This window comes from Triticum urartu, chromosome 6A (assembly GCF_056163025.1).
Source record: "Triticum urartu cultivar PI428250 chromosome 6A, HENAU_Tu73, whole genome shotgun sequence".
In the NCBI taxonomy this organism is placed as follows: domain Eukaryota; kingdom Viridiplantae; phylum Streptophyta; class Magnoliopsida; order Poales; family Poaceae; genus Triticum; species Triticum urartu.
This window is the reverse complement of record NC_141878.1, coordinates 495,580,052-495,652,140: the sequence shown is the minus strand read 5'-3', so window position 1 is coordinate 495,652,140 and position 72,089 is coordinate 495,580,052. Positions and strand designations below refer to the sequence as shown.

Sequence of the window (72,089 nt, the reverse complement as noted above, 5' to 3'; positions counted from 1 at the left end):
TAGAATGGTGGTTGTGGAGAAGACAAAAAAGAGAAGATAGTCTCACATCAACTAGGCGTATCAACGGGCTATGGAGATGCCCATCAATAGATATCAATGTGAGTGAGTAGGGATTGCCATGCAACGGATGCACTAGAGCTATAAATGTATGAAAGCTCAACAAAAGAAACTAGTGGGTGTGCATCCAACTTGCTTGCTCATGAAGACCTAGGGCAATTTGAGGAAGCCCATCATTGGAATATGCAAGCCAAGTTCTATAACGTAAAATTCCCACTAGTATATGAAAGTGACAATATATGAGACTCTCTATATGAAGAACATGGTGCTACTTTGAAGCACAATATATGAGACTCGCTATATCATGATGCTACTTTGAAGCACAAGTGTGGAAAAAGGATAGTAGCATTGCCCTTTTTTATTTTTTTTATTTTTTTGGGCCTTCTTTTTTTTGCCTTGCTTTTTTTGGGACAATGATCTATTGAATGATGATCATCACACTTCTATTTATTTACAACTCGATACTAAAACAAAGTATGACTCTATATGAATGCCTCCGGCGGTGTACCGGGATATGCAATGAATCACGATTGGCAAGTATGAAAGAATTATGAACGGTGGCTTTGCCACAAATACTATGTCAACTACATGATCATGCTAAGCAATATGACAATGATGGATATGTCATGATGAACTAGATGGTGGAAAGTTGCATGGCAATATATCTCGGAATGGCTATGGAAATGCCATACTAGGTAGGTATGGTGGCTGTTTTGAGGAAGGTATACGGTAGGTGTATGATACCAGCGAAAGTTGCGCGGTATTAGAGAGGCTAGCAAGGGTGGAAGGGTGGGATTGCGTATAATCCATGGATTCAACATTAGTCATAAAGAACTCATATACTTATTGCAAAAATTTAGAAGTTATCAAAGCAAAGTATTACGTGCATGCTCCTAGGGGGGTAGATTGGTAGGAAAAGACCATCGCTCGTCCCCGACCACCACTCATAAGGAAGGCAATCAATAAATAAATCATGCTCCTACTTCATCACATAACGGTTCACTATACGTGCATGCTACGGGAATCACAAACTTCAACACAAGTATTCTTTAAATTCACAACTACTCAACTAGCATGACTTTAATATTATCACCTCCATATCTCAAAACAATTATCATGCTTCAATCTTTTCTTAGTATTCAACACACTCAAAAGAAAGTTTCACAAATCTTGAATACCAAGCATATTATTATTAAGCAAATTACCATGCTATTAAGAGACTCTCAAATTAATTTAAGTGAAGCATGAGAGATCAATAGTTTCTTTAAAACGAATCCACCACCGTGCTCTAAAAGATCTAAGTGAAGCACATAGAGCAAAATTATAACGCTCAAAAAATATAAGTGAAGCACACAGAGCAAAATTATCTAGCTCAAAAGATATAAGTGAAGCACGTAGAGCAAAATTATCTAGTTCAAAAGATATAAGTGAAGCACACAGAGCAAAATTATCTAGCTCAAAAGATATAAGTGAAGCACATAGAGTATTCTATCAAATTTTAATTCATGTATGGCTCTCTCAAAAGGTGTGTACAGCAAAGATGATTGTGGCATACTAACAAACAAAGACACCAATAACACAAGACTCTCCAAGCAAAACACATATCATGTTGGTGAATAAAAATATAGCTCCAAGTAAATTACCGATAGAAGTGGACGGAAGAGGGGATGCCTTCCGGGGCATCCCCAATCTTTGACTTTTTGGTGTCCTTGGATTATCTTGGGGGTTCCATGGGCATCCCCAAGCTTATGCTCTTGCCACTCCTTGTTCCATGATCCATCAAAAGAATTCACCCAAAACTTGAAAACTTCACAACACAAAACTCAAAAATAGAAAACTCGTGAGCTCCGTTAGCGAAAGAAAACAAAAGACCACTTCAAGGTACTGTAATGAACTCATTCTTTATTTATATTGGTGTTAAACCTACTGTATTCCAACTTCTCTATGGATTATAAACTATTTTACTAGCCATAGATTCATCAAAATAAGCAAACAACACACGAAAAATAGAATCTGTCAAAAACAGAACAGTCTGTAGTAATCTGTAGCTAGCGCAAGATCTCGAACCCCAAAAATTCTAAAATAAATTTCTGGACGTGAGGAATTTATCTATTAATCATCTGCAAAAAGAATTAACTAAATAGCACTCTTCAAATAAAAATGACAGCAGTTCTCGTGAACGCTAAAGTTTCTGTTTTTTACAGCAAGTTCAACAAGACTTTCCCCAAGTCTTCCCAACGGTTCTACTTGGCACAAACACTAATAAAACACAAAAAAACACAACCAAAACAGAGGCTAAATAATTTATTTATTAAATAACAGCAAGTAAAAATATTGGGATGTCTCCCAACAAGCGCTTTTCTTTAAAGCCTTATAGCTAGGCATTGATAATTTTAATGATGCTCACATGAAAGACAAGAATTGAAACACAAAAGGAGCATCATAAAGCATGTGACAAACACATCTAAGTCTAACATACTTCCTATGCATAGGCATCTTATAGGCAAACAAATTATCAAGGCAAGCAAAAACTAGCATATGCAAGGAAGAGGAAAGAAACAATAGCAATCTCAACATAACGAGAGGTAATTTAGTAACATGAAAATTTCTACAACCATATTTTACTCTCTCATAGTAATTACATGTAGGATCATAAGAAACTTCAACAATATAGCTATCACATAAAATATTCTCAACATGATCCACATGCATGCAAAGTTGGCACTTCTCCGAAATAGTGGGATTAACATTAACTAAAGTCATGACCTTTCCATACCCACTTTTAATATTATTATAATCAATCTCATATTCATCATGGGGTTTAAATAAATTTTCAAGATCAAAAGAAGAATCACCCCAATCATGATCATTGCAACAAGTAGAGGACATAGCAAAACTAGCATCCCCAAGCTTAGGGTTTTGCATATTATTAGCACAATTGACATCAAGAGAATTTATAATAAAATCATTGCAATCATGCTTTTTATTCAAAGATCTATCGTGAAGCACTTCATCACAATTTTCAGATTTACGGATTTCAGGAAAAAGCTTATAAAGATAATCTAGTGCATCCAAATCACTAGGAATTGGTTCATCATAATTGGATTTCTTAAAAAGATTGGCAAGCGGATGAGGATCCATAGATCTTAGGTTCTCTGTTTAGTAATAAATAAATGACTATTCCAACCATAGGAGCAAACAAAAAGCAAGCGGGCAAAAGAGGCAAATAGAGAGGGAGGATAAAGAGAGAGGGCGAATAAAACGGCAAGGGTGAATTGGGGGGAGAGGAAAACGAGAGGCAAATGGCAAATAATGTAATGCGAGAGATAGGGATTGTGATGGGTACTTGGTATATTGACTTTTTGCGTAGACTCACCGGCAACGGCGCCAGAAATCCTTCTTTCTACGTCTTGAGCTTGCGTTGGTTTTCCCTGAAGAGGAAGGGATGATGCAGCAGAGTAGCGTAAGTATTTCCCTCAGTTTTTGACAACCAAGGTATCAATCCAGTAGGAGCCCACGCTCAAGTCCCTCGTACCTGCACAAAGCAATAGCTACTCGCAACCAACGCGATTACGGGTTGTCAAGCCCTTCATGGTCACTTACGAGAGTGAGATCCGATAGATAGAATATTTTTGGTATTTTTGATATAAAGATGCAAAGTAAAAAGTAAAGGCAAAGTAAATAGCAAAATAATATAAAAGTGATGGAGATTGATATGATGAGAATAGACCCGGGGTCCATAGGTTTCACTAGTGGCTTCTCTCAAGAGCATAAGTATTCTACGGTGGGTGAACAAATTACTGTTGAGCAATTGATAGAATTGTGCATAATTATGAGAATATCTAGGCATGATCATGTATATAGGCATCACGTCTGTGACAAGTAGATCAAAACGATTCTGCATCTACTACTATTACTCCACTCATCGACTGCTATCCAGCATGCATCTAGAGTATTAAGTTAAAAACAGAGTAACGCCTTAAGCAAGATGACATGATGTAGAGAGATAAATTCATGCAATATGAAATAAACCCCATCTTGTTATCCTCGATGGCAATGAGACAATACATGCCTTGCTGCCCCTTCTGTCACTTGGTAAGGACACTGCAAGATCGAACCCAAAGCTAAGCACTTCTCCCATGGCAAGAACTACCAATCTAGTTGGCCAAACCAAACAGATAATTTGAAGAGACTTGCAAAGATAACCAATCATGCATAAAAGAATTCAGAGAAGATTCAAATATTATTCATAGATAGACTTGATCATAAACCCACAATTCATCGGTCTCAACAAACACACCGCAAAAGAAGATTACATCGAATAGATCTCCACAAGAGAGGGGGAGAACTTTGTATTGAGATTCAAAGAGAGAGAAGAAGCCATCTAGCTACTAACTATGGACCCGAAGGTCTGAGGTAAACTACTCACACTTCATCGGAGGGGCTAGGATGATGTAGAAGCCCTCCGTGATGATGGCCCTCTTCCGGCGGAGCTCCGGAACAGGCCCCAAGATGGGATCTCGTGGATACAGAAAGTTGCGTCGGTGGAATTAGGGTTTTGGCTCCTGTTCTGATCGTTTGGGGTACGTGTGTATATATAGGAGGAAGGAGTACGTCGGTGGAGCACCGAGGGGCCCACGAGGTAGGGGGCGCGCCCTAGGGGGGGCGCCCCCCACCCTCGTGACCACCTCTTTGATCCCTTGCAGTAGGGTCCAAGTCTCCTGGATCACGTTCGGTGAGAAAATCACGTTTCCGAAGATTTTATTCTGTTTGGACTCTGTTTGATATTCTGTTTATCCGACACACTGAAATAGGCAAAAAATAACAATTCTGGGGCTGGACCTCCGGTTAATAGTTAGTCCCAAAAATAATATAAAAGTGGAAAATAAAGCCCAATATAGTCCAAAACAGTAGATAATATAGCATGGAGCAATCAAAAATTATAGATACGTTGGAGACGTATCAGTTACCCTTGAAGATCGCGAAACGGAAGCGTTACAAGAACGCGTATGAAGGAGTCATACTCGCAGCGATTCAGATCGCGGTTGATTCCGATCTAAGCGCCGAACAACGGAGCCTTCGCGTTCAACACATGTACAGCTCGGGGACGTCTCCTCCTTCTTGATCCAGCAAGGGGAAGGAGAAGTTGGGGAAGAACTCTGGCAGCACGACGGCGTGGTGGTGGAGCTCGCAGTTCTCCGGCAGGGCTTCGCCAAGCTCAGCGGAGGAGGAGGGGGTGTTGGAGAAGGGGAGGGCCGCGCCTTGGATGAGGTCCTTCTGCCCTCCCTCCTCCCCTCTATTTATAGGGCGAAGGGGGAAGGGGGTCGGCCCCTGTAGATGAGATCTAGAGGGGGCGGCCAAAGGGAGGGGGCTTGTCCCCCAAGCCAAGGGGGCGCCCCCTTTAGGGCCCCCCAACCCTAGGCGCATGGGCCCCTAGGGGGATGGCACCCAGCCCACTTAGGGGCTGGTTCCCTTCCACATACAACCCATAGGGCCCTCCGGGGCAGGTGGACCCCCGGAACCCCTTCGGTGGTCCCGGTACAATACCGGCAAACCCTCGAATACTTCCCGTGACCGTGTGATGACTTCCCATATATAAATCTTCACCTCCAGACCATTCCGATACCCCTCGTGACGTCCGGGATCTCATCCGGGACTCCGAACAACATTCGGTAACCGCATACTAATTCCCGTAACAACTCTAGCGTCACCGAACCTTAAGTGTGTAGACCCTACGGGTTCGGGAACCATGTAGACATGACCGAGACATCTCTCTGGCCAATAACCAATAGACGGATCTGGATACCCATGTTGGCTCCCACATGTTCCACGATGATCTCATCAGATGAACCACGATGTTGAGGATTCAATCAATCCCGTATACAATTCCCTTTGTCAATCGGTACATTACTTGCCCGAGATTCGATCGCCGGTATCCCAATACCTCGTTCAATCTCATTACCGGCAAGTCACTTTACTCCTTCCGTAATGCATGATCCCGTGACTAATTTCTTGGACACATTGAGCTCATTATGATGATGCATTACCGAGTGGGCCCAGATATACCTCTCCGTCATACGGAGCGACAAATCCCAGTCTCGATTCGTGCCAACCCAACAGACACTTCCGGAGATACCCGTAGTGCACCTTTATAGCCACCCAGTTACGTTGTGACATTTGGCACACCCAAAGCATTCCTACAGTATCCGGGAGTTGCACAGTGTCATGGTCTAAGGAAAAGATACTTGACATTAGAAAAGCTTTAGCATATGAACTATACAATCTTGTGCTATGCTTAGGATTGGGTCTTGTCCATCACATCATTCTCCTAATGATGTGATCCCGTTATCAACGACTTCCAATGTCCATGGTCAGGAAACCGTAAACATCTATTGATCAACGAGCTAGTCAACTAGAGGCTCACTAGGGACATGTTGTGGTCTATGTATTCACACATGTATTACGATTTCTGGATAACACAATTATAGCATGAACAATAGACAATTATCATGAACAAGGAAATATAATAATAACCATTTTATTATTGCCTCTAGGGCATATTTCCAATAGTCTCCCACTTGCACTAGAGTCAATAATCTAGTTACATTGTGATGAATCGAACACCCATAGAGTTCTGGTGTTGATCACGTTTTTCTCGTGGAAGAGGTTTAGTCAACGGATCTGCGACATTCAGGTCCGTATGCACTTTACAAATATATATGTCTCCATTTTGAACATTTTCACGAATGGATTTGAAGCGACGCTTGATATGCCTGGTCTTCTTGTGAAACCTGGGCTCCTTGGCAAGGGCAATAGCTCCAGTGTTGTCACAGAAGAGAGTCATCGGGCCCGACGCATTGGGAATAACTGCTAGGTCGGTAATGAACTCCTTCATCCAGATTGCTTCATGTGCTGCCTCCGAGGCTGCCATGTACTCCACTTCACATGTAGATCCCGCCACGACGCTTTGCTTGCAACTGCACCTGCTGACTGCCCCACCATTCAAACTATACACGTATCCGGTTTGTGACTTGGAGTCATCCAGATCGGTGTCGAAGCTAGAATCGACGTAACCCTTTACGACAAGCTCTTCGTCACCTCGATAAACGAGAAACATATCCTTAGTCCTTTTTAGGTACTTCAGGATATTCTTGACTGCTGTCTAGTGTTCCATGCCGGGATTACTTTGGTACCTTCCTACCAAACTTATGGCAAGGTTCACATCAGGTCTAGTACACAACATGGCATACATAATAGAACCTATGGCCAAGGCATAGGGGATGCCACTCATCTTTTCTCTATCTACCGTCGAGGTCGGGCATTGAGCTGTGCTCAATCTCGCACCTTGCAATACATGCAAGACCCCCTTCTTGGACTGATCCATATTGAACTTCTTCAATATTTTGTCAAGGTATGTGCTTTGCGAAAGACCAATGAGGCGTCTCGATCTATCTCTATAGATCTTGATGCCTAATATGTAAGCAGCTTCTCCAAGGTGCTTCATTGAAAAACACTTATTCAAGTAGGCCTTTATGCTTTCCAAGAATTCTATATTATTTCCCATCAATAGTATGTCATCCACATATAATATGAGAAATGCTACAGAGCTCCCACTCACTTTCTTGTAAACACAGGCTTCTCCATAAGTCTGTGTAAACCCAAACGCTTTGATCATCTCATCAAAGCGAATGTTCCAACTCCGAGATGCTTGCACCAGCCCATAGATTGAGCGCTGGAGCTTGCATACCTTGTCAGCATTCTTAGGATCGACAAAACCTTCAGGCTGCATCATATACAATTCTTCCTTAAGGAAACCATTAAGGAATGCCATTTTGACGTCCATTTGCCATATCTCATAATCATAGAATGCGGCAATTGCTAACATGATTTGGATGGACTTCAGCTTCACTACGGGTGAGAAGGTCTCATCGTAGTCAACTCCTTGAACTTGTCGGTAACCCTTAGCGACAAGCCGAGCCTTATAGATGGTCACATTACCACCCGCGTCTGTCTTCTTCTTAAAGATCCATTTATTCTCTATGGCTTGCCGATCATCGGGCAAGTCTGTCAAAGTCCATACTTTGTTTTCATACATGGATCCTATCTCGGATTTCATGGCTTCAAGCCATTTGTTGGAATCCGGGCCCGCCATCGCTTCTTCATAGTTCGAAGGTTCACCATTGTCTAACAACATGATTTCTAGGACATGGTTGCCGAACCACTCTGGTGTGGAACGTGTCCTTGTGGACCTACGAAGTTCAGTAGCAACTTGATCTGAAGTTTCATGATCATCATCATTAACTTCCTCTCTAGTCGGTGCAGGCACCACAAAAACATCTTCCTGAGCTGCGCTACTCTCCGGTTCAAGAGGCAATACCTCATCAAGTTCTACTTTCCTCCCACTTACTTCTTTAGAGAGAAACTCTTTCTCCAGAAAGGATCCATTCTTGGCAACAAAGATCTTGCCTTCGGATCTGAGGTAGAAGGTATACCCAATAGTTTCCTTAGGGTATCCTATGAAGACGCATTTTTCCGACTTTGGTTCGAGCTTTTCAGGTTGAAGTTTCTTGACATAAGCATCGCATCCCCAAACTTTTAGAAATGACAGCTTAGGTTTCTTCCCAAACCATAATTCACACGGTGTCGTCTCAACGTATTTCGACTGAGCCCTTTTTAAAGTGAATGCAGCGGTCTCTAAAGCATAACCCCAAAATGATAGCGGTAGATCGGTAAGAGACATCATAGATCGTACCATATCCAATAGAGTGCGATTACGACGTTCGGACACACCATTACGCTGAGGTGTTCTAGGCGGCGTGAGTTGTGAAACAATTCCACATTTCCTTAAGTGCGTGCCAAATTCGTGACTCAAATATTCTCCCCCACTATCTGATCATAAGAACTTTATTTTCCTATCACGTTGATTCTCTACCTCACTCTGAAATTCCTTGAACTTTTCAAAGGTCTCAGACTTGTGTTTCATTAAGTAGACATACCCATATCTACTTAAGTCATCAGTGAGGGTGAGAACATAGCGATAACCATCGCGAGCCTCAACGCTCATTGGACCGCACACATCAGTATGTATGATTTCCAACAAGTTGGTTGCTCGCTCCATTGTTCCGGTGAATGGAGTCTTGGTCATTTTGCCCATGAGGCATGGTTCGCACGTGTCAAATGATTCATAATCAAGAGACTCCAAAAGTCCATCTGCATGCAGTTTCTTCATGCGTTTGACACCAATGTGACCAAGGCGGCAGTGCCACAAGTATGTGGGACTATCATTATCAACCTTACATCTTTTAGCATTCACACTATGAGTATGTGTAACATCACGTTCGAGATTCAATAAGAATAAACCATTGACCAGCGGGGCATCACCATAAAAGATATCTCTCATATAAATAGAACAACCATTATTCTTAGATTTAAATGAGTAGCCATCTCGCATTAAACGGGATCCAGATACAATGTTCATGCTCAAAGCTGGCACTAAATAACAATTATTGAGGTTTAAAACTAATCCCATAGGTAAATGTAGAGGTAGCATGCTGACGGTGATCACATCGACCTTGGAACCATTCCCGACACGCATCGTCACCTTGTCCTTCGCTAGTCTCCGCTTATTCCGCAGCTCCTGTTTTGAGTTATAAATATGAGCAACCGCACCGATATCAAATACCCAGGAGCTACTACGAGTGCTGGTAAGGTACACATCAATGATATGTATATCATATATACCTTTGGTATTGCTGGCCTTCTTATCCGCTAAGTACTTGGGGGCAGTTCCGCTTCCAGTGACCGTTTCCCTTGCAATGAAAGAACTCAGTCTCAGGCTTGGGTCCATGCTTTGGCTTCTTCCCGGCAACTGGCTTACCGGGCGCGGCAACTCCCTTGCCGTCCTTCTTGAAGTTCTTCTTACCCTTGCCTTTCTTGAAACTAGTGGTTTTATTGACCATCAACACTTGATGTTCCTTTTTGACCTCCACCTCCATTCATTTCAGCATTGAATATACCTCAGGAATGGTTTTCTCCATCCCCTGCATATTGAAATTCATCACAAAGCTCTTGTAGCTAGGTGGGAGCGACTGAAGGATTCTGTCAACGACCGCCTCATCCGAGAGGTTAACTCCCAACTGAGACAAGCAGTTGTGCAGCCCAGACATTTTGAGTATGTGCTCACTGACAGAACTATTCTCCTCCATCTTACAACTATAGAACTTCTCGGAGACTTCATATCTCTCGACTCGGGCATGAGCTTGGAAATCCATTTTCATCTCTTGGAACATCTCATATGCTCCGTGTTGCTCAAAACGCTTTTGGAGCCCCGGTTCTAAGCTGTAAAGCATGCCACACTGAACCAGGGAGTAATCATCACTACGCGACTGCCAGACGTTCATAACGTCTTGAGTTGTTGGGAAAACAGGTGCTTCACCTAGTGGTGCTTCAAGGACATATGCTTTCTTGGCAGCTATGAGGATGATCCTCAAGTTACGGACCCAATCCGTATAGTTGCTACCATCGTCTTTCAGCTTGGTTTTCTCTAGGAACGCGTTGAAGTTGAGGGCAACATTAGTGTGGGCCACTTGATCTACAAGACATATTGTAAAGATATTTAGACTAAGTTCATGATAATTAAGTTCATCTAATCAAATTATTTAATGAACTCCCACTCAGACAGACATCCCTCTAGTCATCTAAGTGATACATGATCCGAATCGACTAGGCCGTGCCCGATCATCACGTGAGATGGACTAGTCATCAACGGTGAACATCTCCATGTTGATTGTATCTATTATACGACTCATGTTCGACCTTTCGGTCTCTCGTGTTCCGAGGCCATGTCTGTACATGCTAGGCTCGTCAAGTCAACCTAAGTGTTCTGCATGTGTAAATCTGGCTTACACCCATTGTATTCGAATGTTAGAATCTATCACACCCGATCATCACGTGGTGCTTCAAAACAATGGACCTTCGCAACGGTGCACAGTTAGGGGGAGCTCTTTCTTGAAATTTTAGTGAGGGATCATCTTATTTATGTGATACGTCTCCAACGTATCTATAATTTTTTATTGCTCCATGCTATATTATCTACTGTTTTGGACAATATTGGGCTTTATTATCCACTTTTATATTATTTTTGGGACTAACCTATTAACCGGAGGCCCAGCCCAAATTTATTTTTTTTTGCCTATTTCAGTGTTTTGAAGAAAAGGAATATCAAACGGAGTCAAAACGGAACGAAATCAACTGGAGAAGTTATTTTTGGAAGGAAATCTACCGGATGGACTTGGACCCCACGTCAGGAGAGAAGGGAGGAGCTCACGAGGGTGGGGGCGCGCCCCCCTGCCTCGTGGCCCCCCCTTCGGTCCATCGATGTACTTCTTTCACCCATATATACCTACGTACCCTAAAACTTCCAGAACGCACAGTAGATCGGGAGTTCCACCACCGGAAGCCTCCGTAGCCACTGAAAGCCAATCTAGACCTGTTCCGGCACCCTGCCGGAGGGGGCATCCCTCTCTGGTGGCCATCTTCATCATCCCGGTGCTCTCCATGATGAGGAGGGAGTAGTTCTCCCTCGGGGCTGAGGGTATGTACAAGTAGCTATGTGTTTGATCTCTCTCTCTCTCTCTCTCTCTCGTGTTCTTGAGGTGATACGATCTTGATGTATTGCGAGCTTTGCTATTATAGTTGGATCTTATGATGTTTTCTCCCCCCTCTACTCTCTTGTAATGGATTGAGTTTCCCCTTTGAAGTTATCTTATGGGACCGAGTCTTTAAAGATTTGAGAACACTTGATGTATGTCTTGTCGTGCGTATCTGTGGTGGCAATGGGGTACCACGTGATTCACTTGATGTATGTTTTGGTGATAAACTTGCGGGTTCCGCCCATGAACCTATGCATAGGGGTTGGCACACGTTTTCGTCGTGATTCTCCGGTAGAAACTTTGGCGCACTCTTTGAGGTTCTATGTGTTGGTTGAATAGATGAATCTGAGATTGTGTGATGCATATCGTATAATCATACCCACGGATACTTGAGGTGACATTGGAGTATCTAGGTGACATTAGGGTTTTGGTTGATTTGTGTCTTAAGGTGTCATTCTAGTACGAACTCTAGGGCTGTTTGTGACACCTATAGGAATAGCTCAACGGATTGATTGGAAAGAATAACTTTGAGGTGGTTTCGTACCCTACCATAATCTCTTCGTTCGTTCTCCGCTATTAGTGACTTTGGAGTGAATCTTTGTTGCATGTTGAGGGATAGTTATGTGATCCAATTATGATATTATTGTTGAGGGAACTTACACTAGCGAAAGTATGAACCCTAGGCCTTGTTTCCTAGCATTGCAATACCGTTTACACTCACTTTTACCATTATTTACCTTGCTGTTTTTATAATTTTAGATTACAAATACCTTTATCTACCATCCATATTGCACTTGTATCACCATATCTTCGCCGAACTAGTGCACCTATACAATTTACCATTGTATTGGGTGTGTTGGGGACACAAGAGACTCTTTGTTATTTGGTTGCAGGGTTGCTTGAGAGAGACAATCTTCATCCTACGCCTCCTACGGATTGATAAACCTTAGGCCATCCCCTTGAGGGAAATTTGCTACTGTCCTACAAACCTCTGCACTTGGAGGCCCAACAACGTCTACAAGAAGAAGGTTGTGCAGTAGACATCAAGCTCTTTTCTAGTGCCGTTGCCGGGGAGGTGAGTGCTTGAAGGTATATCTTTAGATCTTGCAATCGAGTCTTTTAGTTTCTTGTTTTATCACTAGTTTAGTTTATAAAAGAAAACTATAAAAAATGGAATTGAGTTTGTCTCATACGCTTCACCTTTTTAATATCTTTCGTAAGTATGATGGAAAGGAAAACTGTGCTCAATTGCTAGAAGAAGAAATCTATAAAATGTTTGGCACTAAATATTTGAATGATGAGCATGATTGAATGTTGTTAGTACGAATTCTTTGAATATCCATGATACTAATGATGATTGCACTAGTTATGATGAAAATGTCTCCTATAAACATGTCAATTTTTGTGGAGTGCATTGGATTTGTAAGTACACACCAAATAGGGAAGATAGATATTGCAAGAGGCATAAGTACTTAGAAACTGAATTGTTGCAAGAAATTCTTGATGATTGTGCTGAAAAATTCAATATTTTTCGCGCCCCTTTTGAACCTTGCAATGAACATGGTCATTTAAATCTCCAATGCAAATTGTTTCATGACCGAATCGTATCCAAAAATTGTGATAATTTGATTACCCTTGAGCATCATAAAGAGCTTAGTCTTCTTTTGGGGTATGAGGAAATGAAACGTATAACTGAGGGTATTCCAAAGTTTAATCTTGATAGATTTCTTGATTTTGATCTAGAGAAAATTTATATGTATTGTGCGGTGAATTGTATTGAAAACCCTTATATTGCCAACTAGATAAAGAAAAGAAAACAAATAGAAGATGAAGAGAATACTAATGAAAGGGAAGAGACTTCCCAATATCCTCCTATTATTTCTTATGATGAATCAGGTAACGAGGAGGAGCCTCCTATTCAACCAATCTCATTAATAAGGAGCTCCAAAAAGAGGATTGAACCCACACATGATGTGGTGAAGAAGAAGAAAAGAAAAAGGAAGAGAGGTAAGAAGATATCTCTCCCAAATATTGCTGCTCCTATTACTATTGTGCCTCATGAAAATATAATTGTGGAAGATAATGATACTTCTTATGATCTTGAAAATCTTTTTGGCACTTGCTTGGAAGAATATGATAATTGCTATACTATTGGTGCTATCCATACTATTAATTATGAGAGTGATTATGATTATGATATGAAAAGGCCCAAGCCTGGGGATGCTATGTTTGATGAAGATGATGTTTTTGAGAATATATTTGCTGCAATAATGTCTATCCCAAGCTTGGGGATGCTACGTTTAATGAAGATGATATTTTTAGTCTCCCAAGTTTTGATATGCAAATTTATAATGATGATAGCATGCCTCCTACTTATGATGATTATTGTGATGATACTTATGCTATAAAAAGTAGTGATTATATTTATAAAAAATTTCATGATTATGGTTACCCCTTTTCTGAACATTACTCTTTTAATGTGGAAACAATTTATAGTATCCAAGTCTCTTATGATACTCCCACTATCCCGAATGAGAAGAATTTTGCTTATGTGGAGAGTAATAAAATTTCAATGCTTGTAGATCATGAAAATAATACTTTAGGTGCTGGTTATATTGTTGAATTCATTCATGATGCTACTGAAAATTATTATGAGGGAGGAACATATGCTTGTAGGAATTGCAATAATATCAAGTTTCCTCTCTGTGTGCTTAAAGTTTTGAAGTTATGCTTGTTTTGCCCTCCTATGCTAGTTGATTATTGTTCCCACAAGTTGTTTGCTCAGAAAATCCCTATGCATAGGAAGTTGGTTAGACTTAAATGTGCTAGTCATATTCTTCATGATGCTCTCTTTATGTTACAATTCTTATCTTTTATGTGAGCATCGTTGAAATCATCGTGCCTAGCTAGGGGCGTTAAACGATAGCGCTTGTTGGGAGGCAACCCAATTTTACTTTAGTTCCTTGCTTTTTGCTCCTGTTTAGAAATAAATAATTTATCTAGCCTCTGTTATTATTGAGTTTTCATGTTTTAATTAGTGTTTGTGCCAAGTAGAACCTTTGGGAAGACTTGGGGAAAGTCTTGTTGATCATGCTGTCAAAAACAGAAACTTTAGCACTCACGAGAATTGCTGCCATTTTCTATTGGAGAGTGCTATTTAGTTAATTCTTTTTGAATATTATTAATAGATAAATTACTCAGGTCCAGAAATTTATTTGAGAATTTTATGAGTTCCATAAGTATACGTTTGATTCAGATTACTACAGACTGTTCTGTTTTTGACAGATTCTGTTTTTCGTGTGTTGTTTACTTATTTTGATGAATCTATGGCTAGTAAAAGAGTTTATAAACCATATAGAAGTTGGAATATAGTAGGTTTAACACCAATATAAATAAAGAATGAGTTCATTGCAGTAACTTGAAGTGGTCTTTTGTTTTCTTTCGCTAAGAAGCTTACGAGTTTTCTGTTAAGTTTTGTGTTGTGAAGTTTTCAAGTTTTGGGTAAGGATTCGATGGACTATGGAATAAGGAGTGGCAAGAGCCTAATCTTGGGGATTCCCAAGGCACCCCAATGTAATATTCAAGGACAACCAAGAGCCTAAGCTTGGGGATGCCCCGGAAGGCGTCCCCTCTTTCGTCTTCGTTCATCGGTAACTTTACTTGGAGCTATATTTTTATTCACCACATGATATGTGTTTTGCTTGGAGCGTCAATTTTTTTCTTAAGATTTGCTTTCTGTTATTTATAACAATGTTTTTCATCTTTTATTTCAATAAAAGTGGCATTGATAGCCTTTACTATGCCTATTTTAGAAGTCCACATGTTGCTGTTTGAAAACAGAAAGTTTACCGCTGTTGCAATAATTCCCTAGAAAAGTCAGAATGTGATAAAATGTTGAAACCTTTTGAATATTAAGATCTGATAAATTTAATATAGTGGGAATTTTATTTCATAATTTTTGGAGCTAGGGAAGTATGGATGTTTCTGCATTCTTTACAGACTATCCTTTTTAGGAAGATTGCTGTTATGTTTGCATTGTTTGCATATGTTTGCTTCTTTAATGATTATATTTGAGGATAGGACTATTAAATATGCAGAGGAATTTAGTATGCAATGTTGAATAATAATTTTAGTGATTTACTATAGTATAGTATGATAAGGTTTTTGCAATGGTTTATACTAACTTATCTCACGAGTCCTTGTTGAGTTCTGTGTGGATGAAGCTTTTGAGATTTAGGGAGACCGTGATATGAGAGGAATTAAGGAGACACAAAAGCTCAAGCTTGGGGATGCCCAAGGCATCCCAAGATAATATTTCAAGAAGTCTCAAGCATGTAAGCTTGGGGATGCCCCGGTTGGCATCCCACCTTTCTTCTTCAACAACTATCGGTTAGTTTCGGTTGATCCTAAGTTTTTGCTTCTTCACATGATGTTTGCCATTCTTAGAATGTCATTTTATTTTGATTTGCTTGCTGTTTGAATAAAATACCAAGATCTGAAATTCTTAAATGTTAGAGAGTTTTCACATAGTTGCATAATTATTCAACTACTCATTGATCTTCACTTATATCTTTCAGAGTAGTTTGTCATTTGCTCTAGTGCTTCACTTATATCTTTTAGAGCATGGTGGTAGTTTTATTTTGAAGAAATAGATGAACTCTCATGCTTAACTTAGATTATTTTGAGAGTCTTAATAGCATGGTAATTTTCTTAAAATCCTAATATGCTAGGTATTAAATAATAATAAAACTTTCTTATGAGTGTGTTGAATACTAAGAGAAGTTTGATGCTTGATGATTGTTTTGAGATATGGGGGTAATAATATCAAAGTCATGCTAGTTGAGTAGTTGTGAAACTGAGAAATGCTTGTCCTGAAGTTTGCAAGTCCCGTAGCATGCACGTATGGTAAACGTTGTGTAACAAATTTGAAACATGAGGTGTTATTTGATTGTCCTCCTTATGAGTGGCGGTCGGGGATGAGCGATGGTCTTTTCCTAGCAATCTATCCCCCTAGGAGCATGCACATAGTGCCGAGGTTTTTGATGACTTGTAGATTTTTGCAATAAGTATGTGAGTTCTTTATGACTAATGTTGAGTCCATGGATTATACGCACTCTCACCCTTCCATCCTTGCTAGCCTCTTCGGTACCGTGCATTGCCCTTTCTCACATTGAGAGTTGGCACAAACTTCGCCGGTGCATCCAAACCCCTTGATATGATACGCTCTTTCACACATAAACCTCCTTATATCTTCCTCAAAACAGCCACCATACCTACCTATTATGGCATTTCCATAGCCATTCCGAGATATATTGCCATGCAACTTTCCACCATTCAGTTTATCATGACACATTCATCATTGTCATATTGCTTTGCATGATCATGTAGTTGACATCGTATTTGTGGCAAAGCCACCGTCCATAATTTTTCATACATGTCACACTTGATTCATCGCAATCCCGGTACACTGCCGGAGGCATTCATATAGAGTCATCCTTGTTCTAGTATCAAGTTGTAATCATTGAGTTGTAAATGAATAGAAGTGTGATGATCATCATTATTAGAGCATTGTCCCAAGTGAGGAATAAATAAATAAAGAGAAAGGCCATAAAAAAAGATTAGGCCCCCAAAAAAGAGAAAGGCCATAAAAAGAGAAGGCCCAAAAAAATGAGAGAAAAAGAGAGAAGGGACAATGTTACTATCCTTTTACCACACTTGTGCTTCAAAGTAGCACCATGATCTTCATAGTAGAGAGTCTCTTGTTTTGCCACTTTCATATACTAGTGGGAATTTTTCATTATAGAACTTGGCTTGTATATTCCAACAATCGGCCTCCTCAATTGCCCTAGGTCTTTGTGAGCAAGCAAGTTGGATGCACACCCACTTAGTTTCTTTTGTTGAGCTTTCATACATTTATAGCTCTAGTGCATCCGTTGCATGGCAATCCCTACTCCTTGCATTAATATCAATTGGTGGGCATCTCCATAGCCCATTGATTAGCCTCGTTGATGTGAGACTTTCTCCTTTTTGTCTTTTCCACATAACCCCCATCATTATATTCTATTCCACCCATAGTGCTATATCCATGGCTCGCGCTCATGTATTGCGTGAAAGTTTATGAGTTTGAGATTACTAAAGTATGAAACAATTGCTTGGCTTGTCATCGGGGTTGTGCATGATGAGAGCATTCTTGTGTGACGAAAATGAAACATGACTAAACTATATGATTTTGTAGGGATGAACTTTCTTTGGCCATGTTATTTTGAGAAGACATAATTGCTTAGTTAGTATGCTTGAAGTATTATCATTTTTATGTCAATATGAACTTTTGTCTTGAATCTTTCGGATCTGAATATTCATACCACAATTAAGAACAATTACACTGAAATTATGCCAAGTAGCACTCCGCATCAAAAATTCTGTTTTTATCATTTACCTACTCGAGGACGAGCAGGAATTAAGCTTGGGGATGCTTGATACGTCTCCAACGTATCTATAATTTTTGATTGCTCCATGCTATATTATCTACTGTTTTGGACAATATTGGGCTTTATTATCCACTTTTATATTAATTTTGGGATTAACCTATTAACCGGAGGGCCAGCCCAGATTTGCTGTTTTTTTGCCTATTTCAGTGTTTCGAAGAAAAGGAATATCAAACGGAGTCGAAACGGAACGAAATCAACTAGAGAAGTTATTTTTGGAAGGAAAGCTACCGGATGGACTTGGACCCCACGTCAGGAGAGAAGGGAGGAGCTCACGAGGGTTGGGGCGCCCCCCCTAGGGTACGCCCCTGCCTCGTGGCCCCCCTTCGGTCCACCGACGTACTTCTTTCACCCATATATACCTACGTACCCTAAAACTTCCAGAACGCACAATAGATCGGGAGTTCCACCGCCAGAAGCCTCCGTAGCCACCGAAAGCCAATCTAGACCCGTTCTGGCACCCTGCCGGAGGGGGCATCCCTCTCCGGTGGCCATCTTCATCATCCCAGTGCTCTCCATGATGAGGAGGGAGTAGTTCTCCCTCGGGGCTGAGGGTATGTACCAGTAGCTATGTGTTTGATCTCTCTCTCTCTCTCTCGTGTTCTTGAGGTGATACGATCTTGATGTATCGCGATCTTTCCTATTATAGTTGGATCTTATGATGTTTTCTCCCCCCTACTCTCTTGTAAAGTTGTAATGGATTGAGTTTCCCCTTTGAAGTTATCTTATCGGATTGAGTCTTTAAAGATTTGAGAACACTTGATGTATGTCTTGCCGTGCGTATCTGTGGTGACAATGGGGTACCACGTGATTCACTTGATGTATGTTTTGGTGATCAACTTGCGGGTTCCGCCCATGAACCTATGCATAGGGGTTGGCACACATTTTCGTCGTGATTCTCCGGTAGAAACTTTGGGGCACTCTTTGAGGTTCTATGTGATGGTTGAATAGATGAATCTGAGATTGTGTGATGCATATCGTATAATCATACCCACGGATACTTGAGGTGACATTGGAGTATCTAGGTGACATTAGGGTTTTGGTTGATTTGTGTCTTAAGGTGTTATTCTAGTACGAACTCTAGGGCTGTTTGTGACACCTATAGGAATAGCCCAATGGATTGATTGGAAAGAATAACTTTGAGGTGGTTTCGTACCCTATCATAATCTCTTCGTTCGTTCTCTGCTATTAGTGACTTTGGAGTGACTCTTTGTTGCATGTTGAGGGATAGTTATGTGATCCAATTATGATATTATTATTGAGGGAACTTACACTAGCGAAAGTATGAACCCTAGGCCTTGTTTCCTAGCATTGCAATACCATTTACGCGCACTTTAACCATTATTTACCTTGCTGTTTTTATAATTTCAGATTACAAATACCTTTATCTACCATCCATATTGCACTTGTATCACCATCTCTTTGCCGAACTAGTGCACCTATACAATTTACCATTGTATTGGGTGTGTTGGGGACACAAGAGACTCTTTGTTATTTGGTTGCAGGGTTGCGTGAGAGAGACCATCTTCATCCTACGCCTCCTACGGATTGATAAACCTTAGGTCATCCACTTGAGGGAAATTTGCTACTGTCCTACAAACCTCTGCACTTGGAGGCCCAACAACGTCTACAAGAAGAAGGTTTTTTAGTAGACATCATTATGCTACCGTCGTTTTAAGCAAATACGATGTAAAAACATGATAAACATCACATGCAATCAAATAGTGACATGATATGGCCAATACCATTTTGCTCCTTTTGATCTCCATCTTCGGGGCGCCATGATCATCATCATCACCGGCATGACACCATAATCTCCATCACCGTGTCTTCATGAAGTTGTCTCGCCAATTGTTACTTCTACTACTATGGCTAACGGTTAGCAATAAAGTAAAGTAATTACATGGCATTTTCATTGACACGCAGGTCATACAATAAATTAAGACTACTCCTATGGCTCCTGCCGTTTGTCATACTCATCGACATGCAAGTCTGATTCCTATTACAAGAACATGATCAATCTCATACATCACATATATATATCATTCATCACATCCTTTTGGCCATATCACATCACACGGCATATGCTGCAAGAACAAGTTAGACGTCCTCTAATTGTTGTTGCAAGTTTTTACGTGGCTGCTATAGGTTTCTAGCAAGAACGTTTCTTACCTACGCCAAAACCACAACGTGATATGCCAATTTCTATTTACCCTTCATAAGGACCCTTTTCATCGAATCCGATCCGACTAAAGTGGGAGAGACAGACACCCGCTAGCCACCTTATGCAACTAGTGCATGTCAGTCGGCGGAACCTGTCTCACGTAAGCGTACGTGTAAGGTCGGTCCAGGCCGCTTCATCCCACGATGCCGCTGAATCAAGATAAGACTAGTAACGGAAAGTAAATTGACAAAATGGACGCCCACAACAACTTGTGTTCTACTCGTGCATAGAAACTACGCATAGACCTAGCTCATTATGCCACTGTAGGGGATCGTTTCAGAAATTAAAAAAAATTATGCATCACCAAGATCAATCTATGGAGAGACTAGCAACGAGAGAGAGGGGAGTGTATCTTCATACCCTTGAAGATCGTGAAATGGAAGCGTTACAAGAATACGGATGAAGGAGTCGTACTCGCAGTGAATCAGATCACGGTTGATTCTGATCTAAGCGCCGAACAACGGCGCCTCCGCGTTCAAAACATGTACAGACCAGGGACGTCTCCTCCTTCTTGATCTAGCAAGGGGGAAGGAGAAGTTGGGGAAGAACTCCGGCAGTACGACGGCGTGGTGGTGGAGCTCGCAGTTCTCCGGAAGGGCTTCGCTAAGCTCAACAGAGGAGGAGGGGGTGTTGGAGAGAGGGAGGGCTGCGCCTTGGATGAGGTCCTGCTGCCCTCCCTCCTCCCCTCTATTTATAGGGCGAAGGGGGAAGGGGGCCGACCCCTCTAGATGAGATCTAGAGGGGGGCGGCGGCCAAGGGGAGGGGGCTTGCCCCCTGATAACCCACAAGTATAGGGGATCGCAACAGTTTTCGAGGGTAGAGTATTCAACCCAAATTTATTGATTCGACACAAGGGGAGCCAAAGAATATTCTCAAGTATTAGCAGCCAAGTTGTCAATTCAACCACACCTGGAAACTTAATATCTGCAGGAAAGTATTTAGTAGCAAAGTAATATAATAGTAGTGGTAACGGTAGCAAAAGGTAATGATAACAAAAGTAATGTTTTTGGTATTTTGTAGTGATGATAGTAATAGCAAAGGAAAAGTAAATAAGCGAAGAACAATATATGGAAAGCTCGTAGGCAATGGATCGATGATAGAGAATTATGCCGGATGCGGTTCATCATGTAACAGTCATAACCTAGGGTGACACAGAACTAGCTTCAATTCATCAATGTGATGTAGGCTTGTATTCCGAATATAGTCATACGTGCTTATGGAAAAGAACTTGCATGACATCTTTTGTCCTACCCTCCCGTGGCAGCGGGGTCCTAGCAGAAACTAAGGGATATTAAGGCCTCCTTTTAATAGAGTACCGGACCAAAGCATTAACACATAGTGAATACATGAACTCCTCAAACTATGGTCATCACCGGGAGTGGTCCCGATTATTGTCACTTCGGGGTTGCCGGATCATAACACACAGTAGGTGACTATAGACTTGCAAGATAGGATCACGAACTCTCATATATTGATGAAAACATAATAGGTTCATATCTGAAATCATGGCACTCAGGCCCTAGTGACAAGCATTAACCATAGCAAAGTCATAGCAACATCAATCTCAGAACATAGTGGATACTAGGGATCAAACCCTAACAAAACTAACTCGATTACATGATAAATCTCATCCAACCCATCACCGTCCAGCAAGCCTACGATGAAATTACTCACACACGGCGGTGAGCATCATGAAATTGGTGATGGAGGAAGGTTGATGATGACGATGGCGACAGATTCCCCTCTCCGGAGCCCCGAACGGACTCCAGATCAGCCCTCCCGAGAGGTTTTAGGGCTTGGCGGCGGCTCCGTATCGTAAAACGTGATGAATCCTTCTTCTCTATTTTTTTTCTCCCTTAAAGCAAATATATAGAGTTGGAGTTGAGGTCAGAGGAGCTCCAGGGGGCCCACGAGGTAGGGGGGCGTGCCCAGGGGGGCAGGCCCGCCCCCACCCTCGTGGCTATGGTGTGGGCCCCCTGGTCTTCGTCTTTTGCAAGGATTTTTTTATTTCCAAAAAGATGTTCCATGAAGTTTCAGGTCATTCCGAGAACTTTTGTTTCTGCACATAAATAACACCATGGCAATTCTGCTGAAAACAGCGTCAGTCCGGGTTAGTTCCATTCAAATCATGCAAGTTAGAGTCCAAAACAAGGGCAAAAGTGTTTGGAAAAGTAGATACGACGGAGACGTATCAACTCCCCCAAGCTTAAACCTTTGCTTGTCCTCAAGCAATTTAGTTGACAAACTGAAAGTGATAAAGAAAAACTTTTACAAACTCTGTTTGCTCTTGTTGTTGTAAATATGTAAAGCCAGCATTCAAGTTTTCAGCAAAGATTATAAACTAACCATATTCACAATAACGATTAGGTCTCATGTTTACTCATACCAATGGCATAATCAACTAGCGAGCAATAATAATAAATCTCGGATGACAACACTTTCTCAAAACAATCATAATATGATGTAACAAGATGGTATCTGACTAGCCCTTTCTAAGACCGCAAAACATAAATGCAGAGCACCTTTGAAGATCAAGGACTGACTAGACATTGTAATTCATGGTAAAAGAGATCCAGTCAAGTCATACTCAATGTAAACTAACAGTAATGAATTCAAATGACAGTGGTGCTCTCCAACTGCTGCTTTTTAATAAGAGGATGATGACTCAACATGAAAGTAAATAGATAGGCCCTTCGCAGAGGGAAGCAGGGATTTGTAGAGGTGCCAGAGCTCGGTTTTGAAATAGAGATGAATAAAATTTTGAGCGGTATACTTTCATTGTCAACATAACAACCAAGAGATGGCGATATCTTCCATGCTACACAAATTATAGGCAGTTCCCAAACAGAATGGTAAAGTTTATACTCCCCCTCCACCAACAAGCATCAATCCATGGCTTGCTCAAAACAACGAGTGCCTCCAACTAACAAGAGTCCCAGGGGGAGTTTTGTTTGCAATTATTTTGATTTAGTTTGCATAAAGCATGGGACTGGGCATCCCGGTGACCAACCATTTTCTCGTGAGTGAGGAGCAGAGTCCACTCCTCTTGAGAATAACCCGCCTAACATGGAAGATATGGACAACCCTAGTTGATACATGAGCTATTCGAGCATACAAAACATGATATTTATTTGAAGGTTTAGAGTTTGGCACATACAAATTTACTTGGAACGGCAGGTAGGTACTGTATATAGGTAGGTATGGTGGACTCATATGGAATAACTTTGGGGTTTATGGGATTGGATGCACAAGAAGTATTCCCACTTAGTACAGGTGAAGGCTAGAAAAAGACTGGGAAGCGACCAGCTAGAGAGCGACAACAGTCATGAACATGCATTAAAATTAATCAACACTGAATGCAAGCATGAGTAGGATATAATCCACCATGAGCATAAATATCGTGAAGGCTATGTTGATTTTGTTTCAACTACATGCGCGAACATGTGCCAAGTCAAGTCACTTAAATCATTCAGAGGAGGATACCACCCTATCATACCACAACACAACCATTTTAATAGCATGTTGGCACGCAAGGTAAACCATTATAAGCTCCTAGCTAATCAAGCATGGCACAAGAAACTATGATCTCTAGTTGTCATTGCAAACATGTTTATTCATAATAGGCTGAATCAGGAATGATGAACTAATCATATTTACAAAAACAAGAGAGGTCGAGTTCATACCAGTTTTTCTCATCTCAATTAGTCCATCATATATCGTCATAATTGCCTTTCACTTGCACGATCGAACGATGCGGATAATAATAATAGTGTGCGTGCATTGGACTAAGCTGGAATCTACAAGCATTCAATAAACAGGAGAAGACAAGGCAGTATGGGCTCTTTTGTCAGATCAACAATAATGCATATAAGAGCCACTTCAACAATTTAATTATGGTCTTCTCCTATCGACCCCCAAAGAAAAGAAATAAAACTATTTACACGGGAAAGCTCCCAACAAGCAAAAAGAACATGAAATCTTTTTGGGTTTTCTTTTTAATTACTACTACAAGCATGGAAATTAAAACTAGCTAAAAGCTACAACTAATTTTTTTGGTTTTTCTTAAGGTTTATTAAACACACAAGAAGAAAGCATAAAAAGGAAATAAACTAGCATGGATGATACAATGAAAAAGTATGAGCACCGACATCTAGCAATGAGTGTGTGAACATGAATATAATGTCGGTGAGAAATATGTACTCCCCCAAGCTTAGGCTTTTGGCCTAAGTTGGTCTATGGCCACGGCTGGCGTGGCGGATATCCATAATAATAGTTGGGGTCGTATTGCAATGCAGCAGTCATTGCATCGTGGGCTGCAGCTTGGAGGCGAGCTATCTCAGCTCTCCTCTTATACTCTTCTGCCTCCTCTCTGGTTATAAAATATCTCCTTTTTGCCTGAAAGTCAAAGAAAGTAGAAGCAGGGAGAGCGATGTGATAGGTGCGTCATCTGTCAAAGATTAGTCGGTACTGGAGGAACTGATCGTTCCTCTCAACCAACTGATGACGAACCATAGCCTCATAATCCAAATAAGCAGGAGGCAACTCAATATCATCCTCACGTATGGTTATACCAAGAAAATTAGCTATGTGGGTTGCATAAATTCCACCAAAGAAATCTCCATTAAATCTATTAAGATGCAACCTACGTGCAACAATGTCTCCCAAATTATAAGATTTATCTCCTAACACAGCACTCCTAAGAATACTGAGGTCAGGGACACACATATGACATGCCTCATCTTTACCATTAATGCATCTACCTATGAAGAGAGCAAAATAATGTATAGCAGGAAAGTGAATGCTCCCTATGGTAGCTTGTGTTATATCTCTAGATTCCCCCACAATTATACTAGCAAGAAAATCTCTAAATTCAGATTTGCGAGGTTCACTAGTACTACCCCACTGTGGAAGTTTGCAAGCAGTGGTAAAGTCCTCTAAGTCGATAGTGTAAGAATTTTCATAAAGATCAAACAGAACAGTTTGAGAATTACGTGAAGATGAAAATTCAAACCTCCTCATAAAGGAGCTAGTGAGATAGTGGTACTGACGACACTTTTCTTCCTCGAAGCTCACAAGATCAGCGTTACGCAAATATGTGTTAAATTCTTAATTCCTTCTCGATCCATGAAGTCCTCTGAAGGCCATTCATAAGGCCGCATTGGAGCGTCCCTTGGTGGCTCATCGTTAGCATCACGCATTGCAAGCCTAGGTCCTTGCTTCCTTGGAGGACCACCTTGGTACATTTTCCTAAACATATTTCTTCCTCTGAAAAATTTCTGAAATTTTTAGTAACTTCAAATAAAAGTAAACAAAACTCTAAAAAAATTTGATAGCAACTACTCCTACAAGTGCCTAGAGCCTATATCATGCATCAAAACTACTTGGAAAACCATAAATTTGACATGCATGCTCAAGAACATGGTCACCTAGGCAACAAAAATTTGCAATGAATAAAGCACTAGAACAAAAACTAATTGGACCAATGGAGGAGTCACATACCAAGGAACAATCCCCCCAAGCAGTTTTGTGAGAGGTGCTTTGAGCAAGGAGATCGAAAATGGCGGCAAAATTAGCTTGGACTCGGGTTTGAACTGGATAATCGTGTTTGTGGGAGGAGGAAGGAGTGTGTGGGTGCAGGAATAAGTGGAGGAGGGCCACCATGGGCCCACGAGGCAGGGGGCGCGCCCTCCACCCTCGTGGCCAGGTGGATGCCCCCCGCGTTGTGTTCTCAGTGCCAAATATTCTCAAATATTCTAGAAAAAATCATATTTAAATTTCAGGGCATTTGGAGAACTTTTATTTTTTGGGTATTTTTATATTGCACGGATAAATCAAATAACAGACGGAAAATACTTATTTTTATTTTATTTAATATAAATAATAGAAAGTAAAAGGAGGGTACAGAGAGTTGTGTTTTATAAATTCATCCATCTCATGATCATCAAAAGGAATCCATTAACAAGGTTGATCAAGTCTTGTTAACAAACTCATTCCGAATAACATGGAACCGGAGAATTTTCGAATAACACTAGGTTACCTCAACGGGGATATGCACATCCCCAACAATAAGAATATCATATTTCTTCTTGACAGTAGGAATAGGAAATTCAAAACCTCCAAAAATAATCGATGGAATTTTTCCAATATAATTGATACTGTGAACTTGAGGTTGTTTCCTCGGAAAGTGTACCGTATGCTCATTACCATCAACATGAAAAGTGACATTGCTTTTGTTGCAATCAATAACAGCCCCTGCAGTATTCGAAAAGGGTCTTCCAAGAATAATGGACATACTATCGTCCTCGGGAATATCAAGAATAACAAAGTCTGTTAAAATAGTAACGTTTGCAACCACAATGGGCACATCCTCACAAATACCGACAGCTATAGCAGTTGATTTATCAGCCATTTGCAAAGATATTTCAGTAGGTGTCAACTTATTCAAATCAAGTCTACGATATAAAGAGAGAGACATAACACTAACACCGGCTCCAAGATCATATAAAGCAGTTTTAACATAGTTTATTTTAATGGAGCATGGTATAGTGGGTACTCCTGGATCTCCAAGTTTCTTTGGTATTCCGCCCTTAAAAGTATAATTAGCAAGCATGGTGGAAATTTCAGCTTCCGGTATCTTTCTTTTATTAGTGACAATTTCTTTCATATACTTAGCATAAGGATTCATTTTAAGCATGTCAGTTAATCGCATACGCAAAAAGATAGGTTTAATCATTTCAACAAAGCGCTCAAAATCCTCATCATCTTTTTTCTTGGATGGTTTGGGAGGAAAAGGCATGGGTTTATGAACCCATGGTTCTCTTTCTTTACCATGTTTCCTAGCAACAAGGTCTTTCTTATCATAACGTTGATTCTTTGATTGTGGGTTATCAAGATCAACAACAGGTTCAATTTCTATATCATTATCATTGCTAGGTTGAGCATCAACATGAACATTATCATTAACATTACCAGATTGTGTTTCAGCATCAGAAATAGAAATATCATTTGGATTCTCAGGTGTTTCAGTAATAGGTTCACTAGCAGCATGCAAAGTCCTATCATTTTTCTTTTCTTCCTTTTAGAAGGACTAGGTGCATCTATATTATTTCTCTGGGAATCTTGCTCAATTCTCTTAGGGTGGCCTTCAGGATACAAAGGTTCTTGAGTCATTTTGCCAGTTCTTGTAGCCACTCTAACATCATAATCATTATTCTTACTATTTAATTCATTGAGCAAATCATTTTGAGCTTTAAGTACTTGTTCTACTTGAGTGGTAACCATAGAAGCATGTTTACTAATAAGTTTTAGTTCACCTTTGACATTAGCCATATAATCACCCAAGTGTTCAAGCATATGAGCACAAAGTTTTAATTCTCTACCAAAATAAGCATTGAAGTCTTCTTGCTTAACCATAAATTTATCAAACTCATCTAAGCATGGGCTAGCAAACTTAGTAAATGGGATTTCAGCTTTATCATATCTACAGAGAGAATTTACCTTTACTACCTGTGTCAGGTTATCAAGACCATGTATTTCCTTGATAGGATATGGATTAAAATTATGCATTTCTTCGACAGACGGTAAATTAAGACCATGTATTTCTTCAATAGGAGGTTAATTCTTAACATTTTCAGCTTTAATACCCTTTTCCTTCATGGATTTCTTTGCCTCTTGCATATCTTCAGGACTGAGAAATAGAACACCTCTCTTCTTCGGAGTTGGTTTAGGAATAGGCTCAGGAAGTGTCCAATTATTTTCATTAGTTAACATATCATTTAATAGAATTTCAACTTCATCCGGTGTTCTTTCCCTGAAAACAGAACCAGCACAACTATCCAGGTAATCTCTGGAAGCATCGGTTAGTCCATTATAAAAGATATCAAGTATTTCATTTTTCTTAAGAGGATGATCAGGCAAAGCATTAAGTAATTGGAGAAGCCTCCCCCAAGCTTGTGGGAGACTCTCTTCTTCAAGTTGCACAAAATTATATATATCCCTTAAAGCAGCTTGTTTCCTATGAGCAGGGAAATATTTAATACCTCAAGTAATAGATCATATCCTCGGGACTACGCACACAACCAGGATCAAGAGAATTAAACCATATCTTAGCATCATCCTTTAATGAGAATATAAATATTTTAAGGATATAAAAGTAGCGAGTTCTGATACGTCTCCGTCGTATCTATAAATTTTTATTGTTCCATGCCAATATTATTCAACTTTCATATACTTTTCGGCAACTTTTATATTATTTTTGAGACTAACATATTGATCCAGTGCCCAGTGCTAGTTCCTGTCTGTTGCATGTTTTTGGTTTCGCAGAATATCCATATCAAACGGAGTCCAAACGGGATAAAAACGGACGGAGCTTATTTTTGGAAAATATGGAAAATTCGGATGGAAAATCAACGCGAACCAGTGCCCGAGGTGGTCACGAGGCAGGGGGCGCCCCCCCCCCTTAGGGCGCGCCCCCTACCCTCATGAGCCCACCGTAAGGCGGTTGACGCTCTTCTTTTGCCACAAGAAAGCTAATATTCGGAAAAAAATCACGGCAAAGGTTTCAGGCCAATCAGAGTTACAGATCTCCATATATATACGAAACGGTGAAACAGAGCCAGAACAGAACGCAGAACCAGAGAGAAACAGAGAGATAGATCCAATCTCGGAGGGGCTCTCGCCCCTCCCATGCCATGGAGGCCAAGGACCAAAGGGGAAACCCTTCTCCCATCTAGGGAGGAGGTTATGGAAGAAGAGGAAGAAGGGGGCCCCTCTCGCCCTCTCCTCTGGTGCCGCCGGAACGCCGCCGTGGCCATCATCATCATCACCGCGATCTACACCAACACCTCCGCCATCTTCACCAACATCTCCATCACCTTCCCCCCTCTATCTATAGCGGTCCACTCTCCCGCAACCCGTTGTACCCTCTACTTGAACATGGTGCTTTATGCTTCATATTACTATGCAATGATGTGTTGCCATCCTATGATGTCTGAGTAGATTTTCGTTGTCCTATCGGTGGTTGATGAATTGCTATGATTGATTTAATTTGCTTGTGGTTATGTTGCTGTCCTTTGGTGCCCATCATATGATTGCGTGCGTGGATCACACCCTAGGGTTAGTTTGTATGTTGATAGGACTATGTATTGGAGGGCAAGAGTGACAGAAGCTTCAACCTAGCATAGAAATTGATGCATACGGGATTGAAGGGGGACCAATATATATTAATGCTATGGTTGGGTTTTACCTTAATGAACATTAGTAGTTGCGGATGCTTGCTAATAGTTCCAATCATAAGTGCATAGAATTCCAAGTAAGGGATGACATGCTAGCAGTGGCCTCTCCCACATAATACTTGCTATCGGTCTAGTAAAGTAGTCAATTGCTTAAGGGACAATTTCGCAACTCCTACCACCACTTTTCCACACTTGCTATATTTACTTTAGTTGCTTCTTTACCTTAACAGCCCCTAGTTTTATTTTCGTGCTCTTTACTTTCTTGCAAGCCTTTCTGAAAACACCTACAAAGTACTTCTAGTTTCATACTTGTTCTAGGTAAAGCGAACGTCAAGCGTGCGTAGAGTTGTATCGGTGGTCGATAGAACTTGAGGGAATATTTGTTCTACCTTTAGCTCCTCGTTGGGTTCGACACTCTTACTTATTGAAAACTGTTGCGATCCCCTATACTTGTGGGTTATCAAGTTCTCTCATCATTAGTGAACAGGGTGGCTATATCATTTAATTTAGTAAGATGTGCCACAACAGTTTCAGATTCATAGCCATAAAAAGGATTAGATTCAACCAAAGTAATTATATCAGGATCAACAGAGAATTCATAATCCTTATCGGTAACACGATAGGTGATGTAGCAAAAGCAGGGTCAGGTTTCATTCTAGCATTAAGGGATTGCTGCTTCCATTTAGCTAATAACCTCTTTAGATCATATCTATCATTGCAAGCTAAAATAGCTCTACCAGATTCTTCATCCAGAACATAACCCTCAAGAACAACAGGCAATTCATACTTATTAGGGGGAGAGTCTTCATCATCACTTTCATCAATATTATCAGTTTCAATAATTTCATTCTCTCTAACCCTAGCAAGTTGTTCATCAAGAAATTCACCAAGTGGCATAGTAGTATCAAGCATAGAAGTAGTTTCATCATAAGTATCATGCATAGCAGAAGTGGCATCATCAATAACATGCGACATATCAGAATGAATAGCAGAAGCAGGTTTAGGTGTCGCAAGCTTACTCAAAACAGAAGGTGAATCAAGTGCAGAGCTAGATGGCAGTTCCTTACTTCCCCTCGTAGTTGAGGGATAAATCTTGGTTTTTGGACCTCTCAAGTTCTTCATAATGATAAACAGATATAAATCCCAAGTGACTCAAAGAATAGAGCTATTGAGGGAGTCCTAGATTAGGGGGTCTCCGGACAGCCGGATTATATCCTTTGGCCGGACTGTTGGACTATGAAGATACAAGATTGAAGACTTCGTCTCGTGTCCGGATGGGACTCTACTTGGCGTGGAAGGCAAGCTTAGGCAATACGGATATGTATATCTCCTCCTTTGTAACCGACCTTGTGTAACCCTAGACCCCTCCGGTGTCTATATAAACCGGAGGGTTTTAGTCCGTAGGACAATATACAATCATACCATAGGCTAGCTTCTAGGGTTTAGCCTCTCTGATCTCGTGGTAGATCTACTCTAGTACTACCCATATCATCAATATTAATCAAGCAGGACATAGGGTTTTACCTCCATCAAGAGGGCCCGAACCTGGGTAAAACATCGTGTCCCCTGCCTCATGTTACCATCCGCCTTAGACGCACAGTTCGGGACCCCCTACCCGAGATGTGACGGTTTTGACACCGACATTGGTGCTTTCATTGAGAGTTCCTCTGTGTCGTCGCCAGAAGGAAGGATGTCTCGTCTCGTCTTTAAAGACGGTACTAATGTTGGGGGAGCTTTGGCCGTCGGCCAAACTCTCCGGCTAGGCGGTTTCATCATAACCGCCTGTTCGGCCGCCGCGCCGACGATGACTTCTGGGGTCATCGAAAACAGCCTCCACGTCAAATCAGCACTCGCCGAACAGATGGATCCAATGGAGCTCGCCTCCTTAAATGAGCTCTTGGATCGCATCGCTGCCTTGGGAGTCGCTACGGACTATGATCGGATTGGGCTTAAACCCGATCAAAGGGAGATGAACTCTCCACCGGTCACCCATCATATTGCAGTGGTGGAGGAACAACGCGGCGACCTTTCCTCTATCTTGAGGACCAACTATGTCTGGATTCCCGAGCTCTCCGAGCCGGACGCCCGTTCGCGGGAGGACAACATCCAATCCCTAAACTTAGAGTCAGGCAGTGGGCCAGGATTATCGGGTAACACCCCGGAACTGGAACTTCCAAAATTGGAAACTCCTCGGCCCCTGGATCCCAGATCGGGTAAGGGTTCGGATTCAATTCCACCCACCCACCCAAACATAAGCGATCTTTCCCACATCAGGCAAGAGCCCCAGGAAACACTACATCACTATTGGGCCAGATTCCTCCTTGCGATGAACAAGGTTAAGGACTGTCGCGAGGAAGACGCAATCTTATTTTTCTGCAATAATTGCACGGACAAGGGAATCCTTAACACCATAAATCGCCATGAGATATCACGCTTCGCTGACTTGGCATCCATAGTACGAAAGTACTGTGCGATGGAAAGTGCCTGGAAAACCGAAACAAACTTTTGGGATAATCCGGCCCTAAATATGAACCCAGTCCGAAATAAAAGGGTGCACTATCAAAAGACACCCGGGTCAACTACCAAAAAGCAAAAACCCTCTATAGGGCATGTAACCGTACTGGAGGCATGGTTCAATGGACCCTGCAAAATTCATAGTACAGCGGATACAATACCAACGCACAGCCTTAGAGCATGTTGGATACTCCGGTAGGTGGCCAAAAGTGGTGATGATCTTCTTATCCCAAATGCCACAGAGCACCATCCCGTGGATAACAATACGGTGTTAACAGTCTTTGAGACATTTGCGTCAAATAATAGGCGCAAGCGAACACTCCGCACCATGGCCGAAATCTGCCACGTAGCAACAATAAATCCATGGAGTGACACGGCTATTACCTTCAATGCCAGTGATGAACCTAAATTCCGAACAGCCCGAGCACCAGCCGCACTGGTCCTCAGTCCAATTGTGGACGGCTTTCGACTCACCAAGGTACTCATGGACGGCGGCAGCGGATTAAACCTCATCTATGAGGAAACCCTTCAAAAAATGGAAATAGACTGGAACCGCATCGAGCGAAGCAGCACAACCTTTAGAGGAATAATTCCCAGCCGGGAAGCACGCTGTACAGGCAAAATCACACTAGATGTGGTGTTCAGCACGACGGAGAATTATAGGTCCGAAGAGATTACGTTCCAAGTGGCCCCGTTCAGTAGCAGTTACCACGCCCTGTTAGGGCGGGAGGCATTCACAATCTTCCAAGCCATACCCCATTACGGGTACATGAAGCTCAAAATGCCCAGGCCCAACGGAATTATCACTCTTGCTAGTGATCCGGACACAGCACTCCGCGCCGAAAACAAAACAGCCGCACTGGCCCTCGAGGCATTATCCGAAGCCCTCTCAGCCGAGGAATTAACCATGCTACGCTCCACAGTGGACAGGGACGACGTGATACTCGACAAGAGATCCAAGTCCACCTCTTTTAAACCAGCGGATGAAATAGTCAAATTCCAAGTCCACCCAACGGACCCTACAAAAACAGCCTCCATCGGGGGACAACTAAACCCCACTGTGGACGCCGCACTACGAGAGTTCCTGCGCAAGAACTGGGACATATTCGCCTGGCATCCCTCAGATATGCCAGGAATCCCACGCAGGCTGGCCGAGCATAGCCTCAATATCCTAAAGGGATTCAATTCGGTCAAGCAAGCTCTTCGGCGTTTCTACGAAACCAAGAGACAGGCCATGGGAGAGGAACTAGCCAAGTTATTGGAGGCCGGATTCATCAGAGAAATAAAACATCCGGACTGGCTAGCAAACCTGGTGATGGTACCAAAGAAGGACAAATCCTGGCGCCTTTGTGTCGATTTCAAAGACCTCAATAGAGCTTGCCCAAAGGATCCCTTCCCCCTCCCACGCATCGATCAAATCATTGATGCTACCGCAGGACACGAGTCATTGTGTTTCCTCGACGCATACTCCGGTTACCACCAAATCAAGATGGCGGAGTCCGACCAAGCCGCAACGGCATTCATCACACCATACGGTCCCTTCTGTTTTAACACAATGCCTTTTGGGCTCAAAAACGCCGGCGCAACATATCAGCGCATGATTCAGACATGTCTGGAGAAACAAATCAGCAAAACAGTAGAGGCATACGTAGACGATGTGGTCGTCAAAACCAAACACGTCGACTCTTTGATAGACGACTTGAGGCTCACATTCGACAACCTCCGAACATACGACATCAAGCTCAATCCGGAAAAATGCGTTTTCGGCGTACCAGTCGGAAAGCTCCTGGGTTTCATTGTCTCCAGTAGAGGCATTGAAGCTAATCCGGCCAAAATCCAAGCTTTGTCACAGTTGGCTACCCCAACAGACCTCAAACAAATCCAGAAGTTAACTGGATGCATGGCGGCTCTAAGCCGCTTTATCTCCAGCTTAGGAGAAAAGGCTTTACCCCTTTATCGCCTCCTTCGGCGCACCAAACACTTCGAGTGGACGGACGCGTCCACAGCCGGATTGGAAGAAATAAAGGCCATCTTGGCAACCAACCCAATCCTGGCCACGCCAAACATCGGCAAACCAATGCTGTTGTACTTTGCGGCAACTCATCAAGTTGTAAGCGCGGTGCTCGTTGTCGAACGGGAAGCGGACGGACATAAATTCCCTCTTCAAAAGCTGGTATATTATGTATCCACTGTCCTCACTCCATGCAAATCACGGTACCCGCATTACCAAAAGATAGCATATGCGGTATTCATGGCATCGCGGAAGCCGCGACACTACTTTCAAGAGTGTTCGATTACAGTAGCCTCGGAAGTGCCACTTAATGATATTATAAACAACCGCGACGCTATGGGCCGGATTGCCAAATGGGCCATTGAGCTCCTCCCATTCGACATAACATACAAACCTCGACGAGCCATTAAGTCGCAAGTATTGGCCGACTTCGTCGCCGAATGGGCGGAGGCCGAACTCCCTAAAGAGTACGACGCATACTCCAATTGGATCATGCACTTCGACGGTTCTAAAATGCTGGCTGGTCTAGGGGCTGGCGTCGTCCTGACGTCCCCAACCGGAGATACCGTTCAGTACGTATTGCAAATATTGTATACAGACTCCAACAATGCAGCCGAATATGAAGCTCTGTTGCATGGTCTTTGGATGGCAGTCTCCATGGGCATTCAACGCCTGGAGGTGCGTGGGGATTCAAACCTCGCAATATCCCAAATAAATGGAGACTTAGACGCCAAGGATCCGAAAATGGCGGCCTATCGAAACGTCGTCCTAAAAATGTCAGCTCGATTCGAGGGGCTCGAATTTCACCATGTGGCTCGTGAAAATAATCAGGAGGCGGATATCCTCGCCCGCATCGGCGCAAAACGTGATGCGGTCCCCCCCAACATATTTTTGGAAAGGCTGTTCAAGCCATCCAAAGTATGGGAAGGGGACACAGGTAACAACAGTCCGGACCCGGCCAAAATACCCGATACCGAACTCTTTGACACAATCGGAGGCTCTGCCACCGAAATAACACCTTCAACCCACGAAATAATGGCCATTATTGCCTCATGGACAGAACCATTCCTGGCCTACCTAACTAGACAGGAACTGCCGGAGGACCAAAATGAGGCACGTTGCATAGTGCGGCGATCCAAGGCCTACAGGGTCCATGAGGGAGAATTGTACAAAAAAAGCACTACCAGAGTCCTTCAAAGGTGCATCTCCAAAGAGGAAGGGCAGAATCTTTTGGCAGAAATTCACGCCGGACTCGGCGGTCATCACGCTGCAGCCCGGGCTCTTGTAAGCAAGGCCTTCCGTACATGATTCTATTGGCCAACGGCCCGGGCAGATGCACAGGACTTGGTCCAACGTTGCGCCGGTTGCCAGCTCTTTGCAAATCAAAGCCACATGCCACCCACCGCCCTCCAAACAATCCCCATTACATGGCCCTTTGCGGTCTGGGGGCTTGACATGGTTGGACCCCTTAAAGGGGGAACCCACAAGAAAAAAAATACTTATTGGTCATGGTGGATAAATTCACCAAATGGATGGAGGCCAAACCTGTTAAAACAGCCGAATCCGGACCGGTGATAGACTTCATATCCGGGGTTGTACACCGTTATGGCGTCCCCCACAGCATCATCACTGATAATGGCACGAATTTCACGGCCGACGAGGTAAAACTCTGGTGCAGCAAAATGGGCATCAAGCTCGATTATGCTTCAGTCTATCACCCACAAACCAACGGTCAAGTCGAGCGAGCAAACGGTCTTATAATGAGCGGCATTAAACCCAGATTAGTGCGCTCCTTAACGGAGTCTAACACGCACTGGGTAGAGGAGCTCGACTCCGTACTCTGGGGGCTGCGGACCATGCCAAATCGTAGTACCGGATATACACCCTTCTTTATGGTGTACGGCGCAGAGGCAGTCTTGCCCTGTGACATAATTCATGACTCACCTCGAGTGCACATGTACGAAGAAAGAGAAGCCGAGCTCGATCGGCAGGACAGTTTGGACACCCTGGAGGAGGAGCGCGACGTAGCTAAAGCCCGTTCCGCATTTTATCACCAACAGGCTCGCAGATACCAAAGCAGAGAAGTACGGGCCAAAACTTATAACGTTGGCGACCTAGTTCTATGCCTGCCGGATAAGAAAAAGAATAAGCTCGAGCCCAAATGGGAAGGTCCCTTCATTATTGACCAAGTTCTGACCGGTGGAGCGTACCGACTGCGGGATGCGTCGACTAGTCGACTCGAGCCGAACCCATGGAACGTGGCCAGGCTCCGAAGATTCTACGCCTAGCACCGGACTCTATGTTAGTCCCCTCCCTTTCTCCATTTTCTGCATATACATTATCTGTCTTGTTTCTCTTTCTTTCTTTCTTTTATTATTTCTCTAGGCCTTCAAGGGTCACCTTGTGCCTCGCTTGCACATTACAGATGCGCTAGCCACACTCTTCATAGCTGGGGGCTTCTTTCACAGAAGCTTAAATTATTTATCCGGGCCTCATGCCCCACACATGTGTTATACTTCCGCATGTACCTTTTTTCACCATTATATGCATCGATATGACTTAAGTTTTGGCCAAGCTGGGTTGCCTGGCTCTTGTATTTATGCCCTACGTTCCCGTTAATTCGGCTAGGGCATAAGGGGAGCACCTCTGCGATTGTTACTGCCGGGTCAGACGGATGTGTACCTCAGACTGGGTGAAGCCGAAAGTTAGCGTTCTTAAGGGAATATTCGGTCGGTGAACAAAAGATGATTTTTATTTATTGTCCATATCTGCCCCAGATGTTTTTCCTGCGTTTCCTATCGCAGTCCGGACATGCACTTTAGGGCATGCTTACCCAGGGAAAGGAACCCTTAACGGAACTATTCTCCCTGGAAGATGTTTCTTACTACCCATGTAATATAACATAACTAGTTGGGCACTTGTCTGATAAAGCACTAATGACCCCTACGCCTGGTCTCCACGCATACCCTGGCTCTTATATAACTGAGCGGGTATTCGGATACACTCCGGACTATTGGGCCCGGAGGTTGAAGCGAGAAGGTCCGCAACGACAAATGATCTACAATCCGGCTAGAAGGCATTATACATGTCACTTTAATTACATAGTCATGCAGACTGACTAAATTCCTCTTCTATACCATCCAACAGGCGGTCTAGCTTACAATCCTGTTGAGAATACTTTGCGGCTAATTCTACTTGCCCATAAACTAAGCTAACGGGGATCTCTTTTCCGTCGGGCCCCACAGGTCCGACCTCGGCCATGTGATTTGGGTCTGCCTTGGTATACCGCGTATTCACCATGGCCCAGGCTTCTCTGGCACCCTGTCGACAGGCTGATATATTCCATAATCGGAAGCGCCGCCGTGCTCCCTTGAGCTTCTCCGCAAGCTCGGCAACGCCCTCTGGCAGGGAGACGGACGGCCACAAGGCCTGGGCAACACCCTGCATCACCTGCCGAACTTGTTCGTGCAGATGTGACAGCTCAGACAGAAGATCACCCGCAGACCCGGGCATTTCCTCCACAGGATGACCCGTCAGCATACCTACAGACATAACGTTGTTAGTCGGCTTCTTCGTACTCCTTTAAAAGGATTCGTTCAAGCACTTACTAAAAATGTCGCGCCGAAGCCGCTTATTCTCCTTCTCGGAGTTTGCAAGCTGGCCACGAACGTCTTTTAGTTCCACGCTCAGCTTAATATTGGCATCTTGGAGATTGTTTTTCTTCCGCCTAACCTCAGTCAGCACGCGTTTGCCAGCCTCTAGCTGTCGCATAACATGCTGGTCCTCCGGATTCTCTCCGGATTCATCTGCAACATCTGTTGTTAGATCTGCAGCCATGCCGCACGTTATATGGTAACCATCATTCTTTAAAGTAAATGTTACCAGCAGGTGACTTTTTCGGTTCCTGCAATGCGGCCACAGCAGCCCACAGTTGGGTCTTGCATTTCTCCGGCTCCTGTGACAGCCTAGTATTCTTCTCTGTAAGAACCTGCACAATAAAGATGATCCTTAAATCAGTTCTGCTAACTGTTTCAAGTCTCAGGGGCTACTGATACATATAAATCGTCAGATTTACTCACCGGTACATCCTTTACATACTGATCCGTGGCTCTGGCTAGACCATCTTGAGCAGCACGAAGGTACGCCTCTCCAGAATTGAAGGCGTCAAACGCCTCTGGTGAGAAACAAGCGTCATGGAGTACGGCCCGGCGGCGCCTATGATTCATGGCACTTTCCACTTCTGAGTTTGTAGCGGATAATCTATCCGCATCCTCTGTAGGGGGATTATCCGGCGCCTGCCCCATATCGGCTTCTGCCTCCATGTCCGGTCCTGACGCCCGACTGGTGGAAGCGTGATTGGCAACATCCCTGGACATATTCCGGTGAGCGTTTTTTCTGTTAAAGAAACACGGGCGTCATTACATTTCGAGAAAGACGACAACCACGGAGCGGGGTTTTTCTTATACCTTTGCGCCAGCCTCTCCGTCCTGACCGCCTTCCTTTTTGGCCTACTCGGCCTCGGTGCCTCTTGTTGGCGAGTTGCTGCGAGTTCGGCAGGGCGTCCCGAATGCCTTCCCTGTAAAAGATGCCATGTGTATATGGTGGGTGAAGTGCCTAAAAGGGGATCCTAGTTTTGGAGTTGGGATTTTTGGTTTTTCTTACCTGCGATGCAGGGAGCAGTCCGGGATAGTCAGCCGTAATGGCCACCATGGCATCGTCGCAGCTTAACTGATAGAACTGCCGGTCTATCAGCTCCACGAATATAACCGAATCTTCTTCAAGTCCGGAGTCGAGGGCCCGGTCAGGGTCCTTTGGTTGTGGAGAAGGGCTGCTAACCTCCTTTATGGCTTTTCGCAGTTCCTGCCGCAAAGTGGCAAGGTGAATACTTACGACAAAGAATGCGGGAAAAATGGGAGCAGGGAGATATAACTTACCCAGATTGGAGGATTGTACATGGAGAATCCATCCCGTGGCTTGATGCGGGTGAACTCCTCTTCCTCACCCTTGAACAGTTCGGACAGAATTTTCGCTAGAGCGGCAGCATTGTCCGGACCCTTACGCCCGCAGCAGGTGGCGTCATCCGCCCCGTTATAACACCACAAGGGGTGCCCACGATATTGAAGTGGACGCACTCCCCGCATTATGCAAATCGACATAACTTCAATTATTGTCAATCCTGATTGAGCCAGTGCTTTGATCCGGTTCATCATATAGAGGACTTCTCCATTGTCTTCCGCCTGGGGGCTCCATGGGCGCCAACTTCGGCGCTTCTTCAGAGGAGCATTGTTGAACTCAGTAAGACCCCGCCGAACAGGGTCCGGAAGGGGAACGTCCTCCATATAAAACCATTCTGAAGGCCAGTCTTCGGACGACTTCTTCGGGGTACCGGACAGGTATCCGGTATCGGCGATGCGCCATATTTCGGCTCCGCCCACTTGATAAAGTGATCTCCTCTATATGCGAGGGACGAGGCAAAATAGCCTTTTCCACAGCTCGAAGTGAGCCTCGCAGCCCAGGAACAACTCGCAGAGAGCAACATAGCTGGCGATATGTAGAATAGAGGCAGGGGTGAGATTGTGTAGTTGGAGGCCGTAGAACTCCAGGAGTCCGCGGAGGAACGGATGAACTGGAAATCCAAGTCCCCTTAGTAAATAAGGAACAAGGCAGACCCGTTCCCCCATGGAGGGACAGGGAAGCTCTCCGCTTGCTCCCGCCATTGTAGGTGGCAAGCCCGGCTTGAACGGGCACCATATACGCCGGAGGGAGAAATCCCTTAGTCTGCAGTTCGACCAATCGACTGTGCGGGACTGAACACCTCTCCCAATCACCGGGCTTATGGCTACGGGGGCGGGAGGAGGAGCTGCGGAGGTCGGCCATGCTAGAATGGATCTTTCTGAAACGCACTCTGATGGATTCTCGATGGGGGAGGATGGTATGGATCGGATCTAAGAATCCCCATCCCTTTAATAGACAATTTATTTATCTGGCTAGGGGGGCGAATGTAAAAACACCCTAGCGCCTCGTATTCATTCGACGCGTGGGATATAGCCGTTATTGGGCACAGAAGCCAAGAGGTCCGAACATTTATGGGACCGGACACTGCTTTACAAACGATCAAAATATGGAGAAGAACCCGCCTTGCAATGCCAAAGACAACACTGCGCGCCGGACTCGTCGTCATTGAAGCCTGGTTCGGGGGCTACTGAGGGAGTCCTGATTAGGGGGTCTCTGGACAGCCGGATTATATCCTTTGGCCGGACTGTTGGACTATGAAGATACAAGATTGAAGACTTCGTCTCGTGTCCGGATGGGACTCTACTTGGCGTGGAAGGCAAGCTTAGGCAATACGGATATGTATATCTCCTCCTTTGTAACCGACCTTGTGTAACCCTAGCCCCCTCCGGTGTCTATATAAACCGGAGGGTTTTAGTCCGTAGGACAACATACAATCATACCATAGGCTAGCTTCTAGGGTTTAGCCTCTCTGATCTCGTGGTAGATCTACTCTTGTACTACCCATATCATCAATATTAATCAAGCAGGACGTAGGGTTTTACCTCCATCAAGAGGGCCCGAACCTGGGTAAAACATCGTGTCCCCTGCCTCCTGTTACCATCCGCCTTAGACGCACAGTTCGGGACCCCCTACCCGAGATCCGCCGATTTTGACACCGACAGCTATGCTCCCCGGCAACGGCGCCCGAAAATAGTCTTGATAACCCACAAGTATAGGGGATCACAACAGTTTTCGAGGGTAGAGTATTCAACCCAAATTTATTGATTCGACACAAGGGGAGCCAAAGAATATTCTCAAGTATTAGCAGCTGAGTTGTCAATTCAACCACATCTGGAAACTTAATATCTGCAGCAAAGTATTTAGTAGCAAAGTAATATGATAGTAGTGGTAACGGTAGCAAAAGGTAATGATAACAAAACTAGTGTTTTTGGTATTTTGTAGTGATGATAGTAATAGCAACGGAAAAGTAAATAAGCGAAGAACAATATATGGAAAGCTCGTAGGCAATGGATCGGTGATAGAGAATTATGCCGGATGCGGTTCATCATGTAACAGTCATAACCCAGGGTGACACAGAACTATCTCCAATTCATCAATGTAATGTAGGCATGTATTCCGAATATAGTCATACGTGCTTATGGAAAAGAACTTGCATGACATCTTTTGTCCTACCCTCCCGTGGCAGCGGGGTCCTAGCGGAAACTAAGGGATATTAAGGCCTCCTTTTAATAGAGTACCGGACCAAAGCATTAACACATGGTGAATACATGAACTCCTCAAACTATGGTCATCACCGGGAGTAGTCCCGATTATTGTCACTTCGGAGTTGGCGCATCATAACACATAGCAGGTGACTATAGACTTGGAAGATAGGATCACGAACTCTCATATATTGATGAAAACATAATAGGTTCAGATCTGAAATCATGGCACTCGGGCCCTAGTGACAAGCATTAAGCATAGCAAAGTCATAGCAACATCAATCTCCGAACATAGTGGATACTAGGGATCAAACCCTAACAAAACTAACTCGATTACATGATAAATCTCATCCAACCCTATGATGGAATTACTCACGCACGGCATTGAGCATCATGAAATTGATGATGGAGGAAGGTAGATGATGACGATGGTGACGGATTCCCCTCTCCGGAGCCCCGAACGAACTCCAGATCAGCCCTCCCGAGAGGTTTTAGGTCTTGTCGGCGGCTCCGTATCGTAAAACGTGATGAATCCTTCTACTCTATTTTTTCTCCCTGAAAGCAAATATATAGAGTTGGAGTTGAGGTCAGAGGAGCTCCAGGGGGCCCACGAGGTAGTGGGCATGCCCAGGGCGGGCAGGCGCGCCCCCACCCTCGTGGCTAGGGTGCGGGCCCCCTGGTCTTCATCTTTTGTAAGGATTTTTTATTATTTCCAAAAATATGTTCCGTGAAGTTTCCGGTCATTCCGAGAACTTTTGTTTCTGCACATAAATAACACCATGGCAATTCTGCTGAAAACAGCGTCAGTCCGGGTTAGTTCCATTCAAATCATGCAAGTTAGAGTCCAAAACAAGGACAAAAGTGTTTGGAAAAGTAGATACGACGGAGACGTATCACCTCCCAAGCCAAGGGGGCGCCCCCTTTAGGGTTCCCCCCAACCCTAGGGGGATGGCGCCCAGCTCACTTTGGGGCTGGTTCCCTTCCACATACAGCCCATAGGGCCCTCCGGGGCAGGTGGACCCTCCCGGTGGACCCCCGGAACCCCTCCGGTGGTCCCGGTACAATACCGGCAAACCCCCGCATACTTCCGGTGACCGTATGATAACTTCCCATATATAAATCTTCACCTCCGGACCATTCCGGAACTCATCGTGACGTACGGGATCTCATCCGGGACTCCGAACAATATTCGGTAACCGCATACTAATTCCCATAACAACTCTAGCGTCACCGAACCTTAAGTGTGTAGACCCTACGGGTTCGGGAACCATGTAGACATGACCGAGACATCTCTCTGGCCAATAACCAATAGCGGGATCTGGATACCCATATTGGCTCCCACATGTTCCACGATGATCTCATCGAATGAACCACGATGTCGAGGATTCAATCAACCCCGTATACAATTCCCTTTGTCAATCGGTACGTTACTTGCCCGAGATTCGATCGTTGGTATCCCAATACCTCGTTCAATCTCGTTACCGGCAAGTCACTTTACTCGTTCCGTAATGCATGATCCTGTGACTAACTTCTTGGACACAATGAGCTCATTATGATGATGCATTACCGAGTGGGCCTAGAGATGCCTCTTCGTCATACGAAGCGACAAATCCCAGTCTCGATTCGTGCCAACCCAACAGACACTTTCGGAGATACCCGTAGTGCACCTTTATAGCCACCCAGTTACGTTGTGACGTTTGGCACACCCAAATCATTCCTACAGTATCCGGGAGTTCCACAGTCCAATGGTCTAAGGAAAAGATACTTGACATTAGAAAAGCTTTAGCAGATGAACTACACGATATTGTGTTATGCTTAGGATTGTGTCTTGTCCATCACATCATTCTCCTAATGATGTGATCCGTTATCAACGACTTCCAATGTCCATGGTCAGGAAACCGTAACCATCTATTGATGAACGAGCTAGTCAACTAGAGGCTCACTAGGGACATGTTGTGTATGTATTCACACGTGTATTACGATTTCCGGATAACACAATTATAGCATGAACAATAGACAATTATCATGAACAAGCAAATATAATAATAACCATTTTATTATTGCCTCTAGGGCATATTTCCAACAATCTTCCTCTCCGACGAGGAGGAGCCCGACGATGATGGCGACAAGCACGACGGCGGCAACGACGAGGAGGAGTTCGACGTTGAAGAGTGGCGGCGCATCTTCCGCGACTCCAGTGACAACAGCACGGGCCCAGACCCAATAGACAGTGGAATGTCAAGGCAAGATTATCTCACCCTCGACAAGGGTGATGATGATGACGTTGAAGAATAGTTAGTTTTAAGTTTAAGTTTATGTTTAAATCGGTTGTTTGATTTCGGTTGTCAAGACAATGTGACGTTATTTAAATCGAAACTAGGTTGAACTTATGCAAATTTGATTTTTACTCCGTTAAATTTAGGAGTTCGGCTAGGTCCGACCAAAAATTAGTGGAGTAAACATTCTCCACTAACTTTTTCTCGGTCGGATCTACCTCTATTTTATAGGGCATCGGTTAGAGTTGCCCTAATATGTAAACATCAAGTTGAAGGGCTCTTTACCCCTTCATCTTCAATATATAGTACGCACACTATTGCTTATTCAGGAGAAAAAACTATTTAAACTTATTTCATTTACTACTATTACTGTATGACATACACAAATGAGTCCTATTCTAATTCTGAGCTCAAATGCACCCTTGTGAACAGTAAAATTTTAAAAACTGTGAAAAAATTTGAAATTGTTTTGTACTAAACTTTGACAAAGGTTTTGTATGTCAGCAAAATTTCAGTTCGAAATGACATCCATAGAAGTCATGGCAAGAAAAAACCAAAATCAGTACTTCAAAATGTTTTCAAAACCAGCATTTTTGTAGCATCCATTTCCTTTTTTTTTGTCACAACTTCCACGAATATCATTTCGGACTAAAATTTTGCAAGCATACAAAACATTTGTGAAAGTTTACCTTTTTTCATATTTTTATTTATTTTACTGCTCATCAGGGTGCAGTTGAACTCGGGAGCATGCACAACACGTCCATACACAAACAAAAGCCATCATATAATTATTCACCTCAACACTTGCAAATTGCAGCCAATATTGCAACAAACAACTTGCAACTTGCACAGCTCAGTGCCAAGCTTGACGCATCACTAGTCCATAAGATAATCCGCAATCGCAATACGCTCCAAACAACATGTCCTCATTCATACCTGGCTGCTGGGTTGGACCGTTGTCAGCCCATGATGCTCACTAAACCATGCACGCACCATGCTAATGCCGGCTTCAGGTTCACTTTCACCGCCCACAACCTTTTCCTCCGGACTTTGTTTCTACCTGAATCGGTCGTATCCCATCCAAACAAGCCCGACCAAAGCTTGCTTTCCAGCTCGCAAAACGGAAGATTCCAAGTAAGAGTGGGCAACAGAGTAGAGTCCTGGCGCCGGCGACGATCGAGGGTTAGGCATGAGCTGAGAGACGCCACGACCAGTCCGCATCCACCGTAATATCCATCCAGCTGAACTCTTTACAACTCTAGCGTGTACCGGGGGAACTCCGGCAAGAAAGCACCGGGCTGAGTATGCACGCACGCTCTGCTGCTGTGATAGCAACAGGATCGACCTGGATCCAGTGATAGCTTATCACGTTTGGCTCTACTATCGCCTCATCTTTTCGGCGTGGTAGGCGGCGACGAGGCGACGGAGACCTCTCCGGTATAGAAAGCGGGCGGCGACAAGGAAAGAGAGCTGTCACTTGACCTGTGCAAGCTGCATGCACAGACGTATCCACGTTTTCGCCACATATATTGTGATATTTGCTGCATCCGTCACACGTCCCGCCTCACTCGTGCCGGCGCAGTGCTTACCGTGGTGTTTTCTTCTTCTTCTTTTTCTTCTTCTTTTTCGAGATAGTAGTGCTTACCGTGGTGCTGTCTGTCTGTGTGAGATGAAGAAGCATGGCTTTCGTGCGAGATTCGTTGTACCATGACGCAACGAGACCGAGCCGACTGTTATCGGATGTAACGGGTTGGTGCATGGGAAAAGTAGATATGTGTTCGACTTGGCTTTGGACTCCGCGGCCGAGACTTCTACATCTACACCCTACGTACGCCGCCGCCTGCCTATGTCGTGAGCTGTGTTGCAAATAGCTGAGCGTGGTAGTCACTAGTAGAAAACAGGGCTTTGGCCCAGGCCGGGTCAGCCCATTAGTCCCAGTTCAGTCTAGAACCGCGACCAATGTGGGCATTGGTCCCGGTTCGTGAGCCTAGGAAGACGGCCGGGCCACGTGGGCCATTGGTCCCGGTTCATCTGGACCTTTTGGTCCCGATTGGTGGGACGAATCGGGACCAATGGGGCTCGCTCCTGGCCCACCATCATTAGTCCCGGTTGGTGGCTTGAACCGGGACCAAAGACTTTCCTTTAGTCCCGGCTCATGTCACCAATCGGGACCAATGAGGTGCCTATATATACCCCCTCGCGCAAGAGCAGAGCACAGTGCTCTGTTTTTTCTGGCCGAGGGGGAGAGGGCTTTGTGGTACTCTGGCTCACCTCCTATGCACATGAGATGTTCGATGGAATGCCCGAGCCACACTAATTAAACTTTCTCCTCTCGAAGCTCGACCTCCAAACTTCATTTTCCTCGAGATTTGTCTAGATTTAGCGGTCCGTCACGCCCTGTCCCCGTCTTCACCGCCGTCGATCACCCGCGCCGATCTCATCACCGACACCACCGTGGTGAGCCTCTTGTTCTTATCTTATTTCTGAAAGGAAAAATATTCTTACTTGTATGTTTAGATAGATACTTGTATCATTTTCTTACATTTATTATTGCATCTTATATAGTGCGATGGTTTTGGTATCCGCCCCTGTCGGCCCTCGTCCTGTCTATGATTCGGATGTGGTATGTATATTATCTTTATAACTATTGGTTCATTTATTGTTTATGAAAATTATGCCGACCAACGTGACATAGATTTTATTTATCTAGGATGTATGTGAATCGGAAATGCCAACCGACCCTATTGTCGAGAGGTTAAATTTAGTTGAAGAAGAAAACAATTTGTTGAAGGAAAAAATAAAAAAAATTGAGGAGGAGAAGATGAAATTGGAGTTGCATGTTGCGGATGTCGTCGATGATCACAAGATCAAGATGGATGCAATGCGCTTGAAGATTAGAAAGATTAGAAAATATGCCATTCATACCGAGGCTTGGTATCATTATGCCGTTGGATCAATTGTTACCTTGGTTGCGATTATGATCGCATTTGTTTTCGCATTGAAATGTTTTACATAGTTTCAATGTATGGTTTAATTAATTAGATGCTCTGGAGAGCTATATGTTGTTAGATGAGAACTATGTATGCACTTTGGTTTTAATGTGATGATGAACTTCTATTAATTTGGACACTTAATTATATATAATGCACGCAGATGAACCGGCAATGGATGTATGGTGACAGACACACCCGCGAGTACATTAAGAGCGTGCATGAGTTTCTCGATGCGGCTGAGGCAAACAAGCAGAATGGTTTTATGTGTTGTCCATGCACTGAATGTGGGAATACGAGGTCTTACTCTAACCGGAAAATCCTTCACTCCCACCTGCTTTACAAGGGTTTTATACCACACTATAATGTTTGGACGAGGCACGGAGAAATAGGGGTTATGATGGAAGACGGCGAAGAAGAAGAGTACGATGACAACTATGTGCCCCCTGAATACGGTGATGCTGCAACGGGGGAGCTGGTGAAGATCAAGAGGAACCAGACGATGTGCCCAATGATGCTGCCACGGGTGAAGCTGCTGAAGATCAAGAGGAACCAGACGATGTGCCCGATGATGATGATCTCCGCCGGGTCATTGTCGATGCAAGGACGCAATGCATTAGTCAAAAGGAGAAGCTGAAGTTCGATCGCATGTTAGAGGATCACAAAAAGGGTTTTACCCCAATTGCGAAGATGGCAACACAAAGCTCGGTACCGTACTGGAATTGCTGCAGTGGAAGGCAGAGAATGCTGTGGCTGACAAAGGATTTGAGAAGCTACTGAAAATATTGAAGAAGAAGCTTCCAAAGGATAACGAATTACCCGACAGTACATACGCAGCAAAGAAGGTCGTATGCCCTCTAGGATTGGAGGTGGAGAAGATACATGCATGCCCTAATGACTGCATCCTCTACCGCGGTGCATACAAGGATCTGAACGCATGCCCGGTATGCGGTGCATTGCGGTATAAGATCAGACGAGATGACCCTGGTGATGTTGACGGCGAGCCCCCCAGGAAGAGGGTTCCTGCGAAGGTGATGTGGTATGCTCCTATAATACCACGGTTGAAACGTCTGTTCAAAAACGAAGAGCATGCCAAGTTGATGCGATGGCACAGTGAGAACCGAAAGAAAGATGGAAAGTTGAGAGCACCCGCTGACGGGTCGCAGTGGAGAAAAATCGAGAGAAAGTACTGGGATGAGTTTGCAAAGGACCCAAGGAATGTATGGTTTGCTTTAAGCGCGGATGGCATTAATCCTTTCGGGGAGCAGAGCAGCAATCACAGCACCTGGCCCGTGACTCTATGTATGTATAACCTTCCTCCTTGGATGTGCATGAAGCGGAAGTTCATTTTGATGCCAGTTCTCATCCAAGGCCCTAAGCAACCCGGCAACGACATTGATGTGTACCTAAGGCCATTAGTTGAAGAAATTTTACAGCTTTGGAATGGAAACGGTGTACGTATGTGGGATGAGCACAGACAGGAGGAATTTAACCTTAAGGCGTTGCTGTTCGTGACCATCAACGATTGTCCCGCTCTCAGTAACCTTTCAGGACAGACAAACAAAGGATACCACGCATGCACGCACTGTTTAGATGACACTGAAAGTATATACCTGGACAAATGCAGGAAGAATGTGTACCTGGGCCATCGTCGATTTCTTCCGACCAACCATCAATGTCGAAAGAAAGGCAAGCATTTCAAAGGCGAGGCAGATCACCGGAAGAAGCCCGCCATGCGCACCGGTGATCACGTGCTTGCTATGGTTAATGATTTACACTACGTAATCTTTGGAAAGGGTCCCGGTGGACTAGCTGTTCCGAATGACGCTGAGGGACACGCACCCATATGGAAGAAGAAATCTATATTTTGGGACCTACCCTACTGGAAAGACCTAGAGGTCCGCTCCTCAATCGACGTGATGCACGTGACGAAGAACCTTTACGTGAACTTGTTAGGCTTCTTGGGCGTGTATGGGAAGACAAAAGATACACCTGAGGCACGGGAGGACCTGCAATGTTTGCACGAAAAAGATGGCATGCCTCCGAAGCAGTATAAAGGTCCTGCCAGCTACGCTCTTATGAAAGAAGAGAAAGAAATCTTCTTTGAATGCCTGCTCAGTATGAAGGTCACAACTGGCTTCTCATCGAATATAAAGGGAATAATAAATATGCCAGAGAAAAAGTTTCAGAACCTAAAGTCTCATAACTGCCACGTGATTATGACGCAACTGCTTCCGGTTGCATTCAGGGGGCTTCTACCGGAAAACATCCGATTAGCCATTATGAAGCTATGTGCATTCCTCAATGCAATCTCTAAGAAGGTGATCGATCCAGAAATCGTACCAAGGCTAAAGAGTGATGTGGCGCAATGTCTTGTCAGTTTCGAGCTGGTGTTCCCACCATCCTTCTTCAATATCATGACGCACGTCCTAGTTCATCTAGTCGACGAGATTGTCATCCTGGGGCCCGTAATTCTACACAATATGTTCCCCTTTGAGAGGTTCATGGGAGTCCTAAAGAAATATGTCCGTAATCACGCTAGGCCAGAAGGAAGCATCTCCATGGGCCATCAAACAGAGGATGTTATCGGGTTTTGTGTTGACTTCATTCCTGGCCTTAACAAGATAGGTCTCCCTAAATCGCGGTATGAGGGGAGACTGACTGGAAAAGGCACTCTTGGAAAAGACTCAATAATATGCAGGGGCGGATATTCTTGGTCTCAAGCACACTACACAGTTCTACAGAACTCTACCTTGGTGACCCCGTATGTCGATGAACACAAGAACAGTCTGCGCTCCAAACACCCGGAGCAATGCGACGACTGGATTACATGTGAACACATCAGGACTTTCAGCAGTTGGTTGGAAACACGTCTCAGAGGTGACAACACTGTTTGTGATGAGTTGTACTTGTTGTTCAGGGGACCATCTTTGACTGTATTGACTTATAAAGGATACGAGATAAATGGGAATACATTTTACACGATCGCCCAAGATCAAAAGAGCACCAAACAAAACAGCGGTGTCCGCTTTGATGCAGCAACCGAGAGCGGAAAGGATACATATTATGGTTACATAGTGGACACATGAGAACTTGACTACGGACCTAATTTTAAGGTCCCTTTGTTTAAGCGCAAATGGGTCAATCTGTTAGGCGGCGGGGTACAGGTAGACCCACAGTACGGAATGACAACAGTGGATCTGAAAAATCTTGGGTACACTGACGAACCGTTCGTCCTAGCCAATGATGTGGCACAGGTTATCTATGCGAAGGACATGTCTACCAAACCGAGAAAAAGAAAAGATAAGGAAGCGAATACATCATACGATGAGCCAAAGCGCCACATAGTTCTTTCAGGAAAAAGGGACATCCTGGGAGTGGACGGCAAGACAGACATGTCTGAAGATTATGAAAAGTTTCATGAAATTCCTCCCTTCAATGTCAAGGCTGACCCAAGCATCCTCATAAACAATGAAGATTATCCATGGTTACGGCGCAATAAGCAAATGACACAAGCGAAGAAAAAGTGAAGACTTTCTCCCGCAACTATTATGATGATACCATGCCAAATTTGTAACAGACGAGTATGCTATGTCAACTTTTCCAGAGTTCATTTGAAAACTATGAATTTAGGTCGAATTTTCTCTATAGGTGTATCTATGTTCAAATTTAAACTATTCAAATTTGAAAACTAATGGCACTAACAGAAAGTTTATATTTTTTCTAAAACTAATGGCACTAACAGAAAGTTTATAATTTTGCTGACCTAAAAGCAAAAAGAATTAAAAATAAAGCAAAAAACAAAAGAAAATAAATAATACAGAAATCAAAACAAAAAAACTGGAAAATAAAAATAAAAATAGAGACAATAAGTATTTTGTTGTAAGTAGAAACAAAATAAAATAAATAAAGCAACAAAGAAAACAAAAAACTAAAAAAGTGTTTTCAAATTTGAAAACTAATGGCACTAACAGAAAGTTTATAATTTTTCTAAAACTAAAAGCAAAAAGAATTAAAAAATAAAGCAAAAAACAAAAGGAAATAAATAATGCAGAAAACAAAACAAAAAAACTGGAAAAAAATAGGGCTCACCCCTATAATATTTGTTATGACTAACTAAAATTACCAAATTGAGTATAATGATAAAACACAGTAATATTAAATAGCAGGAAAAAGATTGACTCAAAAATTAATTTTTATAGCAAAGTTATTCATAAACTAGTGATTCACACAAATTTTAAAAAAATCAAATTTAAACTATTCAAATTTTAAAACTAATGGCACTAACAGAAAGTTTATAATTTTTCTAAAACTAATAGCACTAATAAAAAGTTTATAATTTTGTTGACCTAAAAGCAAAAAGAATTAAAAAATAAAGCAAAAAACAAAAGAAAATAAATAATACAAAAAACAAAACAAAAAAACTGGAAAAAAATAAAAATAGCAACAATAAGTATTTTGTTGTAAGTAGAAACAAAATAAAATAAATAAAGCAACAAAGAAAACAAAAAAACTAAAAAAGTGTTTTCAAATTTGAAAACTAATGGCACTAACAGAAAGTTTATAATTTTTCTAAAACTAAAAGCAAAAAAGAATTAAAAAATAAAGCAAAAAACAAAAGGAAATAAATAATGCAGAAAACAAAACAAAAAACTGGAAAAAATAGGGCTCACCCCTATAATATTTGTTATGACTAACTAAAATTACGAAATTGAGTATAATGATAAAACACGGTAATATTAAACAGCAGGAAAAAGATTGACTCAAAAATCAATTTTTATAGTAAAGTTATTCATAAACTAGTGATTCACACAAATTTAAAAAAAATCAAATTTAAACTATTCATATTTTAAAACTAATGGCACTAACAGAAAATTTATAATTTTTGTGACCTAAAATAAAAAGAAAACACTACAAAACTATAAGTATTTAGTTCTAAGTAGAAACAAAAAAAATAAAAAAGTGCCACCAACTGGGCCCCACGGCCTGAATACGACTAGAAACTCTACCATGGGCCAGGATTCAGACCCGCGGGAGGCCCAGTAGGCCCACAGGCACAGATTGCAGTGTTAGGCCCGAAAGCCTGCTTTAGAGAGAAGTCGAGAGGGAAGACGCACCGCACCTTATAAACAGGTGCGCCTCCCTCTCAACTAGCGAGGTGGGACTAAATATTTGGGTTCAGGGCAGCACAGGCCTTTTGTCCCGGTTGGTGCTACGACCCGGGACTAATGCCATCCTTTAGTCCCGGTTGGTGCCACCAACCGGGACCAAAGGCCGCCGCTTCCCGCCCTTTGGGCTGCTAAAAAGAGGCCTTTGGTCCCGGTTGGTGGCACCAACTGGGACTAAAGGGAGGCATTCGTCCCGGTTTGTGCCATGAACTGGGACCAATGCTGTCGGTATATAAGCTGGACTTGTGAAAATTTCACAACTTCACCGTCAGTTCGTGCCCGACGCCCCAGCGCTGCTCCTCGTCGCCGTCGCCATCATCGCCCCTGCCTCCGACGCCGTCGCCGTGCCGCCCCTGCCCCCGACGCCATCGCGGTGCCGCCCCTACCTCCGACGCCGTCGCCGCGCCGCCCTGCCTCCGGTGCCGTCGTCGCGCCGCCCCTGCCGCCGACCACGTCGTTGCCGCGCCGGCCCCTGCCCCGCGCCCTAGCCCCTTCCCGCGGCCCGCCCCCGCCCGCCGGCGCCCTTGCGTCCCCCGCCGTCGCCATCGCCAGACGCCCCCGCTGTGAGCCGCCGTGCCGGTCCGGCTCTGTTTTGATTTTGTATTAGATTAATTTTTTGTTCATATATATATATATAATGTATATTTGTATGTATGTGGCTATATGTAAGTTCAGAGCATGTTTTTTATTAGATTAATTTCTTATTAGATTTATTACATTAATGTTTTTATTCACAGCATGTTTTTGTTCATATATGTATTTTTTTTTGTTCATATGTGTATTAATGTTTTTGTTGCATATATGTAATTTTTTTCAATGTATATATGTATGTGGTAGCTATATATGCATTATGAGGGGGGTGGGGGTCGATATACCCCCTCCCCGATAATTTCAACATGAGCGGAGGTCGATATACCCCCTCCCCGACAACATGAGAGAGGGACGAGGGGTCGAGAGAACTAAATAAGAAGAAGAAGAGGAGAGGAAGAAGAGGAGAAATAAATAAGAAGAAGAAAAAAGAAGAAAAAAAAGAGGAGAAGAAGAAAGGAATAGTGGAGAAGAAGAGAAAATAGAATAAGAAGAAAGGAATAGTGGAGAAGAAGAGAAAATAGAATATATTCTATTTTCTCTTCTTCTCCACTATTCCTTTCTTCTTCTCCTCTTTTTTTTCTTCTTTTTTTCTTCGATCTTCTCCTCTAGCTATTCCTTTCTTATTCTCCTCTTTCTTCTTCTTCTTCTTCTTCTTCTTCTTCTTCTTCTTCTTAATTTTTATCGGGAACGAGGGTGTCGAGGATCGCCGAGGGGTCGAGGGTCGGGAACTAGGGTAGAGGGTCGAGGGTCGTTAAGGGGTCAAGGGTCGAGGGTTTCAGGGTCGAGGGTTCGAGGGTTCTATAGGGTCGAGGGTCGAGGGTTCCAGGGTCGTCTAGGGGTCGAGGGTTCCAGGGTCGTTGAGGGTTCGAGGGGTCGAGGATTGCCGAGGTGTCGAGGATCGCCGAGGGGTCGAGAGAGGTTTCCTAGTGTTATGGCAATGTTGACGATTACCTGCCCGACGATGTACATTATGATCCCATGGAGGTGCAGATACACAGATACAAGTACGGGAAGCCTCTCGTCAAAGATGAAAAATCTTTAACAACGATGATGCGAAGATTACATGATTGGTACTTGAAAATCTGCAGAGAGTCTGGGGGGAGGAGTACTTTGTATGCGAGAGTTAAACCGGAGCATGACCTCATTGGAATTGAACTGTTGCCTATTCCATTTGAGGAGTTCTATCAGTTTTTCAATCAATTGGCCCTCGATAAAACAACGATCACCTGCTACTTTCTGTAAGTACTACTACTTCTGTCATTAAGTCTCTCTATATAGCTCATCTCTTTCATTGCATGTATTTATAATTATCCTCACTATATTATGCAGAATGAAGATCGCTGAATTGAAGAAAAGACAAATCGGTGATATTGGGTTCGTTAACACATATCTCATAGATGCAACTGAGGTTGAACATCGTCCCGGAGATACCGAGGCCAACTTGCTATGATCATTCAAAAAATGAAAACAAAGATATAATACTCTTTCCTTACAACTTCAAGTGAGTGTTACTGTCTTGTGCATATTCGGTTTCCCTTATATATTAGTCCAGGTTATAGTAATGTAATTGATGAGTTATGCATGCGTGTGCATTTTCCACTATATTCTCCTAGAGATTAGGCTTGAGCAGGGAGTAGTAACCGTCTTGGACTCTAAACGAAAAGATCCCCAGGAGTATGCGGACATAACTGAAATCCTCAAGAAGTAAGTTAAATCTCTCGGATGCCTATTGGTCCCGGTTGATGCCACCAACCGGAACCAAAGGGTCTCCTGTCTGGACTCTGCGCACTGCCCACGTAGAGGCCCATCAGTCCCGGTTCTGGATTGAACCGGGACTAAAAGGTCGGGCGTTAGTACCGACACTTTAATCTTGGTTCAGTAACCGGGACTAAAGACCCTTATGAATCAGGATTATAGGCCCTTTTTCTATCAGTGCGTAAGTGCATATACTATCTTTGGGAACACCAAACGGATAGGTACGTGTGCGGTGAATCGGCAAGCGACGCATTTTATAGTATGGGCGTGAGTGGCGACCTTTGTAGTGATACGCAGCTGTACCGTGTAAGGTGCAGCGTCTAGTTTTCTAGACGAAAAAGAGGACATGCACGCGCACTTTGCAGCTTCCGCTTGAGGTTCTAGTAGGTACTGCTACTTAGACGATGAGGACTTGCGCTGTGAACTTGTGATCGGCGGCACCGTGACGAGACGGCCGAACCATGCACATGCACGCATAGTGCCATGCCATGCACATGCATGTGCATTTGTTATACCAACCAAGTGTTCTTTGTGTGTGGGTTTATAACAAGCGTGAATGCTGCGTGTCAGTTTTTTTATCTGACGGCAATGCCACCTGTCAGGTCGATGCGGTGTGATCCTCGCCAGAAACGATATTTTGTGGTCTGAGCTGAGCTCGATCTGGTCGACAACAAGCACCGTAATTTAGACAAGGACGGCCTTGGATTGGATGGCACGACGGGCACACACACACACCGTGCAGAAGCAGGGAAAGCATCCGATCGATCGCGCGCAGCCGTACGGCTGGTTAGGCCGCTGTGTCGTTGGGTCACATATCCACAGTGACGCGCTTTATTTCCGTGTCGTCGGATCACATGTTTCTCCGGGAACATGTGTGCGTCCCGATCGGCCGCGGAAAAAGATTAAGGATAGCACCTAAATTTCACGAGCTAGCGGCCATCCGTAAATTTAGGCTTTCTAATTTTTTTCTTCACATGACATGACTCCGCAGCCCTGAGGTAAGCAAGATCAGCTCGCAAGCAACTTGTGTAGTATTGTCAAGTGACAAAACTTTGACTTGTGAGTAAAAAAAGGTTTTAAAGGGTAAGATTTGGCCTAAAGTTCCATGGTATGCGTGACCAATCCACCCAATGTTAAAATCCAGCAAATAAAGTACGGGGAGACTCCCCACAGTCATACATTATATAAATATTTCCTACTTACAAAAACTGGCATTGATAGTTATCCGTTCACTCATTTTTAAGCCTTTATTGCATTGATACGATAAAATAAAATGCAAGTATTCCGTATAAGAGGTGATTTGTATCACAAACTAGATAATACCCCATGCGTTGGTTAAATTTGAGTTGATAAAATGAGGACCAAATTTAAAATATATATGACTTATTATATTTGATTATATATAGTTGTAAAATATTTATTAAATATAAGTTGAATAATTGAATGAAAAAAAATCATGCATGGTTGAATGTTGTGATGGAGGTTTCCCCATGCATGATTGCATGTTGAGGTGAGCTTTATCTCATTCATAATTGTATGATGAAGTGGCATGTTTGCATATTGATATAAATAAGTTACTCCCTCCATTCGCTTTTGTAAGACCTTTTGAACATTTAAGACAACACGTAAAACAATTCAATTTCAGCTGTCTTAAACGATTTACAAAAGTAAACAGAGGGAGTACTAGAGATGACTCCTTTAGGTATATAGGATAACAACGATTCTTAGTTCATGGCGTTAGCTTTAATGAGTAACACTTTGTTAATTCCACTTAATATTTCTCCTTGTACGAGGCAATAGACATTGAAGCTACCTTAGCTATGACGTGGATTTCTACTCTATAGCTCAAACGCTCCCTGGTGAACAGTAAAATTTTTAAAAAAATAAAAACTAAAAGAAAATTGAGCTTGTTCTTTGCCATGACTTTCACGAATATCATTTCATGACGAAAACTTTCAAGCAAGATTTTCAGAATCACGATTCTATTGTACAATTCGACGACTTTACAATCCAAACTAACCACACTGATTATGTGATTTTGGTTAATAAAATCTACGTTTTTACGATTCTGATAGTAATGATTCTACGATTTGCGATCCTATCATCAGAGCTCTGATCCGATTCAGAATCACGATCCCGACAATCATGCTTTCAAGCATTCGTAGTATTTGTCAAAGTTTGCCACTAAGAAATCAGATTTTTGAATTGTTTTATACTTTTCTCGGATTTTACTATTCAGATAGAGCTCATTTGAGCTCCAGAGCACAAGAGGACTTCCGCCGAAGCTAGCACTTTCTTTCGTACTCCCTCCCTTTTTTTACTTCACGTTTTAGGTTTTCTTGACCAGTTTCTAGAAACAAAATATCAACATTCACAATACCAACCAATATCATTAGATCCATTATGGAATATTTTTTTCATATTTATTTATTTAGTATTGTGTATATTGATATATTTTATTATTTTAATTGCCTATATTATTTTGTAAAATTTTAAAAAAAATCGACCTTAAGATATGAAACACTAACATATGAAGTAAAAGAGAAATGGAGGAGGTCGATTTGGTTGCGACGGTCGACAAGCAAAGTTTCTGCCCCTTTGGGAAAGCAGAAGAGAAGGGGTACCGTACTTCGATTTGAAATTTTTTTGAAAGAAAGGGGGATCCGCTCGATTTCATTAACGAAACCAAATATTTGTCATTATAACCAGAAATGCAGACCAACAGCCTCACACGTGTTTTTGTGTTTCCAGAACTCCCCCCCCCCCCCCCCCATGCCCTCTCTTGTATACAAGGATGGCAAGGCTTTAAGGAAAAAGGTTCCTATGTGAGCATCACCCACAGGAACTCAACTAGACCAGACTCAGCATGAACACCACATCTAAGCAATCAAAACTCTCTACAGTCCATTAATTTTGAATCAATCTTCGATCCTCGGAATTCAGGATGCCCAACTCCTTCGCGCCTAGAAGATGTCACTGGCGACTCGCTCCAGCAGCTTTGCGCCCTGTTGCAGCTCCAGCTTTGCGTCCTCCCTCCCATGCAAAAGACTCCAATCATCAATCCAATGTACCATCTTATACATAACCACACTAGGATCAGCATGCCAAATACGTTGAAAACAAGCTGAATTTCTAGTCTTCCAGATGCTCCAAATCAAAGCCGCTACCCCTACAAAAATTATTTTCTTTTTCTTTTTTCCAAAATTACCCAGGCAAACATTCAAGCATGTTTCCATATTGTAAAAATCACATTGGATCCCTGTTATGTGGCTTACCACACTCCACATATATCTGGCCATGGGGACATTGGAAAAAAGATGGTTAATAGATTCATTTTTACCACAAAAAAGGCATTGTTTCTCACATTTTCCACCCCTATGAAGTAGAACATCCCTAGTTAAGATACTTTTTTGGGTAACTAGCCAGATGAATGTTGTAATTCTAGGGGGTATTTTAATTTTCCATAAGAATCTATTTGGACATTTTCCCCCAACTTGCAACACCGAATAAAAAGATCTAACACTATATTCTCCCGATCCCTCTGGGATCCAGAAAAGCTTATCATCTTCTTTATTCAGGACGATTTCTCCACACAATTTCAGTAAATCTTGCCATTGACTTGCCTTGTCCCCCACCAAATTCCTCCTAAATTTCAGCGAGGTGAGATGAGAAGACAAAGCGTCAGCTACAGTGATATGTTGGTCTAGAGAAACATTATAAAGTTTAGGGAAAGTGACTGCTAAGCTTTTGCTTCCAGTCCAATTATCTTCCCAGAATCTCGTTTTCTCACCATTCCCTATAATAAATTTGCAACAGGCCAGAAACAGATTTTTGCATTTCATCACACCCTACCAGAAGTGTGAGTCTCCTGCTTTCTTTTGCACCTGTCCAAAAGTGTTTTTCCCAATATATTTATCCCATAAGACGTTTTGCCATAAACCTTTTTCATTGAAAAGTTTCCAAAGCTACTTGGATAGTAAGGCAATATTCATATAATCGAGATCCAGAATCCCTAGGCCACCCAGTGTTTTGGGTCTACAAACTCTCTCCCAAGCAACTAGTTGGTATTTATGTTTATCTTCCTCTCCACTCCATAAGAAACTTGCCCTTGGTCTATCCATTTTCTTTTTAACCCCTTTTGGAACCTCATAAAAGGAGAGCATGTAAAGGATTGGACTAGTGAGGGAAGAGTTTATTAAAGTGGTTCTTCCAGCAATATTTAAAAGCCTGCCTAGCCAACTCCTCAGTCTTTTCTCCAATTTGGAAATAGAAGGGTTCCAATCAGTTCCTTTCAATCTTTTCTCCTCCAAAGGAATCCCCAAATATTTAAAGGGAAGCTTTCCTTTTTTACAAGTCAAGATTTCTTCAAATTGTTTGATTCTGTCTTCCTCCACCCCAACACAGATCACTTCACTCTTATGAAAATTAATTTTCAAACCAGACATAATCTCAAAAAGGTTCAGAATCCTTTTCACATTTTTTGCTTTCTCCAAATCAACTTGAAAAAGAATAATAGTGTAATCTGCATATTGCAAAATAGACACACCATTTTCTTTGTGATTTTTAGCAAGAATACAAACCAATTTTTTCCTTACAGCTTTGTCAAATAAAATTGCTATATCTACTGCTAAATCAAACAACAAAGGAGACATTGAGTCTCCTTGCCGTAGTCCCTGATGAGTTTTAAAATAGGAGCCAATTTCTCCATTAACCTTAATAGCTACCTTCCCTCCAGTAACTGTCTTCATTACCCAATCAATCATTTTGTCTGGAAATTTTTTCATCTCAAGAGTATGAAGAAGAAAAGGCCATTTAACTTTGTCAAAGGCTTTTTCAAAATCAATCTTAAAAAGAACCCCCGATTTCTTTTCTTTATGCATAGAATTCAGAGTTTCATGTAGAACCAACACACCTTCTAGTATGTATCTCCCTTGGATAAAAGCAGTTTGAGATGCCCTAATCACCCCAGAAATAACAAGCACAATTCTGTTAACTAAGATTTTTGTAAAAAATTTAAAAACCACATTCAGCAAGCAAATCGGTCTATATTTCTGAATTCTATCAGCATCACTCCCTTTCGGAATGAGGGAAATAACCCCATAATTTAGTATATCCAGATCTAGATTATGAGAATAAAATTCCTCAAGCAATGTGAATAGGTCATTTTTCACCAATTCCCCATAATGTTGATAGAATTCAATATTAAAACCATCCGGTCCAGCAGCTTTGTTTTTTTCATTCCAAACACTACCTTCTTTAACTCTTCCATTGTAAAAATTTTTGTGAGAAAATTTTGCTCCTTCTCAGTGAGTGTTTCCACCCCACTAGAGTCTATACTAAGAGCGTTATTTTCTGGTTCACAAAACAGTTTCTTATAGAAATTAGTAATATAGTTTTCCATATTTTCTTGCCCCTCAATTGCCCCTTCATCTTGCTGCAATTTAATAATCCTATTTTTCCTCAATCTGCCATTAGATTTAATGTGATAGTATCTAGTATTTGAATCCCCTTCCAGCAACTCAGTATCATGGGCCCTTTGCAACCATTTAATTTCATCTTCTTTCAAAAAAAAATTCCAATTCAGCACGACAGGTTTTCTTATATTCTCTGTCATAGCAATTCAACACCTCATCTTCTTCTAATTTATCTAGCCTATCAGTTTCTTTGAGCAATCCTTTTTTCTGTGTCCTCATGCTAGCTTCAAAGTTGAGGTTCCACCCCTTCAGTAGTTTCCTCAATTTTTTCATTTTATTGTGAAATTTATCAAGGAAAGAGATACCAGGGTATTCCTTATTCCACACCTTTTCAACTATTTTATCTAGGTCTGCCCTCTGAAACCAGCAATTTTCAAATTTGAAAATGTGAGGTTTCGTTTGCAATTCCCCAGTTTTAATAATCAACGGTGTATGATCTGATAATCCCCTGTCTAATGTATCAATGTGTACTAAGGGAAATTTTTCCTCCCAGGCAGGTGAGATCAACACTCTATCTAACAATGCATAAGTGGGATCCTCATGATTGTTAGACCAAGTATATTTCCTTCCCGCCAAAGGTAGCTCCAACATTTCCCCAAAAGTAATGATGGAGTTAAAAAGTAAACTCCATTTGTTATAACATCCAGGTTTATTTTTGTCACTACTTTTCCTAGTTAGGTAAAATCTCCTGCAACCAGCAAGGGATTTTTGGATTTCTTAAAAATATGCACCAGTTCCACTAGGAATTTATGTTTGCCCGAAGGTTGTGTATCACCATAAACTACTACCAAGTTTCAAGTAAAACCATCACTAACATTACTGACATTAATTCTAACAAAATAATCGCCAAACTCAACCTCTCTTTTAACTAAAGTAGTTTTATTAATACCTACTAAAATTCCACCAGATCTTCCTCTAGAAGGTAAGAAATCCCAACCAAAATCTTCCTGGGTACTCAACGCCGACAGCTCCAATGAGGTGAATTCACCTTTCATTGTTTCTTGGATACCCACGAAATCAAGGTTGTTCATAGTAATTTGCTCTTTAGTAAAATCCTTCTTATTCTTATCTCTAACCCCCCTACAATTCCAAATCAAGCCTCTCATTTTTTGGTGTCAAAAGGTAGAGGGTAAGGAAGTTTATATGGAGGAAAAAATACTTAATTTTTCCTTTTTTCCTCCTCCTCAACACAGTTTTCACCGGGGTCTTAACAGCAATAGCCCCAAAAGAAGTGCTATTTGCTTTCAGACCCTCCCTCACATTTCCCAATATATTTTCCATTCTTATGTCTTCCTGTTCTTCATTCTCATTTTTACTTAAAAGCAACAGGTCCAAAAGAATGTTATTAACATCTTCAGGTTCCAACACATGTTCTTCTTCTTGAGCATTTTTAGTTTCCCTGGAGCTTGCTAGATAAATTTCTTTCCTGGCCTGTTCTAAGTTTTGTATCAAATTCAGGTTATGTTCCACCATATATATAGTAACCCCCAAATCTATTCCTATCAAATTAGCCACATCAATCAACTCAACATTTTCAAGATAAGAAGTAATAGCAGTTTCAGACATACCTTCAGATAGAGCTAGATTTTTGGCTCTGGACAAAGTCATAGCTCTGTCTAGTATAGGAATGTCATCTCTGTTCTTCAAGGAAATCCTCCCACTGTATCTTGGAAGCTCTTGGGTTTCACCTCCTTTGATGTTTTCCATTTGTGCCCCTTCAACAGCATCAATCCCAAGTTTTGTGCCAAGACTCACAGACTGAGAAGGTTCTTCCTCATTAGCTTTCTCTTCTGAATCACCCTTTTGCATCTCATCCTCCTCCTTTCTCTCCCTCTTCATTAACTGATGTAGAGCCTATATCTTCATTAGTTTTATTGAGTTTCTCAATATCCAGATTCCTATTGTATAGTAGCTTATCAGCAGCCTCTTGCTCTTTAATAGCAGCCTCTCTGTCTTCTAGTGCCATCCTGGTTCTAGTACTTGCACAGATTGCCACATTTGCATCTTTTTTTTTGCTTTCTTTGCCTCTTTATTTTCATCCTCCTCATGTTGGAAATCCATCCACTCCTCATATCCTTGTGATAGTTCATCTTCTAGTTTGGTCCATCCTTCATCTAAAACCTCTTCCACCTCAAAGAAAATTCTGTAAACCATGAGATTTGGAGTTGTCAGCTTATTCCATCTGGGGATTTTGGTGTGATCCACCACAACAATCTTCAGCCTGACAAGACCACTTTTGTTTACCAGATCCATGTCAACAATTTGTACATATCCAATCATTGATCCAATCTCACAAAGCCCCTGATAATTTTTCATTGTTTTTGGTACCCCCTTAGCTCTGACCCATATCAATGCTAGTTTACCAATAGCCATAATATCATCATTCCATACTTTCACTTTGACCATTATGTTTCCACCTTTCAGAGGGACCCAGTCATAAATGGCAGCCTCATTGATCCTTGCAACAGATGGGAAATTTACCAGAAAAACTCCATCAGACACTTTCTTTGCTTTCCAATCCCACCTCCAGAGGTAAGGTTTTTGCCAAGCTTTTGATAAGATCATCTGAATCAATTTCCAAATCACAGCCATCTCTGAGCCTGACCAAATCTACTGCATTATTTTTATTATTCCCAGGTAACTCTTTTGCATGATCTGCCACAAAAATGCCTAGTCCTTCTCCTCCAAAACCCATCAAAGATGCCACTGGTTTTTTCTGATGCAACCATGCACAGAATTCAGCTATGTGTGTGTCTTTAGTATAGATGGAACATTTGAATTTAGCTTCACACCCCTTGGAGTTATGACCCTTCTCACCACATTTGTGACAGACGATCTTGTCAGTTGCCTGTTGTTTGTTTTCCACCCCCTCCCGCAGCGCCTTGATTACCATTCAGAACTCCTCCTACAGAGATTGCTTTGGATGCCTGAATATCACTGTCACCCCTCCCCCACTTTTTGTTGCAGTGCTAGACTTCTGCTGGTAACTGCTGGCGGTAGGAGGCACATTGGTCCGAGATGTTGATTTATACTAAAACCGACGCATGTCACGGCCACCACCCTCACGATTCCAGTTGCCAAAGTTCTCTCTACCAAAGTGGTTCTGAAATTGATCACCTTGGAAATTTCTGAAGGGGGGTCGAGGGTGGACATGGTAGCCCTGATCTTGCCTATCAAATTGTGCATCCCTTCCATAATTCATCACAGCCTCCAGTTATTTCCTCTCTCAGTACCTCTTCCACCGCCACCTCTTCCTGGATCGAAACAATCAACCATCTTCGGGAATCGAGGGCAGCTGGTATTTGCGGCGGCGGAGGGGAGCGAGCACCATAAGTGGGAAACCCTAGACTGTAGGAATTGGGTCGTCTCAACACCCAGGACCTAGGTTGGGCGTATATAACCCCCTTTTTCTGCAGGCCTAAAGTTTTCCCCACTTTTTGGCCTACTTTTCCCCCCTCCAGCCCATAAACTCCTTTAATTTGGCCCGTTTCTTTATTAAGCCCAGTCCGTTTCAGAGTTCGAATTGAGATAAAACAATCTCCCGAAAATTCGCAATCATCCCCTGTTTCACCCTCACAACGTGCTGGAGATCATACTGAGAGAGGGGCATCTATCAGTTTGTGTGCTGATGAATTCCCAAATCTCTCTACACACCTCCAATGCATCCAATTGGGTTCAGCTCCATTTCCTAAATCCACTCTCCTTCCTCTGAAAATTTGATACCGTCGATCATCCTGGATCAAACCACACCTTGCAGATGGTCTCCTATTATTCCCACTACACGAAGGGAAGTTTACTTGCCTGTTTTTATCTTCAAGCGCTCTGTCCCTGTTGCAACATTTTTTATCAGTCTGTCCATTGCATTTCAGTATCTTCCCCTTTCTCTTGTCAATCTTCTTCACTTGTTTGGCACAGGCAAAAGCATTTGCCAGAGTGGCTAGGTAAGGATTTCGATGTTCTGTGTCTTCAATTGCAGAGTTAACCTCTTCATCCTCAATTTGCTCAAGTGCCCAAAATCTTCCCCTCGTCTTTGTTTCCTTTAAAATAGACTCCTCTTCAGTTTTAGAGTTTGATAAGCAACCCCCAGGATCAAACATGATTCTCTTGTTCATCCGAAGATCTCCATAGTCAGAGACTTTGTCTGTGCCCATCCCAGATACACTCGGCTCTCTGGCGACAAATACAACAACAGGTCCACTGTCTCCGGCTTCGGCGGTCAATCTGAGCTCAATCCCACCATGGAAATCCAACGCGCCTTCCTTCTCGGGTCGTTCGAGCGCCACTACCCCCTCGGCCAATGAATGAAGGCCACCGGCGGGAAGTCACCGGGGAAGGAAATGGCAGCCCCCGCCAGTGGAGATGGGCTCAAACACGACTGGTCTCTGGCGGCGAGAACGAGAGCTGCAATGGTGCACCCGACGGCATCACTCCCAGCAAGCATTCCCACCGCAGCGCCCTCCGGGATTCCTCTGATTTTGTCTCCGCCCTCGCCCACAGAACAAACGCAGCCGACGGGGAGTGCGGGAAGGCGGGCATCCTTGCCCTTTCCTCCGTTGTGGCCTCGTCGTAGATCACCCTCACCAAAATCCTCTGCTCCAGATCTGCTCTTTTCTGGCAACTCTCTGCATATCTCATCGCAGCGGACCTTACACTCGGATCTATCGCCGCCGTCACCGCCTGATCTGCCGCCTTCCACTACTGCACGCGTCAGATCCACGCCGCGGTGGCGTCGCGAATCCTGGTTGCCCGCTCCACCCACCCCCGGGCCCCGGTCGCCATGAGTATCCCCTGTGGAACCGGTGAGATCAATCTCACTATCTTCGGGAAGGATTCGAGGATGTGGAGGGGCAGGCGAGGGGGGAGGGGGTGCGGCCGTGGTCGCCATTCGCAGACATCGCCGACGCGGAGGCATACCGTGTGATTTGAGTGGCTAGATCTACGGAGGTGTCGACAATGGTGGGCGAGAGGCGTGGAGTCGCCGTGGTCGCGAGAGGGGAGCCAAGCGGAAAATAATGGTCCAAATATGGTAAAATCTCCCCGCGCTCACGGCCACAAGCAAGTTACGTGCGCCGCACCGTAACTTTCGTGTGGCTAAGGCCGTTCCGATGGAGCCGCAGCTGGCTCACAATCACAGGATCTCCGGGAAAAGCAGTCGAGAAACCAGCTGTCACGGGCCATGCACGCTGCCACATGTGTCGGCCGGCTCCTTTCCTTCCCCCCGCAGGAGAAAACCAAAACGTACTGGTCACCAACACCGCGACTCCGCCTAATCGGTGAGCACCGCACCACTGCCGCCGCGCGCGCCCATAAATACGCGGCCACCCCGCCCCCGGCTCACCTCACAAGCACACCACCCATTCCCTTCTTCTTCCCCGTCTCCGTCTGCTCGCCCGCCGGTGAGAGCAAGCAGGCGATCTCGCCGTACGTGGTGCGGTTTTGCTCTGTAAATGTCTGGAGGCCTGCCCGGTTCCGTCGTCGAGGTGTCGTCCGGGCTAGAGGTGGCGCTCGTCCCCGTCTTAGGCGCCGTGGCCGTTTCCTTTCTGAAGCGCTCGTCGTCCCCGTCGCCGGAGAAGGAGCTGCGTTCCTGCACCGGAGGCTTCATCAACGAAGGTATATGGTACTATTAGTATACATGTGTGCAGTGCATGGTCGCTGTTGTCTCCTCGTTACCGCGAGTACATGTACGGTGTACCATCATGCATGCGGCGATATCAGCTCATGCTTGGATCTTCATTTCACCATTCTCCGATGGACTGGTTTAGCTAGATTCGAGCGCTGCTGTGCTGTGCAAAAGCATATAGGAGAACTATACTCACCGCTCTCAAGAGAGGTGGGATCCTATGCACGTGCCACACGTGGGACCCTACAGGTTTATGCCCTAAATGTAGTCTTGGATGGATATATATGTTTCTTCTTCAGAAAAAAGAGAAAAAAGTACCAGTAGTATACACGCTTCTGAGCGGAGATCAGACAGTGCATGGCGATAAGCGCGCCACCGTCTCCACTTTGTCTGATCTGTTTATATGCTAACTGATCATGCTGGTCGAAATGGTGTCTTTTTCTTAAGAAAAAGAGAAGAAAAGGAAGTATACTTTGGCAGTGCTCGCATGGTTTCATCCCTGACATGAGCTGTACTCGCAGGTTGAACTAATCCAGCCGCCTTTTCAAGCCTCACACAAAGAAGTATCGACGGAACTTCCTGCAGGACCGGACAAAACAAACAAGGTGCGTATCGTGTGGGGCATAACATATTTCCAGTATGATTGCACGCTGAAAATGTCGCAATATGCACGCCAACATTTCGTATAAAGTAAGTAGTGATAAGCGGGCTGCATCTACACCGCAGCCAACCAGTTAGACGTATGTAAAATACTGAAATACTAGAATACTGGAGTAGTATTGGTTAGGAATCTCAAAGATTATCTTTGTAATTTACTTTTCTGAATTTTGTGATGGAGCAGCCGGAAGGCGAAGAAGGTTCAGAGAATTCACCGGATGATCGAGGCGATGGCTCCAAGCACCGTCGATCCGAAGAGCATATCGCCCGTCACTGAAGATGGGTCGATGGACAGGCGAGGAAACCCAGCAGTCAAAGCAAACACTGGGAAATGGAAATCTTCCATCCTGCTGCTAGGTAAAGCCTTGCTTTATTTGATGTTGTTCTTCGATCATATGCCACAGACCCTCTGTTTTTGTCTATGAGCTAACTGGATCTGGATTCTGATCGAGATTTCTTGTGCTGTTGGTGGTGATGCAGTTAACTATGCGCTTGTAACATGCGCCTTCTTCGGCGTCGGGGTGAACCTGGTGGTGTTCCTCCGGCGGGTGCTCCACCAGGACAACGCCGAGGCGGCCAACAGCATCAGCAAATGGACCGGCACCGTCTACATCTTCTCCCTCATCGGCGCCTTCATGAGCGACTCCTACTGGGGCCGCTACATCACCTGCGCCATCTTCCAGATGATCTATGTCACGGTATGCAGCTCGGATGGATCGTAGCACAAGATCATTTTTGTTTGGATTGGTTGCGTGTGTTGTTCTGATCTGAACTTGTGATGGCCAGGGACTTGTGATACTGTCACTGGCGTCGTGGTTCCTGCTGGTGAAGCCCACCGGGTGCGGCGACGTGGAGACGCACTGTGACCCGCCGTCGACGGCGGGGATCGCGCTCTTCTACCTGTCGACGTACATGATCGCGTTCGGCAACGGCGGGTACCAGCCGTCCATCGCCACGCTGGGCTCGGACCAGTTCGACGAGACGGACCCCGACGAGGCGCGCTCCAAGGTGGCCTTCTTCAGCTACTTCTACCTGGCGCTCAACGTGGGCTCCATCTTCTCCAACACGGTCCTGGTGTACTACGAGGACGCCGGGCAGTGGGTCATGGGCTTCTGGGTCTCGGCGGGCGCGGCGGCGCTGGCGCTCGTGCTCTTCCTCCTCGGCACCCCCAACTACCGCTACTTCAAGCCCACCGGCAACCCGCTCACCCGCATCGCGCAGGTGCTCGTCGCCGCGTGCCGCAAGTGGCGAGACCACGCGCCCACCCGCGGCGAGCTGCTCCACGAGCTGGACGGCCACGAGTCTTACAAGGAGTCCGGCATCCGGAAGATCATGCACAGTGACCAGCTCAGGTACCTTGACAAGGCCGCGACGGTCACCGAGGAGGACTACTGCGAGCCGGAGAGGATGAAGGACCCGTGGCGGCTCTGCACCGTGACGCAGGTGGAGGAGGTGAAGTGCATCCTCAAGATGCTGCCCATCTGGATGTGCACCATCGTCTACTCCGTGGTGTTCACGCAGATGGCGTCGCTGTTCGTGGAGCAAGGGACCACCATGAACACCAACATTGGGTCGTTCCACGTGCCGGCCGCGAGCATGTCGGTGTTCGACATCCTCAGCGTGCTGGCGTTCATCGCCATCTACCGGCGCGTGCTGGTGCCGGTCATGGCGAGGCTGTCCGGGAACCCGCAGGGTCTGACGGAGCTGCAGCGCATGGGCGTCGGGCTCGTGATCGGCATGGGGGCGATGGTGGTGGCGGGCGTGGTGGAGGTGGAGCGGCTGAAGCGGGTGGCTGCGCCGGACCAGCCGAGCTCCCTGAGCGTGCTGTGGCAGGTGCCGCAGTACGCGCTGATCGGGGCTTCGGAGGTGTTCATGTACGTCGGGCAGCTGGAGTTCTTCAACGGGCAGGCGCCCGACGGCGTCAAGAGCTTCGGCAGCTCGCTGTGCATGGCGTCCATCTCGCTCGGGAACTACGTGAGCATCATGCTGGTCAGCGTGGTGACCAGCCTCACCGCCGGCGACAGGAGGCCTGGGTGGATCCCGGGTAACCTCAACTCCGGCCACCTCGACAGGTTCTACTTCCTCCTCGCGGCGCTCTCGCTCGTCGACCTCGCCGTGTACGTGGCCTGCGCGATGTGGTACAAGGGCATCAAACTCGACAGCAACGAGGAGAAGGGAAAGGTGCCTGTGCATGTTTAGGGCCTTTTTCGTCCCTTGAGGTATCTATAAGTGGGCTTGCTATTGGTTCGGCCAACGTACTGGGCTGCCGATGCGCTTTCCCGTAGTAAAAATAATAAGTATGTCATCCTGTGTTTGCTGCATAGGCCCATGTTGCTTTCTGTCCTAGTTTCAACTCCAAGACCAAGAGTTCTTATGCTTGAAGAAATGTATCCAAGAGTCATGGTCCATGTCATGCAAATTTGCTGACACACAGTCTCTGAATTTGGTCAATCAAAAGGAAGCAAGTTTACCAAGACTATGACGACGATAGCAAGCAATTTGGGATGCAACTGGTGATCAGTTCGAACTTCCCGATGCCAATCAACACTACGCAAACCGGAGGTAATATCCGGTCACCGGATGAGGCTGTTGCATTACATCAAGATTGTGTTCTTTTCGTGATGAGATTTGAGAATTGCCTAGTAGAGGCTAACTTGGTGGTGCATCGATCAGCCATGCTTGGTACCCAATATTGTAGTTCTTCGAGAGGTTCTTTGGGAGGATTATGGTTGATGTAGAGTGTTGAACTACAAGTGTTTGTTTATAGTGCTTCCTCCATGCTATATGATGCAAGGCAATGCCATTGGGTTGTCCCAATCTTCACAATTTGGAGGTGGCAAAGGAGAAATCACAAAGAACAAAACAAAACACAAGACAGGTAACACTAATGAACAAGGTTCACATCAAACATGTGCTCTCAATTCATCCAAAGTAAAGAGAAACTCCCTCCGTCTGGAATTACTCGTCGCAGAAATGGATGTATCTAGACGTATTTTAGTTCTAGATACATTCTTTTTATCTATTTCTATGACAAGTTATTCAGGACGAAGGGAGTACATCAAGATTCACAAACAACAAAGGGAAAAGAAGCAAGTTAAGATTTCCCCTAATCTTTAAGAGAAGAGGGGTCTTGAGAGGTAGATATTTTCCCAATTCTATGGTTATGGAGGTCTTGGTTAATCCCTTGGGATTCTTCTCCTATTGGAGGCTTGATAACCAAGGAGAAGGATAAATCAGGAAAGTCTTCTCAAGAATCTACTCAAACATTATAGGATGGATATACATCGTTGGATAATTATATATAGTATAAAGCACCATGTTCAAGTAAGGGGTATATGATGGAAATATGCCCTAGAGACAATAATAAAGTTGTTATTATTATATTTCCTTATTCAATATAAAGGTTTATTATTCATGCTGGAATTGTATTGATCGGAAACTTAAATACATGTGCGGATACATAAAAAATACCATGTCCCTAGTAAGCCTCTACTAGACTAGCCCGTTGATCAAAGATGGTTAAGATTTCCTAACCATGGACATGTGTTGTCACTTGATAAGGATATCACATCATTAGGAGAATGATGTGATGGACAAGACCCATCCATTAGCTTAGCATTTGATCGTTCAGTTTATTGCTATTGCTTTCTTAATGTCAAATACGTATTCCTTCGACTATGAGATCATGCAACTCCCGGATACCGGAGGAATACCTTATGTGCTATTGATGACCCACGAGTATAGGGGAACAATCGTAGTCCTTTCGATAAGTAAGAGTGTCGAACCCAACAAGGAGCAGAAGGAAATGACAAGTGATTTTTAGCAAAGTATTCTCTATAACCACTGAAATTATAAATAACGAGTAGTTTGATAGTAAGATATTTTGTAACGAGAAAGTAACGGTAACGACAAATAATATGCAGCAAGGTAGCGCAATCCTTTTGTGGCAAAGGACAGGATAAAACAGTCTCTTATGATAAGCAAAGCGTTTTTGAGGATACACGGGAATTTTATCTAGTCACTTTCATCATGTTGGTTTGATTCATATTCGCTACTTTGATAATTTGATATGTGGGTGGAGCGGTGCTTAGGTGTTGTTCTTACTTGAACAAACCTCCTACTTATGATTAACCCCCTCGCAAGCATCCACAACTAAGAGAAAAGTATTAAGATAAAATCTAACCATAACATTAAACTTTTGGATCCAAATCAGTCCCTTACGAAGTAGCGCATAAACTATGGTTTAAGCTTTTGTCACTCTCGCAACCCATCATCTAATAACTACTCCACAATGCATTCCCTTAAGCCCTAATATGGTGAAGTGCCATGTAGTCGACGCTCACATGACACCACTAAGAGAATCACAACATACATACCATCAAAATATCGAACACATATCAAATTCACATGATTACTCGCAACAAGATTTCTCCCGTGACCTCAAGAACAAAAGTAAAAACTCACAAATGATAATCATGCTCAAGATCAGAGGGGTATTAAATAGCATAATGGATCTGAACATATAATCTTTCACCAAATAAACCATATAATAATCAACTAAAAGATATAATCAACACTATTAGTCACCCACAAGCACCAATCTAAGGTTCCGGTATAAAGATTGAACACAAGAGATGAACTAGGGTTTGAGAGGAGATGGTGCTGTTGAAGATGTTGATGGAGATTGCCCTCCCCAAGATGGGAGAGTTGTTGGTGATGATGATGACGATGATTTCCCCCTTCGGGAGGGAAGTTCCCCCGGCGGAATCGCTCTGCCGGAGGGCAAAAGTGCTCTTGCCCAAGTTCTGCCTCGAGAAGGTGGCGCTTCGTCCCGAAAGTCCTCCTCTTATTTTTTCTAGGTCAAAATGACTTATATACCAGAAGAGGGGCACCGGAGGTGGGCCGAGGAGGGCACAACCCACCAGGGCGCGCCTGGGGGCCCTGGCGCACCCAGGTGGGTTGTGCCCACCCGGTGGGCCCCCTCTGGTAGTTATTTGCTCCAATAATTCTTAAATATTCCATAAAATTCTCCATGGAGTTTCAGCTCATTTGGAGTTGTGCAGAATTGGTGGCCTGACGTAGCTTTTTCAGCTCCAAAATTCCAGCTGCCGATATTCTTCCTCTTTGTGTGAACCTTGTATATTATGAGAGAAAAGGCATTAGAATTACTCCGTAGAGCATTATTATGCATAAAACATCATAAATAACAGTAGGAAAACATGATGCAAAATGGACGTATCAACTCCCCCAAGCTTAGACCTCGCTTGTCCTCAAGCGAAAAACATGTCCACATGCTTAGAGAGAGAGGTGCCGATAAAACAAAATACGAACATAGAGGCATCATGTATATTATTATAACAATAACAAACTTTATTATAAACTTTTTGTCATAAAATTCTCATGGATAAGTAACAATTCATCACAACATCAAAGTATAAAGCACAAACTCTATTGAAAACCAACAAACTATGTTCTCAGTCAACTTTGCAACTACAATTCATCACCTTTTCAGGAAGGGTCACGTATCGGAGCCTTTTGGCAAGTCCACATACTCAACCATCATATAGTCTTCTATGATTGCTAACACTCACCGCATACACAACATGAGCAAAAAGTTTAAACCGGACACATAGAAAGATAGGGGCCTATAGTTTCGCCTCCCAACGTATTCACCTCAAGGGTGATGTCAACAATAAAAACTCATGCCCACCATATCCAACTGGATATATGTGCCTAGGTCTTTCCTCACCACATGGTGCTTGCCAAAAGAGAAAAATAAAAAGAAATAGAGAGGTACTTTGACTCTTGCATAAAAGTAAAAGATAGGCCCTTCGCAGAGGGAAGCAAAGGTTGCCATGCACTTTTTGATTGTATGTGAAAGGATCGAGAAGAGGTGTATAGAGGGGGGTGATTAGACCCTCAACAAAGAAAAGTAGCAATTTTTAAGTTCTTGAAGTTAAGGTGGAGTTTTAGCACAAGTTTAAACATTCACAATACATTTCAAGCAAGCATGGCAAGAGTATATGAGCAGCGGAAAGTAAAGCATGCAAATTGCAAGAAAGTAAAGGGATGGGATTGGAGTGTGCAAACGCAATTGGAGACACGGAGATTTTTGGCGTGGTTCGGATAGGTGGTGCTATCGTACATCCACGTTGATGGAGACTTC

The 72,089-nt window shown here is 43.5% G+C and overlaps 1 protein-coding gene and 1 pseudogene across 2 annotated transcripts; one reads left to right on the top strand and one right to left on the bottom strand.

Annotated features, from left to right (window-relative positions):
• Positions 1 to 56,939: 56,939 nt before the first annotated feature.
• LOC147965871 (uncharacterized) lies at positions 56,940 to 64,762 on the bottom strand (annotated as a pseudogene). Its single transcript, XR_015608606.1, has 2 exons — positions 61,215 to 64,762; positions 56,940 to 57,205 (listed from the first exon to the last, which is right to left on the bottom strand). The product of XR_015608606.1 is annotated as an uncharacterized LOC147965871 (transcript).
• Positions 64,763 to 64,967: 205 nt separating this feature from the next.
• LOC125514396 (protein NRT1/ PTR FAMILY 7.3) lies at positions 64,968 to 68,689 on the top strand. Its single transcript, XM_048679708.2, has 5 exons — positions 64,968 to 65,256; positions 65,788 to 65,871; positions 66,108 to 66,280; positions 66,404 to 66,621; positions 66,710 to 68,689. The coding sequence occupies exons 3-5, from the start codon at positions 66,142 to 66,144 to the stop codon at positions 68,120 to 68,122; spliced, it is 1,770 nt and encodes a 589-aa protein (XP_048535665.1). The 5' UTR covers positions 64,968 to 65,256; positions 65,788 to 65,871; positions 66,108 to 66,141; the 3' UTR covers positions 68,123 to 68,689.
• The last annotated feature ends 3,400 nt before the right edge of the window (positions 68,690 to 72,089 follow it).

Coding starts and splice junctions, on each gene's coding strand:
- LOC125514396 (XM_048679708.2), top strand. CDS start 66,142: ATGATCGAGGCGATGGCTCCAAGCACCGTCGATCCGAAGAGCATATCG. Junction 66,281..66,403: donor ATCTTCCATCCTGCTGCTAG/GTAAAGCCTTGC, acceptor GTGGTGATGCAG/TTAACTATGCGCTTGTAACA. Junction 66,622..66,709: donor TCCAGATGATCTATGTCACG/GTATGCAGCTCG, acceptor TGTGATGGCCAG/GGACTTGTGATACTGTCACT.